This window comes from Micropterus salmoides, unplaced genomic scaffold (genome assembly GCF_014851395.1).
Source record: "Micropterus salmoides isolate LMB-PRFRI ecotype aquatic unplaced genomic scaffold, ASM1485139v1 Ms_hic_scaffold_3, whole genome shotgun sequence".
Classification (NCBI taxonomy): domain Eukaryota; kingdom Metazoa; phylum Chordata; class Actinopteri; order Centrarchiformes; family Centrarchidae; genus Micropterus; species Micropterus salmoides.
Window position 1 is genome coordinate 24,680,312 of NW_024042261.1, and position 63,796 is coordinate 24,744,107.

Here is a 63,796-nt window from a genome sequence, read left to right on the forward strand (position 1 = left end):
CCTATAATGAAATGATACACATGCAACAAAGGGAACTGATCTTCAGCAGAGGGAGTCATGGTCATGCACCTGTGTTAGCAAATAGCTGCCCTGCTAAAGGGCCCTTGAAAAAGACCGTTCTGCTCCAGATTTGCCATACTGTAGGTGGAGGAGAGCTACAATGAAAGTTGCCTGATTATTAAAGTAATTTAATGTTATTCATACCTGAACTACTACTGAATCTCCTCATATTGTATCGGTGTCCTGGTCAAGCTCAAGTGTTTTTGGCCACACATAGCAACACATGGATACGTTTTTCAAGCTTTCTTTATTTCAGGAACAGGCTTGTTGCAATATCAAATGGAGCTGCAGCTATTTTTATTTATACTATTATCAGTTTTCAACCACGAATGCCACAAATTTTAATGGATCTAACTTATAAAATGTGCAAATTAGCTGTTTGGTTTTCTTGGTGGGGGGCAAACATTATAGTAGACTGAATATAGTGATGACTATGTGATAAATTGACCTTGTGCTCTCGGCTAGTGTGTGTTTTATAGACCAAACAATCAAGAAAATAATCTGCAGAAAATAATTGTCAGTTGCAGTACTAATGAGATACATTGAAGGTTTACTGATATATGTTTATGTTAAGCACAGTTTTAAGCACGTGGTATCGTCAGAGTAATTGATGCAACTGTTGTTTCCCGACACCTGTACATGGTCCTCATGGTGGTATTTAAGTAGTACCGAAAACTTGAAAGTAGATTTTTTATGATCAGCATGAAAGTTCAGTTTTAGATATCAAAAAAACTTTTTTTGTAAAATTGTTTATAATCTCTATTACTATGTAGTTCTTCAACAAATAATCAAGTAATTTTGGACATAAAAATAGAAACGGGTTCCCCCACCTCTTCTACATATTGCTCCTATACAATCAGACTAAATGACTTGGGCCCCCAGGCCTGTGCCTAGTAGACTTGTTAAGCAATCCCTCCATGAATACAGAACAAATATCTAAATCTGTAAACACTATAAAAACACCAAAATGAACTAAAACATGTATAGAGTGGGATATTAACCTAAATCAATCAAAGTAAAAGGCCCTCACACATATAGTGAGGTCTTAGGTGGATCTGCAACTCAGATCTTTTTTTTCTGAATGGTTCAGTGATCTAACGCAGCCGATACTGAGCCCACGTCTGATGGCATCACAGATATTAGTTATTTAAATCCATGGTCATAAATATGATACAAAAGAGCAGGATTCATCATTGTTTAGCACCAGCTTCATGGGGAGGGAGGGGCATCAATACTATTTAATCTTCCTAAAAGGTGTATTTTGCGAGTTCTCAATAAGTCATTTTATTTGAGTGCCATTAGGCGGTTGTGCTGTGTCTGTGTCTCGTATCGTACCTGAATTATCTGACCACTCAGTGGAGACAGTCATCAATGAAGCAGTGACTCATCCCCCCCCCCCCCTCCCTCTCTCTTGCCCCCTCCTAATCCAAAATATGACTTAAACCTCGCATGACGTCATCAAGCCTCTGTGATTCAATCAGGAAGCCCTCAAGGACAACCAATGTTAATTTCATATACACAGGCATGCTATCCCATGACCAGCAGCTATCAGCTCCCTCACTTCTCACTCTCACCTCTGTGATGAGTGTCTGTCACGTCAGCGGGAACACACAGCAATAAACACGTGCATTTCCTTTTTCTGCTACCTTATTCTTTTACTTAACTCCATTTCTGATTTTTTATTGATATTGAATGATTCATATTTAAATATTATACTTTTTTTACTGCACTTATATTTATTTGATGACTGTACACAGTAGTTAGATTTTAGAAAAGCTAAGAAAATATGAATAGTTAAGATAAAACTGCCCAACTGTATATAAAGTAGTTAAAATGAGCTCTGCTTAAACCAGATACACCATTAAAATGGTGCTTACATGTTCGTGCATCAGCCAATGTCTCCTTGTTATGAGTTAGTAAAAGTAATCTAATTATAACCAATGTATTATTGAAACACTGACAGGGACCATTTTGCTGCATAATGAGTATTTTTGACGAGTACAATTTGATGGTAATACTTATGTGCTTTTATGTGAGTAAGGCTTTGAATGCAGTCTAATGGAGTATTTTTTTTACATCATGGTATTGCTACTTTTACTTAAGTAAAGGATCTAACTAACTAGTCATTACCACATTTTGCTTGTTAGTGTCTTAATTGTTTTAATGGAAAATTTGGCTTCACTGTGTAACATTAAAAACAACTAAAGAGAATTAATGAAGACAGCATCTATACAAAAAAACACAACTTTTAAAATACTTAAATGTAGTTACAAATAAAGACAGAAAAGAGCAAAAACCATAGAATAGCAGTGTGTAGGATTTATTTATTATTTATTTAACAAATGTATTCAATATTTTTTATTGTATTTGCCACATTTTTAATGACTCTTCTCTGTAAAACTGATCTGAAGGTAAAAGCTCAAAGTGTTATGGGTGCAAAGGGTTTGAAGGATCACTTACAGTTTGATCTTTATATTTAATGTACATGTCTCACTTGGTTGCATCTGGGGCTTTTCTATAAATTTACTCACTGTATTTACTATTTACTATTCTTAGTTTCAAGTTTCCATATCTTATCATGACCATGAAACACTTTCCATCAGATTATTAATATACAGCCTACCGTTTCCAACATTTCCTTACCAAACCAAATTTAACTTTGAAGATAACATGTAAAGTTTAGCTTAGAGCTCATTAATATTTTTATAACTATATTGCTGTCCATAAAATCTATAAACTGTTATGACCAAACACACCGAAAATGTCGTTTTCACTGCCAACATTAATTGCTGAAACAGTTATCAACTGATTGTATTTCCTGAATGTGCTCATTGTTGTAGGACTGATTTTTAGAGTATTATCACCTAACTCTTGCTTCCCCTACAGCTCTACGGAGCCTTTCAGCTCATTGTTTTGGATTTCCAGCACGTATCAGTGCCTTTTTCGCAACATGCAGCTGGTCACAGCTGTTTGTTATATTAACTTTTTTGGGGGGTGACAACCTGTCAGTGTGCTATGTTTACAGTATGTTTCTGCTGCCACCAAGTGGACCATAGAAATCAGTTTCGGTTTTACATGGACCAGATCAGTCTGCTGTGTGGGAATCTCTGCATGACTTTGTTAAAAAATATAGTCTTTATTTTCTGTATAATTAAGGAGGCCACAACTTCCAGAAATGTAATGCAAAACAATGTTTATTGGGGATCCAGTTATTGTTTGAGATAACAGTCAATCATGAGTGTATTCTGTTATGAGAAATTATAATGGTTAATGGTTTAGTGACAATATATAAGGTTTAAAAGTGAATTGGCTATAAGAATGTCTTTTGAACAACTCACATTGGATTCATGCTCTCTAATTTGTAGCAGTGAACAGGGACACGCTGTCTCAATGTTATCTACCCTTACGGTTTGTCTTTCCTGACAGTCTGCTTCTCCCTGATTTCAGTGGAAAAACATTCCTGCCTCTTGTGTGTCTCTGTGTGTGTGTGTGTGTCTGTGTCTGTGTCTGTGTCTGTGTGTGTCAGTTGTAATGGTACAAGACATCTGCCCGGCAAAACGCCGCTGGCCAACAGGAAGCACATTCCGCTCCTTCCTGTTTGTGGTGCTCTCTCACTTCCTGGTAAGTGTCTGATAACTTTCAAAACCCCTTAATCACCCTTTGCACAAGAATCCTGCCAGCAGACTAAAATAATTGAGCAGTGACCTCATGATCATGTATTTTTAGTATGTGTCATAATGGGCATTTCAGAGGAGATGATTCACGCGACAACATTCATTTTGATGGTAGAATTATCAGCTCAGTTATTATTACTGTACCAGTCATATCTAACATCTGTTAACACAAAAGATGACATATATTTAAAAAATTGGGTGCATGAGGCAGGCGGTGAGATGGGGTATTTACACAGCCAACAGAAGAGTCAATAAAACCGCCTCTCGTTCCCGTCTGTTGACTTATTACAAAAACACTGTGACAGAATGGCTGTGCTTGGTTTCTACTGATCATTTGACTCTTTTTAAATTCTTCTTTAAAAACATTTTTTGATCTTGTCTTTATTTTCAGTGGCTGCTGTGCATCTTATTTGCAATGTCAGTCAGCTGGTCTGAAATCCTCTGACCTTTCCTGTAGCGCTGGATCTCTACATGTAGTGGAACAGAATTTGGGTCCTAGGTTTAGCATCCTATTAACTTTGGTGATCCCCTGACTATTCGCCTTGCACCATCATCAAAGTTTGTCAAACACTTTGGTTTATGATCAAATACCAGCAAAAGCATTCCCATATACATTCCCCTGTTAACATTGTCATTGTGAGCACGTCATTTAGCTTAAGGGATTGCTGTGCTGGCTCTCTCACAGAGCGGTTAGTCTGAAATCACATTTACTGTGCAGTGCCTAACATTTACTTTCTGCCAGTGTTCAAACTCCAAATTCAATTCAATTCAATTCAATTTTATTTTATATAGTGCCAAATCACAACAGTTATCTCACAGCGCTTTTCATAAAAGAACAGGTCTAGACCGTACTCTATGATGCTATTTACAGAAGCCCAACAGTTCCCACCAAGAGCAAGCACTAGGCGACAGAAGCAAGGAAAAATTTCCTTTTAAGAGGCAGAATCCTTGAGCAGAACCATGGCTCAAGGTGGACGGCCATCTGTCTCGACCGGTTGGGAGTGAAGGAGAAAGAGAGAGAGAGAGAGAGAGAGAGAGAGAGAGAGGGCAGGAGAGGAACAGAGGGAAAGAGAGAAAGGGATAGAAGGAGAGAGAGGGGAGTGAGGCAGCCTACGCAATATACACACAGAGGTACAGACAGTAAAGGTGATGTTGCTATAGACTAAATGAAAAATGGTACAGATATTTATAGTAGTGTTAATGATAATAATCGTAATGTTAATGATATAATAACAACAGGACTAGTAACAATAATTGTTGTAGCAGAGGGTGTCGAGCAGGAACACGGGGACAGCAGGTGACTCGCAACCACAGATCCAGACTCCACAGCTCCAGAGCCAGAAACACCTGCAGGAAGTGATAGGAGGAGAGAGGAGAGGGACGAGAAAGCACAAGACTACCGGAAAGGGGAGAAGTTGTGTTAGTAACATGCAATAATGGGATGAGGTTGCACACAGAGGGAGAGAAAGTAGAGGAGAGAGGAGCTCAGTGCATCATGAGAAACTATAAGCTTTATCAAAAAGTCTTAAGCCTACTCTTAAATGTGGAGATGGTGTCTGCCTCCTGAACCCAAACTGGAACCTGGTTCCACAGGAGAGGAGCTTGATAGCTGAACGCTCTGGCTCCTAGTCTACTTTTGGAGACTCTAGGAACCACAAGTAACCCTGCATTCTGGGAGCGCAGTGCTCTGGTGAGGTAGTAAGGTACTATGAGCTCTTTAAGATAAGATGGTGCCTGACCATTAAGAGCTTTGTAGGTAAGAAGAATGATTTTAAATTCTATTCTGGATTTTACTGGAAACCAATGCAGAGAAGCTAAGACAGGAGAAATGTGATCTCTTTTCTTGGTTCCTGTCAGAACACGTGCTGCAACATTCTGTATCAGCTGAAGAGTCTTAATGGACTTTTTCGAGCAGCCTGATAATAAGGAATTGCAGTAATCCAGCCTAGAAGTAACAAATACATGGACTAGTTTTTCTGCATCATTTTTAGACAGGATATTCCTGATTTTCGCAATATTACGTAGGTGAAAAAACCAGCTTAGAGCGGTTCCTTTAATGCCAATGAAATGTTCCAGTCTCTGCAATAGGATCTGATGGTCAATGGTATCAAATGCAGCACTAAGATCTAGTAAAACCAGTACAGAGACAAGTCCTTTGTCTGATGCAATAAGGAAGTCATTAGTAATTTTCACCAGTGCTGTCTCTGTGCTATGATGAACTCTAAATCCTGACTGTAGTGTGAAATTTATGCACTATATAGTCAAAAATATTCATAATGGAACGAAAACTGCTAACAGTCCTGCAATGCAATGATTTGACTGATACGAAAATTAGGCGATACTACACTTGTCAGAGACAATGAAAGAAAATCATGATTCAAGTCTCAGAAACTTAAATTTACTTAAGTATTGTATTATCTTCATTATGTAGAGGCATCGTCACTATAACCACAATGGAACAAACCCCATCTACATCAATGCATACAACACAATCACTGATGAATACATTTCTCAGAGTATGACCATATAGTGATATTTACTGTTAAGTGCTCACTGGAGGTGTTGTCGAGGCAGCCAGACAGGCAGACACACATGAGGAATGGCTGAGTCACAGTCAGTCACCAGGTTTGTTTGAGTTGCCACCGGTGGGGAATGTTGGAGGAGCTCCAGCGATTGTGAAGACCAGGCGCTGTGTGGCAGCCTCACTTCCCCAGCTCAAGTGGCCAGGGAGATAAAGAGGCTGGCAGGGGAGCATGCCAGCTGGACCCCATTGAGCAGCGGCCTGGGCCCCAAACATGAACAAATACTCAGGCTTTGATACATTTAATATTATTTTTGATCAGGGTGAATGTAATGTGAACAGCATATTCAGCTGGTGTGCTTTTGCATTAAGCTGCAGATTGTTATCAATTATTGTCATTTTAGGCAACTTAGAGCAATCAAAGCATTGTTTTTTTTCTTCCATGTCAAGTAATATGTATGTCATTCACATTATGACCTACAAGCCTGTGATGTCAGTGAATGCCACTGTATATGTCCAGCATGAAGAGACATGGGAGCTGTGTATGTGATCAAGATGTTGCCACGGCATCGTAAGGAAAAAGGGACACATATGCACAACTGAAGTCTAGACAGGAAGACATATGAGGAGGTGGGAGGAAAGGGAAGTTCTCATTAGAAGGAGATTAAAGTTATCTTCATTTATCTATAAGTCTTTAGACTCCTTCGTGGCCCACTCCCTTTCCCACAGGAGTAAACACAGGAAGATGTTGCTAATTAGTGTCTGTGATGCTGGGGACCTACTGACATCAGCACTGATGCGCCATCTATACTGAGGATTGTGACCAATCAGAAGTGGCAGTGCTGATGTTTTTGCTGACTGGTTTTGGTACAAACATTCATGTTTCATGTCTTCCCTTAACTTAGCGCCATGATTGGGTCAAAATGTGTTTATTTGGTTTATGTGTTTCGTGCCAATTAGCAAATGTTAGCATGCTAACACACTAAAGATTATAAACATGGTGATTATGTTAATATTACATCATGAGCAGGTGGATGCAGAAGTCAGGTGGATGGATGGCAAGTCTGGAGAGTTCCTATAATGCATGTGATAATGTGGCTGAAAGGGAGACAGAGAGACTGAATGGGCACCGAATGAAAACAGTCAGTTTTTAAATTTTAATTATTTTACCAGTGGTGAGTCAGGCTCATTAAAACCCACTTCATGTTTTGAATGAGCAGGCAACAGCTTCAGATCACTTTTTGTCTCGCTGCTCAAACATGATTTGAATCACAGGTTGTACAGAAACTGGTCAGCCAGTGCCTGCCGTCAAAGCAGTTTCCATTTCAGTGCAACAATCCTTTAATTAGACAAAAATAGGAAGTAGTCATGCGGTATTTGGGAAGTGGTTTCCCGTTGGAACAGGCAGCAGGCACAGGCCCAATCCTGACTTCTGCCCACTCTCAAAATGGATCATATTATTATTATCAGCATCTTTATGTGGGTAAACACATGGTAGCACTGCAGCGAGCAGAAACCCTCTCAGAAATGTTTTGGTGACCTTAAATGACTATGTTGCTTTTAAAGATGTGTGCTTATGGTGACTGTGAGGGAGGTTGGCTGATGGAGTTTGTAGATTGGAAGCTGCGCTGGCAGAGGGGGTGGTTGTCTGCTATAGAGCTATTTAATCAGGAGGAAGATCACATACTTGTGAACGTTTATCTTCCTGTGGCCATTAGCTAAGTCTGTAGGACAGAGCAAACTTTAGGTGCTTCTCACAAGGATAAGGGGATATTGCTGAACACCAATGGTGGAAAGTAACTAAGTATATTTAAGTGCTGTACAAAAACAATTAACAAATTAAACAATTTTATGATACTTAACCTTTTTTCAGTCTTATGCTACTGTATATTTCTACTTTTCTACATTTGTGTGACCACTAAACATACTACTGATTAACATATGATACATTGCTTCAGCCCAACAGTATATTAGATAGATAAATTTAGCTTCACTTTCACCAGCTACAACAATAAAAAATGTATTTTATTATACAATATATACAATTATATAATCTGATAGGGAACACGACTACTTTTATTTGTGATACTTAAAGTACATTTTCTGATGATACTTTTACCTCTCTTTAGAAATTGACTTTTACTTATGGCTTTTTACTAATTAATTTGGTGTTTTTATAGTGTGGTAGTGCTACTTTTACTTTATTAAAGGATCTGAATACTTTTTCCACCACTGCTGATCACCTTCCTTCTCAACTTCTGCCTCTCATTTTCTCTCCCCTTTTCCATCTGCTTCCACTCCTTTTCCATCTCTTCAGATCACCTGTTCCCCTGTCTGGTTTAAATACAACTCAGCCCACTCACCCTAAACAGCTTAAAACACTTAAACTGAGTCATTTCACCTTCTTGTTTTCTGTCTTCATTAAAGCAGCATTTCCACAGTGGACTCAGAGGCTGAAGTAATTGCTTATAATTTCATTTAGACACGCACTCACGTCCAACCCAGCGCCTCTCTCCTCCAGACGCCAATCTCAATCTCTGCCTTACTTGTTTCCTCCCTTCCTCTCCTCCTCTCTTTCTTTTATTCCTTCCCCCAAGAGACATGATTTACTTGTGTCAGGGACAAGGACATCTGCCTATTAGCAAGTGCTACTGACGTAGGCATCGCCATCCCCTCCTCCTTATTATCCCCCTTCCTCAACCGCCTTCTTGTCCCGCTCCTCCTCCTCTTGCCTTACTCAAATTGGGGTCACCAACCTTCATCGTGCTGGCTGGTGAATCATCAGAGAGACTCACACCGCACAAGGAGGAGGGATGCTGCCAGCCCAGGATACTTCCGTCCTCCTTCCCAAATTACCAGGGTAACCCGACATTGTCTGCTCTCTACTGTCACATCACTCTGTCTCACAAAGAGAGGAATAAAGAAATAGAGGGAGAGGTGGAATGTGAATGAGCGACGTAGTGGTTAAGGGGAGCAGGGACTTCCAAAAGATACAATCTAATGCCTACATAGTAATATCAAATCGGCATCAAACAGTCATTGTGGTGTTATAGTATAGTCACTCAATTAGTTCACTGCATGAACAGGGAGGACAGGAAGCAGACAAGAAATAGCTTATACCCCATTATTATTATATTTTATTTTTTTACTATACAGTATGTTGTCATGTTCATACCACCATGGTTCTTAAAGTGAGGTCCACGACCAAAGATCAACAGTTTAAAGTATTGCATCACATTCCAACATAACAGATTTCTTCACATACCTAAAGCGGCAGACCACTATTCCGAAAACATATCGGACAATTCTGCACCTCACAATTTATATCCAATGCCAACTCTCAGTACCATCGCAGCAGTTGGCTGAGGATAAGGTGTGGAGGTCAGGGCGGTGGATCGGCATGTACCATGTCTGACATCCATGCAGGGGTTTGCCTCCCATCGCAGACCTGCAATTAACAGTAATTTAATTGCCTAACCCCAACTATACCTTTGCAATTGTGTATCTGCCACAACCACAAACTTTTCCTAACCTTAACCATACCATAGTTTCAGAAAATGAGAATTTTTAGTGTTGTCCTTTTTTTTACCTGGGGATTAATAGGAATGTCCCAATTTGGCATTCTTGTCTGGCAATACAGTTGCTAGTGGTATCCAGTCATACATATGGGTTTGGTACTATTTTACATGATAAATCCAACTCTGATTTCTGCCCCCTCACAATGGAGGTGAATTTTCTGTTAGTGGTGCTCACAATTTCGGGCAAAAAACTTGACTACATGTAATGGCTATTTTTTTTAAATGTACTTTTTTTGTATCTACACATGTAAGTAAGTAAGTAAACTTTATTTGTACATTGCTTTTACAGACAGGGTCTTAAAGTGCTTTGTAACTACATTAAAATTTACAGAACAACAGCACAAATAGATAATGGCAACCAGTATGGTTAAGGTATGGTAAATGTCCTTGCATACCCTGAGGTGCTTTTCTGGTTAATTAGTGGGTAGAGCTTTGCTGGTCACCAGACTCCATGTTACATGTGCATAATTTGTCCTCTCCTATTAGGTGCAACAAAGCTAACTGAAAGTCTTATTATTGTCTTTACACTTGTTAAAGCACTTTGTAACTTGTTTTTGAAAAGTGCTCTATAAATAAAGATTACTATTATTATTGTTGTTGTTGTTGTTGTTGTTATTATCAAATGTGTTTTTTGAAATTTTGATTTAACTGTTATTTCACATTCTAATAGTTAGACACTACACATTTGTCATCTTTACATATAATGACAACAAAGTCTTACACAGGGCCTCAAAAACAAAATAGAAATGTTATGTTTATGTTCCTCATTTTAACTAAACTTACTGAGACCCAGGCTCTTGTTTTTGGCCCCACCAATGCTCAGTGTTTATAACTGGGCAGAATGTAGAGAACAGCAGGATTGTATATGTATATGCTATGTGTGTGTGTGTTCACAGAGGCAAAAGGTCAGCTTTGGATTGGTCCAAAAGCACGTCCATTTGGCCGCAGCATGTTTGCTGATGCTATCTGTGAGTAGGAATCTGAGTAAACAGTGAGACTGGATAACAAGGAGATCTTCCTTCTTCTCATTCTTCCACTAACATCTTCATTCTTCTTTCTGTTCTCCACCACAAACTCCTGATGCCCCCAAAACCCAAATCCTCACAGAGAACAAATACCAAACTCTCATTATCAATCCACCTATCACCTGCTCCCCCCACTAAATCTTTACATAAAATCTCTTTCAACCCATAGACCCCTCTTTATCTCTTTCTCTCTCTCTCTCCCTCCTTTCTCTGTGCCAGAAAATGTAAGACTTGAGTGCCCTTTTCCTGTTGTAAAACTGCCAGATCTCCGTCCTTAAGCTCGATCCTGTTCTCCTTGCCGAAGATATCAACGGACACAGCTGTCCGGACTGGATAGACAGCCACATCCTGCCAAAGATAGTAACAGAGAGGTGAATCACTTGATTACTTTATTCAAGCCAGAGATGTTCATTCATTTTAGTACGAACAGCCATAGAGCAGTGCATCAACAGGACATATCAATTTACTGGATACACAGGAGTTCATGCAGTTGCTTTTTATATGTTTGAAATAATTGTGTTCAAACATTCAGAGAATATGTGTGTGACCCTGAGACCTGTGTCAGGGTCTAAGGAGAGTCTAGGCTGCATGGCGTGACACTGCAGGCCACACCTGGACACATCTGGACTGGGGAAGGCAGCCCTGCTCTGACCCCAGCACATCTGGAGAGGACACACTCAGAGACAGCGAGGAGATGCATAAATAACACTCACACATACGTACAGTATGTTCTTCATGGGAAATACATAAACACAGACAGGCATGCACTTCCACACCAAAGAACAAACACCTCATGCATGTATCATGTGTGTGTGTGTGTATTTAAATATGCAGGAAGATCATACACATACAGTTAGACCAGATGCAGCTGGTCAGTCCTACCATCTCATGAGTTGTGAGCCTTCATTTTTATTTTATGTATGAAAGGAGCGTTTTATCACACTGCCTCAGAGACATATGAGCAGGTGCTGCAGCTGTTTGAGGGCATTTTAACCTCCCAGAAGAGCCCACTAACAGTATCGGACGAGACATCCCAAACTGACGTTCTGAGCCTCCCTCAGGGTCGACCCATATACAAAATCATCTGTGTTGTGGAATGTTTTAAATTAATTACTGGTCATCTACAGTCATAGCAATTCAGAATGGTGTCTAATAGGAAGACTGACTGTTCACATAAGAGTATGTAGCCATCAATCATGAACAGTCATCTTTTTTAAATGAGTGTTTAAAAGAGGTACCTTTTGTATTGGTTTGCATATGAGACCATACAGATTAAATACGTAGTGCCCATGTCAGTAATGGGGTTCCGTTGGGTAAGAATTGATCTCAAGTGATGTTTAAATTTAAATAGATGTTTAAACAGAGGTGACCAGGCAATTTAATTACTGTAAACAAATACATTTTTAAAGTTTATTCTTGGCCTTGGAAGTAGTAGTTTAACAAGTGATGGTCCACTTACTAGCTTTTCATAGTGTCACAGAGTCTTCATTCATATAGAATTTGCTCAGTGGCAGTTTTTCATTTCCAGCCATTTACCCTGGATTTTGTCAGCTGAAATGAACTGTCGCTAACAGAATTTATTAGCTCTCGCTAGCTAGCGTGAGCTAATAATAGCACTAAAACTCTGCTAGTTGGCTGCTGGAGGTGCTGGAGTGTTAACTTCCTTAAACCCAGTAAAGACCAGGATAGAGCCACTAATGTTGTCATAAACTATTTGATAACATCTTGTTCCAGCTCCTCCAGTGTATGTGTTGACTATGTGTCATAAACAGGAATGTAATGTGTTAGCTATTATGCTGTAGGTAGTAAGCTAGTTAGCCTGGCATTTTAAAGTTTTCAGCTTATGTCAGGGAAGAACATTGTTTAAAGGTACACTATATAGGTATTAAAATTAAAAAAAATCCATGGTAACCGTGGGTTTAAAGCCTTTTTAGTGAACACAGGTGAACTGGGGGTTTGGTGGTCCTCCCCCTGAAAAATCTAAGTTTCAGAGACTTTGTTGCATTCTAGTAAAGCAGTTACAAGATTGATGTTGAACATTAATTCCGTAGTTGATTTTACATAAGACATGATCAATATGTGGTTTGAATGAAAATTCAGAATCAAGCCATACACCGAGGTATTTAAACTTTTCAACTTTATGCAGAGGAGCACAGTCAGAATAAGTTATTATACAAGAACCAGGTTTGGATTTGAGTTTCTTTCTGGTACCAAAAATCATAAGATAGGACTTTGTTATGTTGAGCAATAGTTTATTATGCAAAAGCATATCTTGTAAGATTTTGAAATCATACTGAAGACAAGCTTGATTTGTGGAAGATCAGGTTTAGATGTATATATGACAGTGTCATCAGCATAAAGTTGAGCACAACAGTTAATTGATGGTAAATTATTAACATAGATAGAAAAAAGAAGTGGTCCCAAAGTTTATCCCTGGGGCACACCTCTTTGTTGAGTCAATAAATTAGATTTATTCTCATGTAGGATGACACATTGTTTTCTATTGTGAAGATATGAATTAAACCACAGGATTCTGCATTTACAGAAAGGCCAATAGCATGGATCTCAAAGTAAATAGGGATCAACAAAGTCAAAAGCTTTTGTCAAGTCAATAAATATTGGACCATCATCATTCATCCATCCACTTACCTCATCTTGAGATCACTCTATCCCCATTAGACCATAAATTATTCGGACGGATTCAGATCATTTTCAAAGTATTCATCAACTACCAACTAACCAATCTGCAGACTTTGCATAAAAAAACAAAAACTTCTCCATGCCTGAGATCCTGCTTTTTCACAATCCTAAAGCCGTCAACTTTAACTGACTGCATCTCCTCCATGTTTCATTTCTCCTCTACATTCCAGAACAATTCAACTCCGCCTCACAACAATCAGTCAATCATAGTGTTACCAAGCTCCAGTTAGGTTCCCCGACAACCAGCCTTCACAGATTACTGCTCCAACTACACCTCTGAGAGCGGCATGTTGAGAAATCAAAAGCTTTATAGGCCTAATCACAGTTGTTAAGCTATGATTGGACCATTGCTGTTCAGGGACAGGGTTTAGCAAATGTCAAATGTGTTAGGAGTGTGGTTTGTGTTCATGTTTTCCTGTTTGTCTGGTTTTGGTTCTGTGTTTCTCTGTGTAGCCTTGTTTATTATTTTATTTATTCACGTTCTAGTTTACTTAGTTCCTTTTTTAAGGGTTTGGTTTTAGATTCTGTGTTTCTATAGCTCTCTTTGATCTTGTCATGTTTAGGGTTTTGTAGCTAAGTTTTCTTAGTATCTGTCTTTTCTCGTATTCTAGTTTTGTCCTGCATTTTAATTTGTGTCTTAATGTCTACTCCTGGTCTGTGTACTTCCGTATTATTTTGCCTGCTGTCTCTCTTGCCTGCCTGTGTCTCATTAGTCCTGATCCCCCTCACCTGTGTTGCTCCTGCCCCGCTTGTTAGGCCCGGTGTATATATGCCTGCTTGTGTCTTCAGTCTTGGTCATGTCCTTGTTGTCAATGTTGAGTGTTCTGCCTAGAGCGCTGTATTTCCCTGGATCTTTGGATTACCTTGTGTATGTTGGATTTACCTCAGTTTGGACTTTACCTTGTGCTTCCACGTAAGCTTGTTAGTTCTTAGTCCCCACTTTAGTTATCTTCGCTCTTTATTAGTGTGAGAGCTGTAGCTCTAATAAAATCATGGGAATTCTGAGGGACGGGGTGATATAGAGCAGCCTAAGTCAAAATTCCCATGATGCATGGCGGAGAAGAAAGTTTTGTTAAAGTCTCCTATTTGTTTGAAATCCAAATGTTACTTTATTATGTTTTTGTTAAACATGTCTGCTTAGAAAATAGTGGGTTTTGTTTTAATGTAATGTAATTGTCAACTTTGTAGTGGTTTACTATTGAAACCAGGAGAGAAGTGCCTGTTTCATTTGATAAGAACAGCTGCATTGATAGGTGCTAATTCAATAGCATAGTGACAGAGAAGAGAAGAGACAGTCCTCAGAGTACTACTTCCTGTGCCTGACATTGATTTGATTCATGATATTAACATATTAACACATGATATTGTACATGTTTGTTGTTTGAGCTTGATTCTAACAAAATGTGGTGACCTTACTGACTTTCAGAGGTTACTTTCAAAATGTTAGTCTTTCTAAATGCAATCATTGTTTACATGATATTAAGTCTTTCACAGCATAACTCTTTGGCTGTTTATTTATTTTATTCTTCAACAGCGGAGTAGACATCACAGAAAATATATTTATAAGCAAAACATGCCTTCTATTGGTGCTTAGGAGGGATTTCTTTGTCAGAATAAGACACATGATTGACAAAGAAACTTGAAAGTTTTCCCTTCACAGTGTATCTGAGTAGTCCGGTGGTTGAGGTCTTGTTCTTGCTCCGGATCCAGTGATTGATGGATCAAACCCCACTCACAGCATGTTAACGAAAAGGGGCAAAACTTAACACATATGTTTGCTGAACAAGTGTACATCACATCGAGTCTCTTAGGTGATGGAGCCGCACATTGCACCAACAGCGGTAGCAATCGCAAAAAATAGCTGGCAGCTCTCACACCCATTTTCTTAAGGAAATGCCCATTCTAGTTTCAGTTTGGTTTCTTGAGTTAATAAATCTTTTTGAACTGCATCCTCACCTTTTGGTCTGCATTTAGGTACACACCTCAGTCTTCACTCAGCCCCCCATGACAAAATGATGATTTGGTAAATCACACAGCTGAACACATCCTCATCCTTTATCTCTGTCATTAACATTAAACATTCTCACTGGTTTACTTGAACCATAACCTCTTCCTTTAATTCTCTCATTTCTCCATCAGCCAGACGGGTGTGCCATCATTTACTACATAGCTTTATATTTATATTTTAGGGATGATTGTTTCATACATTCCTTTTGTCAGTCTTGTGGTCTTGGTGCTCCATAGCCACTAGCTGACTCTGAAACCAGTTCCAACTCCTACTCAAACCACATCCCAGACTGGGTCTCTCTCTCGTGCTCTCTTTAAAATTTTCACACATTCCCTCATCTCTGAGATTCCCTCTCTGCACATTCCTCTCACCCTCTTTGATTTTACTTCAACCTCTGCTTTCTTCCAGTTCTACAGTCTGTGTTTTACTTCAGCTGCAGCTCATCCACTATCTTTACTCAAGCCCTCTGACATCTGCAAAAATCTCTCCCACTCATCCATATCCTACTATAAACTGTTTGCATGCAGTGCAATTGGCTGTCATGGCGACGGACCGGGCTGAGGGGTGAGCTGCAGGTGTTCCTGTTTGGGTTTGACGCTCAGTGTTTCTTATTTTTAGACTTATGGAGAACTTTCTTGCTTGTGGGATGAGTGGGCCACTCGCTTGTTTGTTTATTTATTTAAAGTGGCCAATCACCCGGGCAGGTTTGTGTCAACATGGAGGGCCAGCTTCCTGTTATTACAGGCCACACACACACACATATGCATATACAAACCTGTAATATATGTAATTGTGTGCAAGCACGGAGACAGACACATGTGCTGTATGTGCACTGCATCTGCTTTTCTAGACAAAATACATGAAAGCATACGCTTGCAGAAATGTGGACAAAGTGGTGAACAGACTACAAGATACATCTGCAAACATTCTCTTATGTGTGCTTGTCTGTTAAATTCAACCTTTTTAATAGATTCTCTTGTCAGCAGTCTCACCGCAACTTAACTGACTTAAAAAGTCATAGAAGCTGCTGAACAGAAAGGCTGATCAGTTAATCAAACTTTATTTGTATAGCACATTTTGTACAGGTCAGCACTTCAGAACAATTCAGAGTGCTTTACAGATGACTGATGAGCTCATAATTAAACAATACAAATGTTCATACTAAAAGAATTGGAGACTAAATAGACCTTTTTGAACATGTTCAGGGCAGTTACGTAAATCTTCTCACCATACATTTGATAACAGTGGATCATCTTCATCTCTGGACAAACAACTACCACTGTCTTTATTCAGCATTGACAATTATAGAGATATACAACATCTTATTTTCCCTCATTTAAATGTTTAGTTTCCGAATACATGATACATTATCCGCTTTCTCCAGAAGGGCCGTCTGTGTTAAAGTGTACATGACCCACAAAAGGGAATGTGTGCCAATGTAACCCGAAGTCTGGCATCTGTGTTTGTTGGCACCAGGTTATTAAAATATATGTTGACTATATGAATAGTGTAATAACTGGTATAGGAGCTACTCCAAGTACTCACCTGTACCAGACAGAGTTTAAAACAGATGTCATTTTTTATAGTAGCACCATTTCAACACTTTGAGTTTATAGAGGAGGATTAGTGATGTCTCATATTTTAAGTTTTAATTTAATGTGTTGTTGTGTTTTAATTCAGACTTTTGATGTTATTTTTATTTTAGTTTTTACACTTTCATGAAATATTGAATGGCTCACTGTTCACTAAAAATCGTTTTTCTAAATTTAAAAAAGCATTTCAACTGAATATCAAAGGATAAGGTTTGCTTGGTTTGTGACATGTTGAGAGTCAAGCTTTTCCTTCATTGATAGCTTCCCATAGCCTCAACCATAAACCACTTTGATGTTATCAGAAATATTGTGCACATGTGCAGCCCTTTTCTGGAATATATATGAGTTAATATAGGCATTTTATTCTATTAAGATCAATATTTTAATGTTTTCCTCTGAGGTAGCTGTATAACTTCTGACAAATGATTGTCATTGTGCTCATTTTCTAGATGGACGTACTTAAAATGTTATTTGGGTTACTTTGCGTTATTTGGTACATGACGTACAACATTGTGTTTTGACAGCTGGAAATACTATGACTGTTAGTAAATGATACACTACAAACCAGTGCAGCTGATACATGTGGTTGAGGCTGCACAGGAGCATGCACAAGAATACAGCTCTGAAATTACAAATGTTACACCCTAATTAAATGTGTGCCTTAATCACAGTGCTCAGGAACTGTAAACATTCACAGCTGCACAACAGTTCAACATGAAAAGGACTTGGTTTATGTTTAGTGTATAACATATTGATAACTGTTGTTGTGATTTGGCGCTATATAAATAAAATTGAATTGAATTGAATTGAATATTGTATGTTTCATGTTTCAGGAGTTCACATAGAGGTTTTTCTTAAATTAAAATTTAATTAAAAAGGATTTTAATACGGGGACAGGGAGAGGAGAGAGGACATAGCCAATTTTGGATTGAACCCACAAGGTTGCCTTTTAACAGTCTGCACCAATAAAGACAGGTAGTTTTTTTTTGTGTGTGTGTGTGTGTGTGTGTGTGTGTGTGTGTGTGTGTGTGTGTGTGTGTACCATATCCCTCTGAGCCCTGAATTACTGAATGAATTTGTGCAGCAGCCGTAGTAGTTCCTGAAGTATGTAGGTGGTTGTTTGAATGAAAGGCGAGTTTATCCCTGTTTAAATGTCCTTGAGTGAGATAATGAATGCAAACCAGCTTACAAGATGCTATCTCTCTCACTCTCTCTCCCCCTCACACGAACACACACACACACACACACGCATACAGGATCCATCTCTGCCTCTTCAATGACCTTGTATTCAGCATCTGCAAACACGATACGACAGAAATGTGCTGTGGAGGAGGAGTGTGACCATGAACCTTTCTTAGCATCTTTTTATTAGCGTTTATGCACAATTACCTTGTTGTTGTGATGTATCAGTGCATATCTGTATATTATTATTCCTGTTTCTTTCCATAATCTTACAATTTTGGGTCTCTCCAACACAGCTGCTTTAACAGTTTATTTATTTATATTTTCAGATCGTCATCATGGATTAAGGATGGAGAGTAAAGCATTAAACTCTCTAATTTACACCATGTTTTGTAACATAATGAGCAAACAAATCAAAACAAAGCTGCTTTGAGTACTGATAGTTTTATCATAAATCGTTAAGTCAGTGAAAAGAAAAAAAACTTTTTATACAAGCTGAAAGTTTGATAAAACAAAAGGAATAAGACAGATTTGTCAAGCTACTTAGTCCCGTGAAGTGTAGGGGTAAGCTCTCAAGTGTTTTTTTTTTAAATCCTTACAATTTATTTGTAAAGATCATCTCAGTTATATGTTATTCTGTATGTGTGGGAACTCCTTTAGCAATTAACAATTGAAAGTAAAAACAGTCTAATATTATTTTAAAAAATAAATAAAATTTGGAGCAGGGAGGGATGTATGCTGCTGGTAGAAGAGGTACTTCTTCGTTTTATGAAGATGCATGAAGTGATTGCAAGCCAAAGCAATGCTACCATGTTCTCAAAACTACCCTATTCTGAATGATACATATTTCTTCAGACAACATACTGTTCATCATGACCACTGATATATTGTACTGGCACTCCAGAAGGTGCATGCTCCCCTCTGTCTCTGGACTACAGCCATCTAAGACCCCAACAGCCTACTCTTAGCCAACGTGATAGACATCTGGATCTTTCTACAGAGCATTTTTAAGTCAAAAGTAACTTTTAGTCTCAGTTTTTGAGTACTTACGTCCAAAATGTCACTTCTAGAAGTTTGAAAAGCATGTTGACTTTTCTAGTTAAATGGTAGGTGAGAGGGGTGTGTTTGAGTGACTAAGTGGGATGCAGAGGCAGCATGAGCTAATGGCATGAGAAACACATAATCACACACACACGCATTTATTCCCCATGTCTCTCTCTCCAGAATCATTGACCTTAGGATAAAGGAATGAAATCTTATCGTTGCATAAACGCATGCTGGAATTTCTTACCGGTGAATGAAAAACGTCAGACACTGTTTGTGTGACTGTGTGTAATCTGTAAGAGTGTGTGTGGGGGGGGGATTTATGCATGGGCATTTCAGTGGAGTGGACTCCTGCATGTGAACTTCTAATGAAATCTAGTCTTTGTCTCAGTCTCCTTTCTCTGCTCTCCTCGTTCTGACTTCCATTTGTCCTTCCCAGCACGCAACACTCACAAATCATCTGTCTTCATTTTCCCTCTTTTTTTTTTTGCGGTGTCATTCCCCTCTAAGGCCCACTCAATGTCCTAAAACAGCTAAGAGTGTCTAAGTGTTTACTGGAAGCATCTAACCGGCAATCTAAACACTTTTCTCATCATGTTGTTGTGTCTCTAACTTAAGCACTCAATGCTTGCAGGATCAGCTTCAGCAGATATACAGTATCTGTTTATATTTATTATCAGACTGCATTTATCTGATTACCACAAACTACTCATCAACTTGTGTCTGTTTGGTGTTCAGTCATTACAAAACTTTTTGTGTTGTCGAGCCTTGTTATACAGATGATATTTGTATTTATTTTAATGTGTTTAATCAGGATAGGCTCTTGACTTATAAATCTTTCTTTCAACACAATCCTGGCAAAATTGGCAGCATAATCTTTACCTCAACTTAGTGGACAGTATAATGGCAGTTCATCACATGTATTAGGAAGGTACAGAAAAAGCCAAAGGCCAGTGGTGTAGTGATAGAAGAATAAACTTAAACACCTCATATAAAATGTACTGTATGAATAAATGCATGTATGCATGCAACTGCAATGAAACTATGAAATGTCCAGTAAGGAAGAACCAATAAATAGTATACCAGTCGAATTCTGGTTATGTACAATATACATGTTAATTATCTTGTGGCAACAAGTTATTATTGTGTGCACACAAGATAATAACTTGTTCCCACAAGATAATAAGTTGTTACCACAAAACAAATGCACATGGCTTTATGGGCTCTGTAGAAAACTAATTCATGAAAAAAAATATTCTCCGACATGACGACCCACAACTTAAATAAAAAAATAAATAAAGATGTGTTTTTTGTTTGTGGGTTTGTTTTGTTTTTTTGTTGTTTTTTCTTGTTGTCAATTCTACAGGTTGGACCTCTGCTTAACATTACATCCCATATCATCAGTATATAAGGAGACATCCAAGTTGGTTTTCCAACCTTCAGTAGAAGTTACCTGCTGCCCTTCAGTCTTGTACAGTTTAAAACAAAATTGACAATTGCCTGGGCCAAATAATAATCCATCAGTGTAAGTATGTAAATAATTTTTTTTAGATTCGAGCATTTGAGTGAGACCACAGAAAGAACCAGAATTGAAGATGGAAACCAATGGCCTACACTACAGCGAACAGATCTAACCACATAAATTATAAGTGTTTATAGTGTTTATAGTTACGAACAGCCACACTAGAAGGAGTGAACAGCCGGTCGTCATAGAGAGGGAGAGGCATGATATCATTTATGGTGATAATGGCCCACATTTTTAGACAGTCTCCCCTGAGAGGTATTCATAGTGCAGCACAAGGTTGTTCACAAGAAAAGTGACAAAAGAGCGAGAGAGAGAAAGAGAAAAGAGAAAATCCTGGTTACTCTCTCACTTTTGCACAGCTGGCCAATCACAACAAGTGTTTCAGAAAGTTATAGAAACGGTTGGACTTCTTAAAGAATGTTTTGCCTTTGTTCAATATGTTGTTCAATATGTCATTCCTGCTGGGCACCTTTGTTCATTATTATAACATATATGATGTCTGTACTCCATCCCATGCATGGATCTTGATTCAATACATCTGAAACGGAAAAATCGATACTTGATGTGACAGAAGACTGTCTCATTGGGTCATTGTTGTGAGCTCTTTGAAGCTCAGGTGGCGAAGTTCAGTGTATATAAAAATGTACAACTGTAAGTAAATGATGAAAAAATCCAAAAAGAGTAGTATTTACTGCAAACAAATTCGAGTTAATCCAAACTTTATATAAACAGTATGAGTGACAGACAATCTTGCATCTTTTTCTCTGCGTTGTCTACAAAGTTTCATAGTTGCACATCAAAGGCATCTAAAAAAAGAAAGAAAGAAAAACAATGTATCTTCATTACATACACACAATGAAGGTAAATGTAAGGTCATCACAGAAATGACTCTCCAGCGCTTCATGTTTGTCATTCAGGCTGTTTCCTGGTGAGGCATCGATCACGTTAAGTGTTTGAACATCAATCATTGCTTATTTTTGGTAAGCTTTTCTCTCATGACTCACTCTGCTCCGTGACGTGCTCTTCTCAGGAAAATTTGATTTTGGAAAAAGACTGCAGACGACCAAGTCATTAAGCTCCATTGTTTCCATAAGTTCTACAACACTTCACATTGTGTTTATCAGCGTCTTCACTGGTTTTCTTTTTTTACAACAGTGACGGCACTCATTGCTATTATTTTCAAACTCATCTGCAACACAGCAAAACCTTTACATGCTCACAACACTCAGTGGTATAGTAAACAAACAGATTCATTAATTCTAACTGTTTCCATGGTTGAAAGTAAAGACATTTTCCCTTTCACACCGGTTTACATCAAGTGATTTAGTTTCCAGCTGCAGTGAATGTGTTGAACTGTTCTGATAAAAATGGCCTCATTCATTTAAATTGAAGCAAACATGTGATCATTTTGGGCTGTGCACTGACCTAATAACTTGAAGACGCAAAATATTTCAGATTGTGCTGCCCCAACTCATTCATGAGAATAGCAGCTGCACCACGTCTCTCCGTTCACACTTTTCAAAACACTGGTTTCAAAAGTGACTATGGAGGTTTGTATGGTACACATGGTAGTTTGTGAATATTAAAAATTGTCAGGATTGAAACCCATGGTCATGCCAACATGAATTCAAGCTGACCACAGCTGCTGTTCTCTGTGAAGGACAAACTTTCTGTTTAAACCTGTGGGGCGTAAGTATTTGACTGAAAAACATATATAAAGTTAATTTGGCAAAAGTGCACTAGCTTTTATATTCAGTTGTGTCTCTCTCCTCTGGGAAATATCTGTCTCTTTAGCAGCTAAATATTCCACTTTTATCATTAGCTAGTTGCTAACATTGTGTGCCTGCCGTTTGTTGATGGGCAGGTAGTGCACAAGCGTTGTGCGCAGGTCAGTAGGTATGCAGGTAGGCAGGCCAGCTCATTACAGTCCTGCGACAGCCACAGATACCAGATTTCTTTTCATTTTTCTGTCACAGCATTTGATTTATTGATTGCTGTTAAGATATAAAGTGAATTTCAACAAATACAACAAATAAATTGCCAACCACAGCTTTGAGTACCAATGCTGATACAACCCAATCTTTTTTGTATCTTCACACAGAGAAATAGGGGTATCATTTCTGTTCCCTAAAGGTACATTTGTCAAAAAAGTACCGTGTAAGGTACGGAAATTATCCTTAAGGTGTTAACCGTGGGTCTTTATTTGTCTCTATTTTTAAAGGTACAGAATCATTGCTGACAGCAAAGGGTACATTACTGTACCTTTAACAAGCTTAAGGTACAGGCAAATGATGCAGAAAATCAGTGATTCCACACCCCCTGTACGTAAAGGCTTGGCAATGGCTTAGTGGATAAGACAGATACTGTTGGTGTAAGAGACCCTGGTTCAATCCCCACTGTGACACATCCACCAATGTGTCCCTAAGCAAGACCCCTAATTGCTCCAGAGGTGTGTGACCTCTGACATATATAGCAATTGTAAGTTGCTTTGGATGAAAGTGTCAGCTAAATCAATAAAATGTAATGGTACATTTTTGTCACTAGGGGTGCAGAAATGTTCTTTTAGAGGTACAGACAAGATGGTACAAAAATGTACCAACTTCAAAGGTACAGTCCTCATAAGCTGCTAGGGTACAGCCGGAGCGACAAAGCACTTGTACCTTTTTAGGTCCATTCCTGTACTTCGATTTCTCTGTGTGTTGCTCTGTTAACAGTGTACATTTTTAACCAACTCCAGTCATTTCTGAGCCTGGCATTCCTTTTCTGTCCAGCAGTCCCCAGGGCAGTCATCACCTGCCCTCAACACCACCCGTCTCCCTGATCCCAGTTCTCTCATCACATTGTCAATGACCCAGTACACTTTACATTTACTCCACCAGTTCTGCCAGTGAGTGGCGCATTTGAGTCTACACCCTGTTAGATCAGAGTTGCTGCAACTGCAAAATTTTAAACTCAGAGTCCTGAGATCTTACTCTGATTAATAATATAATCATTCAGACTCACACGTTGTTTTCAACTACAGCTTTACAGAGACTTCTTTGATGAGGTTCAATAAATTGTGACATAAAAACATGTTTTTCTCATTTACATTTCAACAACAACTGCAGTTCAAACTTTGCAATAGATATTGCAGTGACAGATGACTTTAACACATACATATCCCTTTATGCATACATGATTGTAAACTTCACACAGTATTTCACTTTATTTCAACACTTATTTACCTTTGAGCAACAATCAACTGTCAGTTTCATGGAGTGTTGTGCACATATAATGTGGACTGTGCATTTGTTGAAGGGATAAAGAGCCTCATAAATTCCCATATTATCACCTTGGAATTATTTACTTCACACAGTTGAGTGGGCGTGTGTGTGTGTGTTTACAGCTGTTACTGCTCTTGCTATGAGGCCAAGTCACCTGTCTATCCTGATTTACTGCTTTCCCTCCCACCATCACTGAAAGACTGATGACCATGCTGATCGATGATTAATTATGTGCGACAATTTGCTGAAAGAGTCAAAAGAAGGAAAGAGGTAGTTGAACCGGGAAAAAGTCCAAACATCCTCCTTCTTCTCCACCTCTCCTGACGGGGCCTCACTCTCTGTGTCCATGGAGGGATGGAGCAGTATGGAGGTGGGAACACTGGGGTGCAGGACGGAAGGATGGCTTGTTAAGAGGGCGGTGAGGTATTACTTTAAAAGTTTTTCTCCACCCCCGTCGGAAGTCAGCGGGACAGGCGTCCGACGGCTTTTCCAGAGGATGGGAAACCTGGAGGCTGAAATTACTGCTCATTTGGAGAAGACACTTGGTGAAGCCAGACCTGTGGCTCAGCTATAATGTCTGAACCCTGACTGTCAATAGGCTTTTATCCATTTTTATAGAAGAAATCCTCACACATCTCATACTTAAAGGTCTCATACTTTAGTGAACTTTCCATGTTTGAGTCATTTTTTACCCCTTAAAGTATAGCTTTAAGGTTGGAAAACTCATCTTACAGGCTACCCCACTGTCTTAAAGTCACAAAATCACATACACAGCACATTTTTTATCAGCTTGTTCCAGGTATGTGATATGGGATAAGATATTTTGGATGTCTTCTGCATCATTTATGTGTTTCCCCTACATTTAACCTAACATATTTGACATCATTGGAAACTTGAGTTTAAAAAAGTTAAAGTTCTAAAGTTTGGCTGCTCATCTTTTGAGTTCATAATGACTGGCCCACTTGTGGGCCATTAAGCCATTCCTTAAAAAATGTGTATATTTTACATTTCCGCTGATTATTTCTTCTAGGCAGATTTTATTAAATTCAAGGCAGATGTTCAGCTCATACAATATGAAAACAACTTGAAGTGACTAAACTTGCTTGAGTTATGCAATCCATCAGAGTAAGCATTATATTGCTTGTATTGCTTTATGTTATCATGATATTGCAGTTGCAAACAGGGGTCATAATTACTGAAAAACACTCCCTGGCGGTGCGTTTAGGGGTTTGTGAAAAGAATCCACAACAACAAATTCTCATTATGTTTTAGCAGTGTCTATGTTTGCTTATTTGTCTTCTTGGTTTGATCTCCTGCACAAAATACTGAGCTGAAACTGAAAGGATGACAACTGACAAAAATGTAAGGGGGTACACATACTCAATGTATTTCCAAAAGCTATATGAAACAAATTATACCATTGTTGTGTCTGAGCATTATGAAGCTACAACCCCGTAAATGATTAGCACTGACCAAAGTTCAAAAATATGCCTTGCAATTCCTCAGTAATTAACACAATATATCTTGCTTTTTTTAAATAAACAAACAGTAACATAAAAATGACAGTTGCTTCCTAGGTGTTTCCACCTGCTTCTAGTTTTTATGCTAAGCTAAGCAAACTGTCTCCATGGCTCCAGCTCCACACTTCCTAAACAGACATGAGTGTGGTATTGATCTTCTCATTTAACTCTCTGCAAGAAAGGAAATAAGCAGATTCCCCATAATGTAGAGCTATTTCTGATAGTGAAGGTGATGGTGGGCTATGTTTGGAGTTCTGTGCTTTACTCGAGGTCTGATGGTGGAAGTTTGCTGACAAGAGGGTTTTAACACCAGCTGAGGGTCATGCCCAGTACTCACTACACCTCCCAGTCGAACATTCATTCATTGATGTGACTGTGAAATTCTTCAACAACCAAACGGTCAATGATTTAATAAAAGATTTTCCCAAAGAAAGTGTGTGTGTGTTGCAAGACCAGAGCGAGTGTGGGTATAGTTGGGACAATTACTCAGCCTCGGGATGAATGAGGTCTGTGGGTGAGTTTTTTGTGTGTTTGTACGAGAGTGGACGGGAAGAGCAAGTGGAGGGGACAGAGAGGAGGAGCACAGGGACGTGGGCAAGTGATTCTCCAGATGAGATCTAATATGTGAGACGATGCATCCTAAAGAGACGTTTTCTCATGGGCCCACCCCATGAATACAAATTCAACCCGCCACCCGCTCTGTGCTGGAAGGACGGATGGACCTTGCTTCCACCCGTAGTGGTGAAGTACAGCTTTTTCCTTTTTTTTTTACCTCAACATTTACTTCCATCCAATCACAAAACTCATCTGAGGTGATTTCATGGCAGCTGTTATGAGTCATCCATTCATACCTTTGACTTGTAACTGAATCTGCTTGCTTTTATTCTGTGTCATGGGGTCTCCTATTTATAATGATCGAGCGAGGAACTGCGAGCATGTTGGCCAAAACGTAAAATGGTGCCAACGGAAAGCAGCAGGTGAGTTTGCTAAAGGAGAAAATGTGGAAAATAATCAGTCTGCGTCTGTGAGCTGACCTCAGGGTTACCTGGAACAGGTTGCATGCATGTATGTTTGAGTACATCCTTGTCTCTGTGTGTGTGTGTGTGTGTGTGTGTGTGTGTGTGTGTGTGTGTGTGTGTGTTTGTGTGTTTGTTTGTGGGAGAGAGAAAGAGAGATAACAGCCTGTCAATGTACTGGGGCCAGTCTTAGTGACATCACTATTTGGGCGGATCTTAGTGGCCAGGAAAGTCAATTAGAGATAAACTGACTTTACCAGCTGGGCATTTAGTATAGCATAGGGGAAAAAAGCAAAAAAATAAGTGTGTGTGGGGGGAGGCGAGAAAGAGAGAGAGAGCGAGAGAGAGAGAGGAAAAGGGGAGGAGATACAAAAGGGAGGAACAGAGTGGAGAGGAAGGGAGAGAGACATAGTAAGGAGGTTTAGCAACAAGAAGGAGTTGTTGCCAGTGATACAGTACAGACAGACAGACACAACTCATTTTCCTCCTGCAGCTTCTATGCACAGCAGCGTTACCAGTGTGTTTTAAACAACCAGGGGTGGAAGTGCAGGCGACAGAAAAAGGGAGTTGCCTACTAGTAGAGGTCAGGCAGGCAGAGGGGAAGCCGGTGGATGTTTTTAAGAGTTTGCTTATCTGACACTGACAACAGGATGAGAAGCTGAGCGAGGGAGCAGAGAGAGGGGAGTAAAACATGGAGGGAGCAGCATTAACTACAGTCAATTTACACAGCAGACACAGGAGAGACAGGCACTGGTTACTTTGAGAGAGGTAAAAAAAAAAAAAAAGAGAGAGAGAAGACAAGAGAGAGAAAAAAGGCAAACAGTCCACTTTGTCCATTCTGTCCAAAGGAGCGGGAGCGAGAGCCGAGGGATCGTAACACTGGAGCTCAAGGATAAACCATGGACTCTGCATACATCCCACCACACCTGGACGTGAGTACTACATCCCATTCAAGCACAAACACATACACATCTGTCTGTCTGTCAAGCCACAGGCCACAGGAACTGTGCTGCTGAAACCATTAGTCACTCTGGGGAACAACACTCACACACACACACACACACACACTCACACTCATGCACATGCATACGCCGCTGGCACACTGTGTTGCTCAATCAAAATCTTGTCCAATGAGCTACTTGTCCGAGAATAATGTGCCCATTATGAGTTCAAAGAGCATAACGTAACTCACTACTGCTGCAACATACACAGTATGAATTGGCCCTCAGTGTAAACGCTCAGCAGCTTTAATGTGAAAAGCAGAGGTGTGTTTTTCTTCTGTATTTCACATTGGTTTAGCTGTCAGACACACGACGAGAGCAGTCTCTGAGCTTTCAGCAGTGAGATATGTCAGTATTTCCATTGATGCTTGTATGGTGTTGTGCCTCAGCAGGGCCTTCTGTTAATCACAATGTACTTGTGACACTGAGACCTCCGGGCATCTGGGGCTGAGACAAAAGAGGAGATAAACTGAGGAAAAGAAGGAGCACAAGGATGAAAGAGACAAGTACATGGCAACCTGTTGATGCTCTGCTCAAGTGCACACAAAAGAGACTAAAGCCAAAACACTGTGTGTGTGAGTGAGTGTGTAAATCTGCTTCCCACATATTAACAACCCAGCTCCTCCACAGTTATACGTCTTGGCGTGTATTTCTGTTTACATGTTGGTGCTCACTCTGCCGGGCAGTTAGCGTGTCTTTAAACCCTGTACTGTTCTTAGCATGGACACATGTGTGTGTAACAGAAACGGACGTTTGACGTCTGGGTCATTAGCCAGCTAATCGGTCCAGCTGGAATGAATTAGAGAGCTGTTCTAATAGAGTCCAATAAAACCACACAGCAGCCTACCTGGAATATTGTTCTAATGATTTCATCTGTTACGCCTCAGAGAGTAAAACCACGACTCCACTAGCAACTGTTTGGACATTTCTCACCCCCCCAAATTACATATTAACGCCACAGCTCAAAGTCGTGCATTAATGACTAGTTAAGCATGGGGAGTATTGTGCAGTTATAACCTCACAGTTAATTATACACACTATGGCGTGCAATGCACAGTTTATATGGCACAGTGTAAGGGCTGCTGTGGAAAAACAACGGCAGTGAATACAGATGTATCCTCAGAAGTGTTCTCAGGTATATATTTCTACACTGTACATCACATATGGGCTCATGAGGCCATCCGACATGACATATTTTTAAGTATTTGAGTAAGCTTAGAGCAAGGAAATCAACCCAGTGGCATGTGCACTGCACATATCATGTTCTGAAGGAATGAGACGGCAGCATAGAAAATGAGAGGTGGAAGGAGGGGGGAGATCAGCGAAAATGAGAGGAGGAATTTGGGAAAAGAAACACGGGAAGAACAACAGGAAGGGAAAGCTGAGGGACCAGGCGTAACATGAAGACAGCGGCGGTGGATAAATCAGACGGCTGCGGTGACACTCCGGCCCTCTGGCCCGGCAACAGTCCGCCACACTCTTCCGCAAAAACACCATTCATTTAGTGGCCGAGGAAAAAAAGAGCAACATTATTGAGAGAATAGGCAAGGGAGAGAGGGAGATAGGGAATGGGAAGGTGATGCAGAGAAGCACAAAAACAGATATGTATAACAAGAAAGAACAAGAGACTGAGGAGAATGTCAGGAAAATATGGAAGAGAGGGAAATTGATGGATGAATCAAGAGAGAATCAGAAAAGGGAAAAGCAGTTACATACTGTATGACAACGTAGAAGACAAAGCAAAAGGACAAAGTTCAAGGAATGCAAAGAGGAAGGAGGAAGGGGAAAGGGAGCAGGGTTTGAAATAAACAGATAAAAAGAGGGCCAGAGAGAGAAACATGACAAAAGCAGGAGTCCGAAACGGACGTCAGATGTCAGAGGTTTTTAATCAGTGAGTTCAGAAAGGCACAGGGCAGGCTGGCGTCGACACTCGTCTGCCTCACGCTGGGGTCACGCTACTGTTTGCTCGGGAGGTCAGGTCACATAATGACTGCATACATGCACACGGGGAAAGGATGCACAAACAGCACTGCTGAGCTCCAACCCTTCATCTGACCTTATCCCTGACCCATTCATCATACAGCTCTCCTTCTTTATTCCCCATGAACATTTGATTGGTTCACATTCATGCCAGAGAGAGAAAGAATAAAACAAGCACATTGGCAGGGACTGCCACACATAAAAGCAGGAACTGGCGGTGGGGGGGCAATCATAAAAATGTCAGTTTTTCCCGGCTAACTGGAATGAGTCGACATCAGGGTGGGTGGCACCGTGATGCACATGACACATAAAGATGCTAAATTAGGCCTGGATCCTCTTTGTCTGGTTTAAATTAGATAGAACCAGTCACAACACAGACATCCAAGGAGAACAGAGAGGCTGTATGTATGTCAAAGTGATGTAGGGCAAGCTGGTGTTGGCTCGAAACTTCTTTCTCATTTTTCTTCTGTTTTTTCTCTGCCTCGCCTGCTGTGACACACCCTTTTGTGTGACAACTGAACCTTTGACCCTCAGAGTCACCTGGATGGTACAGTGGAGAAGTGGTGTTGTCCTTAAACTGCTTTACAAGCCTCCACAGTATATGGGAGAGGCTGTACAGCAAAGTGTCTAATCTGTAATTGTCCTCTGCTGCGTTGCCTCAGGTGAAACAACCCTGGGTGGGGCTGCGAGAGTTTAATGGATAGCTAGCAACAATCCCACGCTTAGAGGTGCCTTTTTTTTCCCAGGCCTGCCCTTTGAACTGCCTACCACATGAACAACACACACATATACGCAACCACACATGCATAAAAATATACACACCTTCACACCTGTGACCTCCTTTTCACCTTTTTTCTGACAGAGTGGTAAGATTAGCAGTCATTACAGTGTCATTATGTGTTCGCTCAGCCATAAACACCTCTGCTATCTCGCTGTGCAGGGCTTAATTCTCTGTCCCTTAGAGAGATGAGATAAAGAGATAGAGAGGAGAGAGATATGTGAGCGCTCGGACAAGGAAAGAGATAACTACAAACTGTTCTTCTTTGAGCAAGTGATAGACAGCAATTCAGGTGCACTTTCTTTTGAAAAATAATTTATTCTTGCCCGGTCAAGCAGGGCGGCAATAGGTGCATAATTCACTTCCATTCTACTCTCTTATGTACCACTTTAGTTTATTTGCACTTCAGTTTATCTTGTCAGCTGCTCTGACCCTTTAACACCTCACCTCAACCTCTTCAGGTCAAGAGGGCTGGTATAACTCGCTGGTTTCTAATTATTGGCTCAGTTATTAACACCTGCACTACAGAGGTGCAGGGTGTTAGCCAGGTCGTAGAGGTAATTGCGTCTGTGGTCATGTTCCCGCACTGAGAATAGTCACGGCGCGACATACCCTAACCCATCTGTGGGGGTTTTGGTCAGAATTAAGGACTCATGCAGAGCCAGAACATGAAAATATTTTGAAGCATGAAGCAGGTGCTGGTGTGAATGTGGTTCATAGGGGAAATAAGCATTGTGACAGGGGATTCATAACACTACACTTGGGGGAAGCTCATTTGCATAGGTGCAAATATTTCTCTCTGGAAGAACACATAGAAGAGATTTTTAGGTCGACAGCAGAGGTTCAAGAGGACCCAACATACAAACCACAAAAGCTGCATATTTGAGCTATCTTTAATAAAAACACACTGATTAGTTGAGCAGCAGATGGATTGCCCGTAGCACAGCATTATCTTCTCCCTCTTTTATTAATTGAATGTTTCTCTGCTCAAAACACTGATAACCAGATTGTCAATCTCTGGTGTCTCCTTTGTTGCAATGTCATTTTTTTGAACACAGTAGAACAAAATGTAAACAAACCAAAATTCAAAATTCAGTTCAATTTAAAACTGATTTCACTATCAGTAATGTAAGCTAATTTGACACCTATAGGTAAACCTCCTCAATTTTAAGTAAATATGCCTGTAATTTAAGAATTCATTTATTTAGGCTTCTAATGAAAACATATCTGTCTTCTTCACTCACTTGTGTTAATATCCAATGTTTATTGCAGTGATTTGAAAAGGAAAAAAAAATCTTGTTATCTGTCATTGTGACAGACCTCTACAACTCCATTACATGTCACTGGAACCCACGGCCTTTGATTAATGCTAGATGTCTTTCATATACAGAACTATGATCTCTTCCACACACAAACACAGAGCATGGTTAAATTACAGATGGAGACTGACTAATTACTCTTGCTTAGGTGTCCTAGGAGATATATGGGCCTTGGGGGTAAGCGGCTCTCCATAAATTAACAGACACAAAACAAAGTGGCAATGTTTCTACAGCCAGGAGTAACAAGCAAACAACTTCATATGCATATGTGGACAGTAAATTTCCTGTACATATGCTGCACGAAGCCTGAGGACTAATGAGAAACTAGCGTGTCCAGTAGTGAGAAGACAAGATCAACAGGAGCATCTCACAGGAGCTATCTTTTATACAAATTTCATATTATGCACAAAAAATATAAAGTAAATTCAAATTCAAAGCCCCAACATTTAAAAATGACTGAACAATGCTGCACAATTTCCCTTTACAAGTTTGTCTCTTAATGTTTAGATTGCTTTTGTCCACGCTTTCTTCCATTTACCTCTTCCGCTCTTCTTTTCTCCACCACACCTGTCCTCCCATCATCTCACCTCACCTCCCTATATCCCTCCAGGTCCACCATGTTCCCTGCTAACCTCCTGCTCCTCATGGTCCTGCTGCTACCTCAAGCCTCGTCTGGTCACCAGGGTGAAGACACCAGTAAGATCGACCATGACAGGGTGTCTCCGATGCCTTCCTCCTTGTCTCTCCCACCGGCTGGTTCCCTCCTGAAGCCCAGTCTGGCTCAGACCATCCAAAGTCTCCTCCTGAGTCGACTGGGCCTGCAGTCACAGCCCAACCCACGGCCTGGAGTGCCGGTGCCCCGGTACCTCCTGGATCTTTACCGCTTTCACCAGCAGCAGTACCATCTAGTCGAGGACCCTTTATTTAGCTTCCCCAGCCATCACATCCAGCAGGCTAACACCGTACGCAGCTTTCACCACAATGGTAAGCTCACTGGCACATCATGATGCCATGCTGTCAACCTATTTTAATGGATCTAAAAATATTTTAATTGTAGTTTTTGAACTTTTGTTTCAAGCAGGTAGGATCTTTATACTTTATCAGGTCAGCCCCAGATGAAGTATAAATATCCTATTTATGACTTTAACAATAGAAACACTAAGAGCTCCATCTGTGCAATCTTAGATATGACAGGTGGTCTAAAGTCTTCTTTCAGAGAGGGCATGCTTAGATTTATCTCACAGTGAAGGGGATTTTGTCTTGGACTGCACTGCAGTTCAGATCATGGGTGGATTAACATGTTAGTGTGCCCCACGGCAAAAATTTGCTGTTGGGCCCCCACTGATCCCCCAACTTCCCTTGCCTTTGGCCTCTGTGCAGTTACCCAGTTGCCTCGAAGTTCCCATTAATTCCAGTGCAACCAGTTCTACAATACTTCTTATCTTTTCTTATTTTGTGGTAATTTGATGAACACCACTGTATTAGGAATATACATTGTGTGGAGACAACATGAACTAAAATGATTAAGCTCTTTAAACTAGATATGACACAGGATCCCTGAAGCAGATTTTGATTCACTGAATGCTTGCTGGTGTCTCTTAATCTAGTCAGGAGGGTCATGCCCTGGTGTTTCCGCAGAAGCACAGAGGGCATTTACAACAGCCTCCCTCTACATTCCCACAAAATCAGCATAATGATGCAGACGTTGATTATTATTAGCTGATTTTGTACTTCAGTGGTGAGGATTTCTTCAAACGAATTTGCAATTACAATCAAAATACCAAAACTAATTGACAGTAAACATGAAGCTTTTGGGGGCACTAGAGCCTGGGGCAGTTGCTCATTTTATATTCCAGCCAGGATTCTGATACAAAAAATACAACGTATAATTCACAAACATTGAAGAAGACCAAAGTACAAAAGCAGTACAGTACTTCATTCAACCATGCATGTCTATTCACATGAAATACATACACATCTTTTGTACAAATGAATGCCTGAAGTGGTTCAGTTTACTAAGGGAACTAAATATTTCCTAGCTAAGGGTAAAGGTTGGAACTTGCAGTGTCAACATGAGCTACCCCGTTAGCTTTCTTTGCTGGAAACTTGAGTTATCTGCTGATAGTAGTAGACAGTTTGGCATTTTTCCTGTTTTTGAGATAATTCCAGATATATCTGACTGATAGCCAGTGTCTGTTTGTGTATTACTGTGTAAATAACACCTAAATAAGTTAAACTACTCTAAACTCCCGTACACCCTTGCCTCTCTTCCTCTTTCTCTCAGAGCCCCTTGGAGACGGTCCCATAGCAGAGGATCGTAAGAGGGTGCACATCTCCTTCAATATTTCCTCCATCCCTCAGGATGAGAGGGTGCTCTCTGCTGAGCTTCGTCTCCTCCGCAGTGAAAGAGCCTCCCTGGGCCCAGGAGCCCACAGACTAAACCTATACCTCTCTGAGCACCATGAGGACCCTGAGCCCACTCTGCTGGAGACAAGGTTACTCACCACTGGCCTCCACAGTCATAAAGCAAGTGGTTTCTGGGAGGCTTTTAGCCTAAATACAGAGCTCCTCCATCAGGCCTTTGCTGGGACTGGCAGCCTTGGCTTCCTCCTGGAAGTCAGACCTGAGAACAGCACCACCTCACTCCCTGAACAGGAAGAGAAACACAAAGAAGAACACCTGAGGGTGCGCAGGTCCGTGGGTCAGGATGAGCACAGCTGGGCTCAGGAGAGACCCCTCTTGGTGACTTACAGTCATGACGGGCGTGGAGAGCCTTTAGTCAAACATGGCAGGAGGACCCCCGGTGGTGGCCAGAGGATGAGAGGGAGAAAAGGGACAATAGAGAGGGCCAGGAGCAGCAGCAAGGGCCGCAATAGAGACCAAGCCTGGGGGAGGGCCAAAAAAATGGGGTATACAGCGCCAGGCTGGGGGGGTGATAAAGGTGGGCTCAACTGGAGTGAAAGTGGAAGAGTGAAAAGAAATAATGGCCGTGCTGCGAAACTGAAACGCCTTTCCCGCAACAGATGTCGCCGTCATCCTCTATATGTAGATTTCAACGATGTGGGCTGGCACAAGTGGATCATTGCACCCAGCGGCTACGACGCCTTCTTCTGCCTGGGAGAGTGTCGCTTTCCTCTGGCCGACCACATGAACTCCTCTAGCCACGCCATGGTGCAAACTCTGGTAAACTCAGTGAATGGAGCAGTACCCCGAGCCTGTTGCGTCCCCACCTCCCTCAGCCCCATTGCCCTGCTCTACCTGGATCCTCAAGACAGAGTGGTGCTGAAGAATTACCAAGACATGGTGGTGGAGGGCTGCGGCTGCCGGTAGTGGGCCAGTGCACTCATGCAGAGAAAGCCAGACATGGATGAAGGAGCATCGAGGGAATAGGAGAAAGACAGAAGCATGAAATGGCAGATGGTGGGAAGAAGATACTGTAGAAGCTAGCTAACTGCAAACAGACATAAAGACTGATACAGACAAATGTAGCAGCATAAGAAGGATGAGCGGAGAGGGGGGAGATAAGGGAATGTATACAGCAGCTAAATCATCATTATCAGGAGCAGGAAAAAAGACATAGAGAAAGAAAAATAGTAAGAGAAACAGACACAGGCAGGATAAATGATTAAACAATAAGAAAGAGGAAGACATGCAAGCAGAAATGTGGTCAACACAAGAAAACTGCCAGGAATTACTTTTCACGTTTTCCCATTTAGCGATGACGCAACTGTGCACACTGAGGGGCCCTCACATGAGAAGCCAGTTCTTTAACATCAGAGCATGTCTATTCTGTATTCCAGTGTTTGCCACTCATCTCACTCTCATGCGATTGTCTGACAAGCAGTTGTGTTCAGCGCAGGCAGTCGTGGACATACATTTTAAGCTCTGGAGCAGAAATCTGTAGCTTCCTGACGGACTCACTGATGATCAGCAGCATTAGCAATACGACGATGGCATCTAAACGTTGTGTGACAGTGTTGTTTCTGCAATATTTGACCCAAGGAGTAGGGTGCATCCGTTTTTTATGAACGTTGATGTAATGACTGTCGCTTACAAGCACCCCTACATCACAAGCTATTTAAAACCACAACAATAATGCTGAGGAACTATTATGCTATTGTTTGAATGTACTACTATCACTATTATTTAAAAAAAGAGAGACTTTTTTTGTACATTTCTTTTGCAGACGTGAAGAAAATCCAAGTGATAGGGTTGTCTTGTGATTCTACGTAATTCCACTGAATGGCGATTCTAACTTAAAAGACACATTATGTATTTAAATAACAGCAATATGGTGTATTTAATCTTGAAAGTATTTAAGATACCTGCACTCAGCAGTGCATACAGCAGACTGAAAGCCTGCTGTCCACATGAAGTAAGTTATGGTAGCTTTACATCCATACAAATGTTCAATGTATTGAATTAACAGTATGTGTTACTTAAACTTCCCACCTTATCATTGCACACATTTTGGTGTACAACACATGATAGCAGACATAAGTGGTGTTGCCTTTAAAAGCTCAACTAACAAGTCAATTGAAAGCTCTATGTATTTTAGCTACTGAAGTGTGTAACAACAGGTTTCTTTGCTAGTTGTGTCTGCAGGTGTCAAGAAAAAAGGAAGACTGATAATAAAACTGGGACTTTAGTGCCTTTCAAACAGGGGCTTTAAAAGTGTTCTCTGCTGAGCTTAGTAATTGTTTTTCAGTGTTGCATTTTTCTCTCTAAATGGAAACATTTAAGCAACAGCTTGTAAAATGTTTGACAATATACCTCTAATAAACAAAGCAAACAGCACAACTGTCAAGTGACTTTTCTTTTGCAAATTTATTTTTCTTTTTATGGGTCCTACCTGCTTTAAAAAAAAGCCTTACATATATAATGAATTACAGTTCAGGGGGAAAAAGGAAGCCAGAAGTCTCACAGAAAGTGCAGATCTTAACAGAATTGTGTATATGATACGGCAGCTAAGGAAGGCCAAAGCAGCTGCGAGTTTGAGAATGAGGTTTAAATGCAAGGGGACATGTTCTTATCTCCACTGCACATCCTTACTGCCGAAATCAGTGAACTACACTACAACCCCGTGAACAGTACACACGCTTCTGATCACACATGGACGAGAAAGACAGAAAGTTTGCACACTTGGCCGCAGGTCATTTCTCAGTCCAGGTGGTCAAACCGACTCAACAGCTCCTTTGACCTCCACATTCCTGCGTGTTTGAGAGGAGGCCCTCACAGCTACCACCAGATGGACCAGCTCACCGCAGCTTGCAGGTGAGTGAAGCCCACAACCTGTAACACAACCACGCCAAATACGCACGTGTGAAGGTTGTGGGAGGTAGTGAGCACAAGAAGTGCTGCATGTAACCCTCAAAAGCAGCTACAGTAGCATAGATGCTATTGACAACATCAAAATGTACAACAATCAAAAATAGACGAATTGGTATCCCCTTCCTCTGTTTTTTATCTGAATCCCAAAAGGATTGGATGCTTCTTCCCAAATATTTATCACTCTCCTCCCAGGAGTTGCCACACATTAAGTTTTGATTTTAAATACAGAACTGCAGATAATGCATTATAAAATGCTGTTCCAATGTTCTTTCATAATCAATAGATGATGGTGGTAGATAGTAGTAGTAGTATATATATAGCTGGACTGTAAGCTGCCATTTTAGCATGAAAGATAACTGCCCAGAGCTGGAACTCTCTCCTTTCCTTGCATATTTCACCTCTCAACACCTGTCTGGTGTGCACTGGTAGGTATGTGGTTATGTGTGTGTGTGTGTGTGTGTGTGTGTGTGTGTGTGTGTGTGTGTGTGTGTGTGTGTGTGAGAGAGAGAGAGAGAGAGAGAGAAACAGAGAAACGGAGAAACAGAGAAAAACAAAGACAGAAAGTGTAAAAGAGGCAGATAAAGATGTTCACAGATGGTATGGGCCTCTGCTGCTCTTTAGAGTTCTTGTAGATAACACTTTGGGTTAGTGTCAGTACAAGTCATCTCATGGGCTGTAACACATCATGGTTCATTTAGTGGTTGAGTGATAACCTATGGCTTTTTCCCCATGACCCCCTACTCACTCTTTCACCTCCATTCCTTATTCTAGCTTCCCAGACTCATCTATCTCACTCATCCTTCTGCATCTCTGCAAATCATGGTTTCTTCAGCGTCTCTTTTATCTCGGCCTATTTGTCAATCACCTGCCCATCCTTACACAGTTTTGGCTTGAAAACCTCCTTCTTTTCCCAGGTGCTAGATTAGAAACAGGTGTTAAACGGCCCATTTGTCCCTCATGAGTGGAGTGCTTATAGATAAGCCTTGATACTATTGTGTGCTCCCGATTGGATTGTTAAATAAACTGCAGTTTGTTTCGACATGGGTATCATATTTGTTTAGCAAACATGGGGATTGTTCAAAGTATGTCTGATTTTCGGAGTGTTTCTTGGCTTGTTTTTGCAGTATTATTACTGAAAGGAATGCCTGCCAAAACTACAAAAACATAACTCAGGAGGCTGTATGAAACTATAATATCCCTCCAACGTCTTCAATCCCAGAATCCTGCTGCTCCAGCAGTTATTACTAATAATGCTGTGGAGCCATACTTAGTTCAAAACATCAAATATTTCAGGCTGAATTGTGGGAAATGTGCATAAAATAATGCTCAAGACATCTAAAATGTATTATGCAATAAAAACATGGAATATATTGTCATTCTCAATATTCAAAAAAGTACCGGAACAAGCTGGAAATTTTAAACATTTAAGCTGCTCTGAAAAGGGGAATTAAAATAAACAGAAACACAACATCACTGCTGAACAGATACATCTGTATTCTGGCATCTTTAAAACTGCAGTGATTGTCTCATACTTCAGTTTGTAATTTCCTTGTTGTGTTTGGGGATTAGTATATTGTGCAGCAGAGCAGAGAGACACTACAAGCTCATCACATCTTATCTGTGTTTGAGACACGTTTTCTCCCTCTTTCCTTCCTCTCACAGGTGCTCTGGTTATAAATTCTTAAAGCGGCTATATGTAGTTTGTCAATGAAATTACTTATTAATAAACAAAAATTTTAATTTCCTTATTATCAGTGGGCTCAAAACTCACTTAGAAATGAAGCACATGTCTGTTTTCTCTGTTGATTGCATCAGACACTATTCTGCTATAAATGTGAGGACACGGCAGCTAACGACATGCAGTCCACTAACACCATAAAACAACCAGCTCACAGCAAAACACAGACTCTATGTTAGGATACAAAACAACAATAAAGGTTTATGTGCTGAAGCCCATCAGACCAAACAGATTCAGATGATGAGTAAAAACACAGTGAACATTAGTGATGTGCGATACCACTTAATTCCTATCCGATCCAATACCAAGTAATACCCAGGCTGGTATTGCCGGTCCTGATACCAATACTTTTTACATATTTTATTTCTAGTTTAATGTGACCTCCCCCCTCCCGTTTCTGTATTTATGAGAGAAATAAGGAGTAGACTATAGCCTTACCAATTCAAAATAATAGCTGCATAATGACAAGACATCAAACTACTGTCATATTCTTTAATTATAATAAAAATATCCTGCTCAGAACTGCGGCTTCATAACATCATCAGATTATTTTTATTTAATCTCAGATGTTTAGCGAAGTCAGTATTCAATCGCGGGAAATGTAAAGGGCTGCAGCAGCTCACTTTAAAGAAGTGGAAGGAAAAGTAGTTCCTATCAACCTAGTAGCCTATAATTAGACCATCCTGGTGACAGTAAGATACTTATGATAAAACACACACTCACTCCAAATTACTGAGTTTAGATATCAATCCTTTTATATGAGTATCGATCCTACAGCAGGAAACGTTGGTATCAGAAATATCGATACTTTAGGATCGATCCTCACATTACTAGTGAACATGACAAAAGCTGGAAAAACACGGAGAGAGTCACGTTAGCTCGCTGGCTAACACCGAGCAGTTACTAACGTTATCCGGTGCAAAATTGTATCGAAGTGTTGTTTTGGGTTATGAGTTGTATTTTTCCCTGTGTGTTTCTGGTTTTGCCATTGTTTCATGTGTCTTTCTATTTGCCTCTGTTTCTCGTGTTCCTTGTCCTTACTTATTTATGTCTTGTCCATCCTTGAGCATTGTTGTATGCTTTACTTCCTGTTTTATTTTGTTATCATCAATGTCTGGTGTTCTCATCTAGCTTTGTTCTTGTTCTGTTAGTTTATTTTAGTCTTGTTCATTCAATATTCAGTTTATAACCTCTACTTTTGTACTCTTGCCTATGGATCTGTCTGCTTGTGTTTTTGGTTTATTCTGTATTCTGGTTGATTCCGTTTTGGTTTCATGGTCTGTCTGGTTTCTACACTTTCCTGTTTCACTCTGCCCTGTTTCATTGTCTGTCTGCCTGCCTAATTAGTTCCTCATGAGTCTCACCTGTGCACTCCCTCTCTGATCGTTTGCCTGTGCATTTAAACCCTCAGTTTTGTCTATGTGGTGTCCTTGTTGTTTGTTGAGTGTTTCTGCCTAAGCTCTTTTCCCTGGTTTCTTGGATTCCCTGTACCCTTAGGGTTTTGTTCATTTTGATTTACCTGTGTTTGGACTTTTGCCCTGTGCCTGAATGTAAGCCTGTTTTGTTTGTTTAAATAAATTAAATTTTGAACTGCATCCTCCTTGCAAGGTCTGTGTTTGGGTCCGCACCCAAGTTTTCCCATTTCTGCACTCAGCCATAACCATGACATTTCCACATTACTTCACCAACTAACACAACCCATATTACTATCCTGTGTACCACTGGTATTATGTCAAAGTGTTGATCTAGCCTGCAAGGATTGATGCAACTGTAAAAAGCAAATGTGGAGCGATTTGTTTACTAGCCTAAAGTGATGCAGGCAGGGCAGCCAGCTAACACTACATTAGCTCGGGCCTGCCGCTGTTTGCTTCGTAATGTTCAATTTAGATTTATTGTGGTTTTACCGATACTCAGGTACACAGCTTCTCCACCTCTCAGTTGCTGTAACTAACAAGACCCACATAATATAAAACACTGCAACAAAACGGCAACAACAACACAGAGGAAGAGCCATACAATATCACTACAGTAAAGTTACTGCAGTTTAACTGTTATAAAGTGTGACAACAATCTCATTATAATATTCAGTACAGCTCACTAACCGTTTCCTTATCATCCAATACATTTAGCTGTGCTGACATAGCTGAGCCACAGGTGAAAGATACAGATAGTAAACTAGTTACTGAAAATCAGCAGCCGAGCTAACGACGATGTAGCATGTTGGCTAAATGCAGTAAATGTACAATTATCATGTAACGAGCATGGTAACGAGCATTAGTTCAACCTCAAGCTGTTAAAAATGTTACGGTAACATTGCAGTGGGAGTTTACCTGTGCCTCCAGCATGTTATGTGAAGCTGTCTCCCTGTCTGTCTATAACACTCTGCCTATTTTCGGGAGTGTTGTGCCAAGATGCATTTCACTGCACTGAATGAAAGGTACAGAGCCAGTGTTGAGCTGCCTCTGAGCCGGGAACGTTGAAGTAACACAGCCTGAACATGTCTGTGTGAAAAGACACAGCCTGCACGCGGTGTTTCTGCGTTTATTGCAGGATTTCTGTATGAAAGCAGTTGTGTTTTGGATTATGTTCGCTCAAGAGTTCAAGCGAGCACACACCTGGTTGCAATCTTAAAACCGCACCGCTAGTGGCCGCTGAAAACTACATAATGCCCCTTTAAAGGTGAGGTTGTGGAGCACAAAGACAGGATATGACCAGGCTTATGTTGTCAAGTGCAGAGTCTGTTTGAGGCTGGGTAGCAGCAGCCTTGACCCAGTCAGCTCTGAAAAACACCTTCCTTAAGTCCATAAATCATGCAGATGGCAATGGAGGAGCTGTGGATGGCTACACCCAGTGACAGCGCCGTACGTACACATGGCCGCACTTCTGACCAGGTGTCTGGGTTTATCTGGGATGTATGCCAGATAAGCACTGGGAGAGCAGGAGGGAGTGCAAATGCCTCAAATTACAGAGCGTTCTTCACACGAGGAGTGGACGTGGTCTATCGGGGCTTTATAGATAATTACAACCAGAGTATACATTTCACAAAAATGGTGCAGCCAGAGCCGTAGCCACGAATTTAAAAATACTGAGGTCCAGACACATTTTTGACTCTCTACCAAAGGAAAGTTCCCCACCCTGAATTCTGTTTTCAAATTTAATTTTTTAATGATCTTTACTCAACATAGAAATGCAAGTCTGCTGGAAAATGATGCTGTAGTTTATGTTATGTTGATGATCATATGAATTACAGCCATCAGTTTAAATGATTTGTTGTTTCTGAGAAATTATGTTTTTTTCCATTAGTTTGCCATTGCAAATGGTGCTAAATACTAGCAATACCCATGAGCCTCGAATGATGCAAAATCAGGGCTGCAGCAAATTCAAAACACTTTGTCTCAATTGGGAACAAAATAAGTCGCTATAGTTGCTGAATTCATCCAAAACTGAAATAATGTATATACAGGTTGTAACATCAGTTTATCCAACAGCATCTTTATTTTTAGGCACACAACAGAATGTTTCAAATTACATAAACCTTTGAGTTTATTTTACAGGTCCAAATATTTTGTAATGTTGTTAAACTTATGCTGATGATTAAATCAAGAAATTTCATGCCGATCCAAGTCACAGTGGTGCTCCAATTGTCTATGGAGAAAATTAATGTATGGGAATTTCACCTCCAGAAATGGCAGAAGTAGCTTCTTCCACTTTGCAACTCAATTGTCTAAATTCTTTTGCAAGGATGATAATTGTGGGAAAAAAATCCAGGAACTTTGTTTAGATTTTATTTATTTATTGGCCTAAAATAGTCAAATTTGGCCTTAATAAATTGTTATTTGTGCATGATTGTGAGTCATATTCAGGTTGTTAAAAACAACTAAATCCCAGAGACAGCACTGAGGAGGATATGACTTCAGGTATCTGGTTCACTGCAGTGCAGTCTGAGTGTAGAGCTCATGAGAACTGGCCTGCCACTCTTCACGCCCACTTCCGACAGAGCTGAGGTGAGCCTCGTTTGTCCCCAGGGTCCCTTGCAGACTGACAGGCTGCTCCCTACCTGCCTGGTCCATGGAAACTACAATACTCCCACCTCCCTGTTAGACTGTTGGACTGCTGGGACAACTGTGCAGCCCACCCACTGCACAGCAACATTTAATGATACCTGTCTAAAGCAAGTTTTGATTTACTACCTGTGATAGCTTATTCATTTTTATATTTCATAATGATGATTGAATAAACTCTGACCATATGTGTATACTCAATATACAAGCATATTTAGATAGAATTGTTTAGAAATCTGGAAACCATGTTGGCTATTCTACAAATGTTATTTTTTGTTCCAAAACCTTTTCTATGTATTAAGAGAACATCAGTTCTATTTGTGAAAATGTGTGGGTTTGGCAAAGAGACACAGCTACAAACATTGTGTGCTGCAGGTTTATTTTAAACAGCGATGATAAATAAAAGCCAGGATGACAGTGATATACCAGCAGCAGAAGTACCAGGGCATCACTTATACTGCCGGGGTCACAGGCTCTTAATGGCTGCAAAAAAATCCCTTTTGGAAATCAGAAACAGTTTTCAATCACGCTAACCCCTTAAGTACACTAAATTGCAGTTTGATACATATAGTATGTCACACAATAAAATGTGTCCCAAATCACTGTAGCAGATGTGGATGTATCTACCAGTTGTGTGCTGCTGCGGCTGCTGCTGCTGCTGAGTTGGTGGTTTCAGTCTGGAACACATAAAACAGATAGCAAGGGTCTTAGGTTTCACATTTGAGCTTCAAAGACAGACTCATGCTGAAACTGAACGATCAAAACTGGACCTCTGGATTGCAGAGTGAGGCAGGTGCAGCACGTCGAAACACCGTCCAGCCAACCGGAAGCAGGCATGTCACGAGCCCAGACCCTGACCCCCGGAGTCGGGGAGGGCTGCTGTGTCTGTCTGTCTATCTGAGTGTGTGTCTATTTTTCTACAACTCTGTGTACATGTGTTTGATGTTGCAGCTGTCGTCCTAAATTCATCCTTGTCAGTTGCCTGAATATGTATGCGAGTACCAGATAAAATCTTAATCAAAAGTGATACCAGTTTGTCATTGAACCAAAACCAGTCTGTACACCACGCACACCCACTCTTTTTCTTCCTCAAACGTCCACCTCTTCATTTCATCTCATCTCTCTCCTCCTTCCTCCCATTCCCGTACTGCCCAATGATGAAAAATTATGTTTTTACAGGTGTCTCACAATGCAGATGCTGCCCCTGCTTGAGTGGAAATTGCATTCTTTCCTTCCCCCCTTTCTGCTATTCCTACCATCTCTCAGCGCCTCTGATTTGCTTTCAACACTCGAGGCATGTGTTCAGGGAAATATAGCACAGGTGTCAAGAAGAGGGAGGCGATGTTCTTAAGTTTAGTTTTAATCATACCTATGCTGAGGATGGAAGCAGAGATTTGGACTTATTATTTGGACATTTACCTATTTATTCTCTCCTGAATTATTCAACATTAAAGGTTATTTCTGTTTCATTAAAACTTGGGTTACCCGACAGGGTAAGAAACAGGTGATCAAACAGGTTGTAAAGCCAACAGTCTGGCAAAACGCAGAGAGCAGGTACAATTACGTCTAGTACAGTAGGTCAAATTCAGTGCTGGAAGTGGGCTACATTTTACTCTTTGGTGTAAAACAGTAGTCGACAGATATGGGTTTTTTAGTGGCCAATGCCGACGCCGATATTTAGAAAATGCTAGCCAGTCATGGTTTTAGGTTAGATTTGCTGTCATTAGTGTTAACATTTAGAAAAGATGATGGTGACTGAGGAAATTTTGGGCTCCAAATTAACTTTTCCACCACCTTCCTAAAACTCATAATCGGGAGAGTTAACATTGCTCTACAGCAGCCACACCTAAAAGGCTGCCTGCAGATGTGTCAGCAAACATTTATTGTTTATGCAGGTTAACGGCCGATGCTGATTTCAAAATGCCAGAAATCGGCCTATCGCTAGTGTTTCCAACAACTTTTTCTCGTGCACTACACTTCTCACAAGCTGTTCTTTTCAGCCCTCTCTATATCAAGTTCTCTGGGCTATTCATAATGGCCCTAAATAAACTGTATTACCCAGGGTGCATTACATTACGCTCACCACTTCCCGTTCTTAGCTGCCTGCTTTTCTGTGTTGGCAGCTAGTCTAAGAAACATTACACAAACCTTACAAAGCCTGTCTCCAAAAGGAGGTCAAAGCAGGAAATGTGTCTGTAAACTGCTATGAATGTTTACAACATTGTTAGCTTTCATTATTTCTTCCAAATAAGTTTGGCTAACCTGGAACCAGTTACACCAAATTTGCAACATGAGATCATTTCCTCTTACTCGCTTTGTGAAATTGGTTGTTGTGCATTTATTTCAAACCTGTCTGGTAGTGACTGTTCCAACAGACCTGCCGTATTCCTAGCTCTCAGCAATTAACCTGGTGAGTACAATGTTATTATTACCAACTGAAATGATAGCCAAAACTATGATAAAATTAGAAATAACGGTACATAGCGGGGCACCCCGGTGTGCACCATTCATCAAGACTGAGTCCTTACCACAGTGGCCCTTGCTGCATTTCCTTTCTCTCTCCCCTGCCTTTTCTGTCTCTCTCCACTATGATTGTCAAATAAAGCAGAAATGCCGAAACATAACCCTAAAAATAATTCAAATATTAAATTTTTCTGGCTCAATCAAACTAGTTCAGTGAGTCAGGAAAAACAGGCTTTCACTGAAACCATCACTCAATCTGTGTCCTCAGTGTCCTCCATCACTCACATTACAAGGCGTAGACCAGCGGGGTAACAAGCAGGCAAAAACACATCCATCACTGACGATTACCTGTTGATGAGCCAACAGACAAATAACAGATAGGATGGGAAAGAATGACTGAAACAGAAATTGTCACACAGCCTGTGAAGAAATGGAGAAAGAAATATAAGGAGGAATCAAGTGATGAAGGAAGAGAGGGATGGCAAGGGGAATAAGAGAAGCTGGTGGACAGCTGTTGGTCTGTTTACTTCGAGTATATCGCTCTTCTCCAGATGTTTTGCAGCACACAGAGGAAAAGGGAGAGAAAAAGAAGGGCAGGGGCGAAGGAGAGAGAGCAAAACAAGGATGTGAGTGATTGGAGGTTCGATGGCGGTTGCCAGGTTGGACTCATCATGGTGTATTTTATGACTTGTACATTCAAAGTGCTACGTGGTCAGCGCCCAGGAGTCATAGGTAGGAACACCCTGTCTTGTAATAACACAGGAAACAAACACCAGACTCAATGAGGAATCACATCCACTGATCCCAATAAATCACCTTGAGAAGTGAAAAAAGTAAAGTGAAACATCACAATGTGGATTTTAACCTGTAAGTAATTAATAACACATGTTCTCATGAAGAAATATTCAATACTTTATTTCTTCTAACACTTCCACGTGTACCTCTAATCTCTGGCTACATTTCCAGGTTTTGTGACCTGGGGGATTTTTCTGGCAGTGGCCTCTTTGTTTCTTGTCTAGCGTGGCAGGAGGAAAAGGCTTAAACCACAGGATTTGGGTTTGCTGTTAAATTCTGTGGAGTGAGATTAACTCCTGTACAAGAACATCCGCTGAATCTGAGGGAGCTGTCAGTGTATTTCAATGTAGCCGCTGTCTGACACAAAGTCTCCCTTCTATTGGGCAACAAGAGGGAGGGAGGCAGAAAAAGCAAGAGGGAAAATCAAGGAAGATAGTGACAAGGGGAGGAAATGAGCTAAAACTCAAAGTGGGGCCTAAAATTTATTAGTTTCACAAACATGAGAGGTCAGTGTAATCCCTCTTCATCCTGTATCAGGGCCATATAACACCAACGCAACACACTTTTGGCAGAGCTTAAATAACAGACAAAGTATGTGGACCAATAAGGTGTCAGAGTGTAAAAAAGGAAGGTCATTGAACTTGATGAATGATCGCCGTGGGTGATATTCTTAAAAAAAGAAAAGACAACCCCAACCCCCTCTTGCTACTTCACCGCCCTTTCTTCCTTTCTTATATGCAGCTTTGTGCTCAGTTATATTTCATTATCCTTTTTTCCCAGATCCAGACTCCTTCATAGCGATCGCACATGTGCCTGAGTCTCAAAACAGGGCTGATAACAGCCGCATGAATAACTAGGGCCCATCACCGAGCTGCAGCGGTACATGATGCTCCTGAGATGCATTAACACAGGCCGCAGCCTTTCCAACTTCCCTCCAAAAAAGTTAAAGGAGGAAAAGAGAAAAAAACTGAGACATGGAGAGGGGAAAGAAAGAGAGAGGAGGGGGAAGGCCTGGCATAAAGATTAGATTAGCACTTTAAAACATCTGTGAACTCGTCCGGCCCAAGCTACTGCTTCCCCACAGATTTGGGCCTGATCTCACATTTTCTTTCCTCCACCCCCCTCCCCTGTTCTTCACCTCTCTTTCCTCCGCCCTCATCCTTCTTTTTGTGGTTTGTCTGTTCTGTTTGGTCTGTCATTGGACTTTTAGTTTAAGGGTTGGTAAGGCTGGTGTTTTTTTATTAGCAAATACCGTCTGTTTGGCCTGATTTGCTTATGCCACTTTCCCCGTAAACTCCACTGTCATCTAAAAATGAAGTGATACAGAAGAGTAGCTCTCTCTCACCATACTGTGAAAGCGCCCTAACAACCTATGTTTATGTTTTTCTGACAAGAACCGCCTACTGAAAAATTACGAAAAAGTAAAAAAATGTTGTCTGTCATAAATTGCATGAAATGTTGAGACCAGGGTATGCTTGAAAGTAAGTTGAATCTGAAGTAAGTTCAGATGAGAACAATGGCGCACTCAAAGGCATTCATGGTGTTACACTTGTGTCTTCATGCAAAAGGTGATGGATGTTGCTGTGTATAGAGTGACACCTTAAGAGAGTTCAAAACTTACTTTCTCACCCCTTCACACCAGTGGACAATAGTTGTGTGAAGTGGGGTAAATATCACTTTTGGAAAGTTACATAAATTGCCTGACACAGCCCGGCCAATGTCCAACATCAGAAAGATGTGGGGGCAGGAGGATTCAGACACTATTTGACAATCCAACAAGCACTTTGGTTGAAGCAAACTAACTCCTTTATCGAACCAAAGACTTTCTCAGGTAGGGATGGACGTTTGGGTCAACAAAGCATGTGATTTCGACACAGGAAGCCCCTGTTTGCAGCTGTCAACACATTTCTTTTAACAATTATCTTGATCTTTCTGTAACCTCAATCAAGTAAGAAAATTGACCTTGAGTGGAAGTTGTTTGGTCAACTGGTGTTCCCAAGAATCTAAGGATCTCAAAATAACAATAACAAACATGATATGATAGATGCCCAGGACACATTAGTAAGTAGACCTTGACTTGAGATTCTTTCATCAGCTCAACCTTTTTCTAACAAGTAGTTTTAGTAGCCTATACCCTATTAAACCTAAATTGCAGATCCGGCCATGTGATACATTTTTTATGGTTATTTAACAGTTCTAGAAAGTACTGACAAACACTGTCACCCTGCCGATATAATGAGAAAACACCTTTTTTTGTGGTAGGTTGGAGGACTTTCATACTAAGCATGCTCGCGGATGTGGTTCATTTTTTACACTACTTTGCTATTTTGAAATGGGAGGAATAAACTACACTGTCTACTTTGATTGTAATGAAGAAATATGTTGGTTAGGAATGCCAAATGATATGGTATGTCCCTTAAGTGTGTTTTTAACAAATTGGACTATCTGAAACATGAGATAGAGCTTGATGATGAATTCTTAGTATGCACAGTATTTCAGCTCATATGTGCTTCATACGGAGTGCTGCAGCATTAACACTCCCACCTTCCCAGAGGGTTGTTTATTTAAGACTTGATAATGTGTGTTACATTAAACACCCTCTGCAAGTGAAGGTAAGGGACAACATACCTCCTAACTCTGTTCACATCACCATTATGCACCCATTTGGAAGAAAGCTTTGGCCTGCTTTGGAAGAAAAGGGTTTTCCTCCGTTACTTTCCCCTTTAGCTATGAGCTTGTTTCCAGCAGTACTGAGCTGTAACTCCAAAGGGAGGAAGGGTGGGAACAGTATGAAGACAAAGCGATGGAAAGCCTGATACCCTCTAATCTCTACTGGTGGTCGGTCTGAAAATGAAGAGATGAGCTGAGACTCTTGAGGGACCACAAGAATGCCAATGTAAACCCACAAATTTGAATACTGTATATTCTTAAATAAGCTGCATGATATCTCAAGAAAGCTTCACTAGCACACCTAAAAGCTTTCTTAATGTAAACAATTCCAGCATGCAACTTTAAAAAGCAGAAAAGGAATCCACCACTGAACTGCAGTTTTTTGCATCTTGACACCTTTTCATATGACAGCTTCATGGGATGCAACACAATGCAGGCACAAAAATCACTTATTTAGCTGATTCTTTTATCCAAAGCAGCTTACAGTTGCCATATACTGCATGTCAGAAGTCGCACGCCTCTAGAGAAACTCGGGGTTGAGTGTCTTGCTCAGGGACACATTGGTGGATACATCCAGGAGGAATGGAACCCACGTCTCCCACACCAAAGGGATATGTCTTATCCACTGCATCATCACCACCTTAACAATATGACTTATGAGTACAAAACACAAAGTACCAAGCAGCAATTGTTTCAGTTAATCAATAATATCAAAATATACATACAGAGTGCTTTCCAGCTTTAGATTTCTCCACTTATTGAAGCAGTGTATGTGGATTTGTAGTCAACAATGCATATACAATAGTTTTGAGGGTGTTATCTTTCTTTAGCCTTCCCAAAACCAAAAACACAAAAGCAGAAGTAAAATGAATTGATTTAACTGTGTGTTTGTCTGATCTGACATAAGCTGCGATCATTAGTATACTTTATATAACCTTACTAACTACCTTACAGTATTAGGACTACTTCCAACACCAAAGAGCACATCATTAAATACTACATTTGTTGATGGAGGTACAAGTTACGTTATATGTGCTGGTAGGGTTAACCTCCCTGTGTTGCAATGGCGAACAGAAAACACTCATAGATGTCGATTTGGGAGTCAATAAAAACACTCATATTCATCATTTTGGTGAATTTGACTGAAACTGACAAAACTATGGTTCAGCATGAAGCCCTCGTCGGAGCATACATGGCATAAGTAAGCTCTCTTTTAATGGAAACGTCATGAAATCAACATGAAACCTATTGCAGGCACCTGTACACATGTGAGAACATCCACAAGACAGGAAAAAGACAAAAGGAAAAATTGTGAAAAAGAACCAAATAAAATCAAACAAAAACGGGAGATAAAATAATTAATAATAAGTGTCATTATCTGTTCAACTCATTATTTAATTATACTTTTGTGAATTGATGATTTACTCTGCGCAGCAGCTGTTGCACAAATTATGGGACTGTGGCCATTTCAAACATTTTATCCTCTTTGATTGACATTTCAATAGCCCATAGTTGACTGAGTTTTATGAATGTTAATTCAAAGAACAGCATTTTGTTGTTGCACACTGGCCAATAATGTCTGATTTGCTGTGATTGCTGGTTTTCCTTATATTCTTTCTATTTTGACCATCGCTTTTTACTGTATATGTCTGTATAATGATTATACTCACACTTCCTCCTTATGTGGATACCATTGTCTGTGATTTAATAGAGTCAGCCCTCTGAACCATCGGTTCCTGACCTGTTTCCTTTAATAAATAATAAAATAATAAATTAATTCAAATGGATTGTGAGGGATGTTTATATAACACGTTGTTGGTCTTTCTGAGACCAAACCACAAGCAGGATGTTTCTCTCTCCCTCCTAATAAAATATAATACTATTTCATATTGAGTAAGAATTTTATAACGTCTTTCTCTCAATTCTATTGCCAGGCGTCTTCAAAACAAGTATAATATGGACACCTGCTATAGTGCTGTTATTACAACAGCCTTTGTTGATGTCCTGTAAGCGCCCAGATGGAAATGCTCCATGGCCTCTTGTTGGCTTCTCCTCTCTTCCTTCCTACTAGCTTTTTTTCAGAATCTGCATCCCCACATACTCACACACTCTCACACACACTGATCTTGACTCAGACCAAGTTTTGGGAATCTGCAGGACCATGTGGCGGCTTGTTTTTATTTAAAAAGGGTACATGGTTCCAGTAAACCACAGATCTCAGATGGACATCTGGTTGATGGTGAAATTTTCTGTAAAAGCTGGATTTTAAATTAAAGTAAAGTTTGTGTTTCAGTACAGCCAGAGAAAGGCAGACATTAAAAACAGAGAGGGGAAGTTTGCAGCAGGCCTTGAAGAATATTGTGTTTCAACAAAAACATTATTTTTAGAGGCCAGCCACAAATTATCTTTACCTGGCAGCAGATAATTTGCTAAGCCCCACCCCCTTTAGTTACATTTGCTATCCCTGTTAGGCTTTATGTATAGCATATGCATTTTACAATGATAACAATGGTTCCTTGATTTCAGACACAAAGTCTGCTTCTCATTTTTACTTGCCAAACACTGATTTTGCCTGCTGTTTGCAGATTGTATCAGCTATAAATAGCAAGCTAATTAAGCTAAGGCTATCTGAGCTGGTTGAGAAAAGTGTCTCCAGCTGATTTATTTTAAAATGAAAATCCTGTAAAAGGCAACTTAAGTATGCGCTTGATGGCTATACACATTATACTGTATATTGAAAAACGACTAAGGCTAAAACTGAGGCAAAGGAATCTTCACTAGTTGATAATCCATGTAGAAGATAGGCTACACAGAGGAAATAAAAAATACACATTGTTCTTGTAAATCAGTAAACGTTTTTTTATAATCCTTTAAGTAAGAAATGGTTACTCAAACCATCAGACCTGTTTTGCTAGCCACTTGTAGGCTACCTACCTACTTATTTTTAAACAGTTAACAGAGAAAAGGCTTAGATGCGTTTGCAACTCTTTCTAGGGTAATAGTGGTTGAGGTTGCTAGATTTTACACCCGGTGCAGTGTCATTTCTAGTTTCCGACGCAATTGTCATTTACATGTCCAGCACCAATGTTGTGTAAGTAGTACGTACTTGTGCCCCGTTCTTACATTGCTATTTTGAGGCAGCAGAAAGCAATTTCGCCAGTCGTCCTCACCCAAAAAACGACAAAATAGGTCAATAGACCAAATTTTGCTTTATGAGCAAACCTCTTGCAGCCGTCTGAAAAACACCATTTGTAGGATATAAATAACACTCATATTGGTTGTTTTGAAGACATCAACTATCGACCTATTCTGTCATTTCTATATGAGGATGTGCTGGATTTTGCCATTGAACAACAAAAACCTGGTGTAAAGGCAATAGTTCAGATAGTAAGATGTGCCTACATAGGTGTTCACAAAAGATGTATAATCTGCTTGTTACACACACAGGGACATTTAACAGTCAGTTATATCGGTGCATTTGCTCATATGCAGCCAAATGGAGTTGTTGATGGGACAGATGATTGGAAGACTCTGGAGGCAGAGGGTCCACCAGCCAAGAACCACATATCTATCCCCTAGTGAAAATGAGTGCTGCTCTGGCTCTTCGGTATAGATTGTTAAATAGGGCCTGATGGGTTTCATCGCTTGTTTTCACAACCAGAGTGTCACCTTTGGTGGGAAACAGACACACTATATTGCCTTTTTAGAGTTCTCTTTTCAGGGAGCCATTAATATGAGCAAAATTCCTGTGATATTAACACATTTACATTAGCAATGTTTACCAGCAGTGACCAAGCCTGGACCAACAGTCTAATGTCTAACATCTCATGGGCTTTTATTTTCACAATTGAGCAATTAACACTTTCTTCTATCCAGTGGCCTATCCCTGTTCTATCCAGTGTCTATCCCTCTGTCTCCTCATCCCTCTTCCAGTCTTGTTTTGGGCAAAGCAACAGCACAATAACATAAATCACAGTCTGTTTGTGGCCAGAATGAGAAAACCAAGCCTGAAGCTACAAGAGCATCTGTTCTTCCCTCTAAAGCACACAAACATACGCAGACATGCACAGCAACAAACACAAGTCTGAGAACAGCCTTGAGCTGTCAGCACAGAGGCCTGAATCCTGTGACATGTTATTTTTATATATATTGACAAGCAGGGAGGGATAGACCTGAGGCATCATGTGGACCAGATGGGAGAGGGAGGAAAGGATGCTGAAAGATGCTGAAAAGAGCAAACATGCCATGACGATGACATGAAGAGATATGTAGCTGTAGTAACGGTATTAAGTCCAATTAATTTCAGTAGAATCACAAGTTAAACCTTGGTGATAATTGCCCTACAAATTTGTGAAAGATGTCTTGACAGTCTGAGGGAAATGAAGGAAGCCATAGCTTATTGGCTGTGCTGCACCATCAACTTTTATTTTACCTCCTCTGTTTGAGAATAAATTGCTCCTCAAAAGAAGAATGGTTTGCAAACAGTTATGGGACAGGTGCTGAAGGTACCAATTTTTGAATAAACTGATGTGGACTTATTGTCCCGTTAGCAAATGAAACAAAAAGTGTCATAGTAATCTATGATTTCTGACTGGTTGTCAATTTCTAGACAGCGGGTCTTACGAGCCTGTCCTCCACAGAAAAACAACCATATAAGTTGTTTTAGCCACAAAAACTTGCGACTCATGTTCATGTTTATTGTGCGACCTCTAGTGGCTGTATAACCCAAACACATGGCAAAGATGTCATATGTTAAAAATAGCCAGACAGTTGTGTTGCGGTTAAGTATAGATAGATAGTAAAGATAGTAAGTTAACCGCTTTAGCATTAGCGGTTTAGCATATTTTACATTAGCATAAGTTACGTTAGCTTCATATCGTTAGCTATGTTACCATTAGCTACGTTGGCTTTGTAGCATTAACTAGCTAGCTAACTATATTAGCATTAAAGGCATTGGCAGCCCCCCCGTAGCCCCTTACCCTCACCTTCACAGTGGTGTGTGCCTAAGTCAGTGATTTTATGCAAGTCGACCGGTGAACTCAACAGCTGCAGTCTCTACGTGTTTATGTCATGTGACGTAGGTCACGAGATTTCCAAAGCGCAGGTCCGGTTAGGAAACAGAGTTTGAAATTGCCGTTTTGGGAGGCATGGACAAACTATTAATACTACAAATGGACTAACCTATTGTAGGATACACCCATATGAGTCGGATTTTGAGGGTGGTTATTATGACCTAAGTTGACGTTTAGGTTGGAGGACTTGTTGGATCTTAGCCTACATAATACGAGACTGTCAGAGGGTACACCAAGAAGCAGACTAGAGAGCATTGATGTATTATTGAGAGAGCAGGATGTGAGACCACCATTCAGTCTTGCGGCCAATTTGCAATATTGCAATGGAATAATTCCCTGCGGCCCAAAAAGTATATTCCCCATAACCCACCATTATAAAAGAGATACCTGTAAAATTGTTGAAATGATACCAGCAAATGCAAACAAGGTCAATTTTACACATTTTACACATGAAGGTAATATATTTGTAAAACTTTCCCAGAGTCTTAACAAACTATTTTTATTAGCGTGACATTGGACGACGCCATTACTTGAATTACTCTTTTAGCATTTCCTCTTCATTAAAACTCAAATGCCAGGGGGAGTAAAGGGGAAAACTGAAAAAATCTTGGTGAGCTATTGTGACTGAATGTTCCCAGGGTGCTAGCATGTTAGATGTTAGCTCAACAGCCACAGTAGTTCACCTATAGTCCAACAAAGGCTCAAAGACACATGGACAAATTTCACTGTGTGTTCTGGTGTGACTGTGCCTTCAAACCGAGTAAGCAGCCAAATCATTTGCACAAACATTTATCCCTCTGTTTCCTCTCTTTGACCTCTCAGCACATCATCTGCTTCAGACCACCAGAGACCTGAGCGTCTGAACTTATGCTTCCTGGCAGATTTTAATTCTCTGGTATCAATGTGTGAATCAAAAGTTTCTCCGTCAAGTCAGTTTTTTGAAAATGTAGATACTTTCCAGTACGAAATAAAATGGACAAATCCATGTTTACATATTTAGGTTGGGGAAAACATGCCATGACTTCCTGAGTGACAACCTGGGAGTTGTTTCTGTCAGAAGAATTAGAGAAATTCTAAGAAACCTCCAGCTGTGAAATAGAGTAATATGCTGAGTTTATTAGCATGCAGGGTTTTGCAGGTTGCCTAGTAAAGAGGGTGATATTGTCTGGGAATGGCTATAGCAACAACAATTTTTGTAACAGAATCCAGAAACCAGTAATATTAAATGGACAGTAACGGCTATGGCAGAGATCTATCCCTCTCTTTCCCTCTCTTTCCCTCTCTTTCCACGTTTCTTCGGTCTCTATAAGATGGGAATGTGACCAGTCGGGGGGGGAGGAGGAACCACTGCCACGACTGCCATTTCCTACATGGCGGTTCTCAGGGAAGCAGTAGGGCTGGGAACAGGAAGCTCCCCAAAACACATCACAGACAGACGGAAATGAATATTTAAAGAAATGAAGTGTGTGAGCTCCTCTGTGTGGGTGTGTGTGGGTGTGTGTGTGTGTGTGTGCGTGCGTGCGTGCGTGCGTGCGTGCGTGCGTTCATGCTTGCGTGCGTGCGTGTGTGTGTGTGTGTTTGGATGATGAGGCACCAAGGGTGTAAGGAGGATAAAGAGAGAGAGGACAGGAAGAGAATTACTTTTTGTTTTAAATGAGTTATACAGTGGAGAATAAAGTGACAGAGAGCCAAAACAAGTTATGGAAGAAGTTATAGTTAAGAGAAAAACATATGGAGGAATTAAAAGCAGGGAGGAATGGGAGTTTTGCACAGGTGGGATGGATGGCTGAGTGGATGATGGAAAATTTCTTTGTCCTTCGTTCTTCACCCCTTCGTCTAATGACATGGCAGTGGATTTGCGATGGTTGCCGTCTTCTGGTCAATCCCCGCTCACAGGTGATCAGTGCCAGATCAAATCCTGCCCTGATTTTATATCTCCACCCTGTGTTTTCATAAAGTTTAAAAAGGGAAAGGCTTTTTATTGGGAAACCAGTGACATGTGGTATTGACATACGGTAGCCATCACAGCTGGCTGAGGACCGGAGGAGGATAAAAGGCGCGTAAGATGATGCAAAAGATGAAGAAGGTGGAGATGAGAGGAGAGTCTTTTCTAGACTCCTCTAGAATTCACAATTTCCAGTAATAGTAAGCAGGGGAGGCACTAGTATTGGAAACAGGCGTAGCCTAATGTAATTACTTTACCAAAGCAGTATTAAGGCTACATGGTGGGCAAAGCAGCGGCCGAGCATTTTTCAGGAGGTGAGGAGAGCCAGCAGCGATTCAACTGATCAACAAGGTCAGCACTGCCCTGTGTATCACTTGATTAATCCCCTAATATGAGGCTTGAGCAGTCAGAAGTTAGATTTCTAATCTATCACAGTAGTTAATACCAAAAGTATTCTTTTTCTTACTATCTCCCCACTGCAGCTTAGTAAGGAAACACTGCCCATGGAAACACAAAGAGTGATTTTAATACTGAAAAGACTGTAACAGTTTGATTTGTCTAACTCAGACTGTTGAGACCTCATATTAGCTTCAGTTGAACATTAGAAGTAACTTTTTCACAGAGCGATGACTGTTGACTCGTACATGGACATGGCCGTTCATTCACAAATCACAAATTGTTGTTGAAACATCACACGTCAAAGTATAATAAAAAATCATTTTAAATGAAACAGGAGTATGGAGTATTGCTACATATGTTACACATGTCCCTTTTTATGATTGCTACAAAAAACACTTTGCCTGTCCTGCTACAACCCCGAGTCTAGTCTTTCATAAAGAAAGAATTTTCTCTCCATTTCTGAACACTTTTTATTTTAGTCTGGTAAATAACCACTGGGCACTCAAACAAACTAAGTGCTTGCAGCCAAAGCACCCCAGTGATTAATCAACCTTAACAGCCTCACCAAACGTGTAACATTTCTGTTGGTGCCAAATTAGGGAAATTGTCTCTAGTGTCCTTCCTACACAGACACACTGTCGTCAAAGACAACTTTCAAGATGAACTAAATTAAACAGAAGGACAAAGGTGATCCATTACATTCTTCTGGTATCTTTAATTAACGGTATTGAAAATGTTCTCCACTAGTATTTTCTTTTACATTTGTTAGCATCTGTGTATAATGTTCCTTAATACCACAAGTGTTATAGGGATTCTCAAGCAGAATCTGGAGGTCTGTGAAAGGAGAGAGGCCCGCACATCGAGGCAGAGGAATTGGGAAGGTGCACCTATACTGTACGTCTGCTCATTCATTACTGAGAAAATGTATGTATTAATTGTGTTTTTACCACTGAGGTTATAGTACCATACTGCATTTTGGGCTAATAAAACTTTCCCAAAACCCACTGAATTATTTAAATTGAGCCTAAAGTTTCTTTCTTGGCCTTTGAAATATTAGCCTGACAAAAGAAATCTTAACACAAGGTCCACCTAGCTACTTCCTGTGCTTTCAACCGCATGATCATGAGACCAAAGTATGCGACCACGTGATAATAGGTGGTTGTTTATGGAATTTTAAAATTGTCATAAATCTTTCATAAAGTCTGTTGTCTTTCGTAAAATGTGTTTTTTAGAAAGGTTTTTACTGAGAGTTAACTGAGAAGGTTAATACCACTGTCATGACTGTATAGTAAATATATCCAACGAAGGTTAAAATCAAGGGCAACTGGACTTGGTTGAAGATACTGGAAGACGTTTCGTCCCTCATCCAAAGGACTTCTTCAGTTCTGACTGACTGGCAGGGAAACTCAGCTATTTAACCTCAGTTGGGTCGTTGGCCCGGGTCATCGATACCGCTGGTTCGTTAGTGTTCCTTGTTGCTGTGACGACAGTTGTTACGGTCATTAGGACTACCAGAGGTCAAGACTGAACGACCATCGTTGGTATCTTCACCTGAGGCCAATAGGTTACGTTTGTTGAGTTTCCTGGGAAGTGATGAAAGGACAGCATTGTAAGTGGGGGATAAGTGGTGGCGTAGACCCCCTCCCCTGTTCAATGACGGCTTCTCAACCCTGGTGTAGATGGCTTCCTTGACACCTCTTTCAAACCATCCATCTTCTCTGTCTAAAATGTGCACCTGGTGGTCCTCAAACGAGTGTCCTCTGTCCTTCAGATGTAAGTAGACTGCAGAGTCTTGACCTGAGGAGTTGGTCCTTCTGTGTTGAGCCATGCGTTTGTGTAGTGGTTGTTTAGTCTCCCCAATATACAGGTCTGTGCATTCCTCACTGCATTGGACCGCATACACTAGATTGCTTTTCTTCTGTTTCGGTGTGCGGTCTTTGGGGTGTACCAGCATCTGTCTTAGTGTGTTCTTGGGTTTAAAAAACACAGGGATGTTGTGTTTGTTGAAAATCCTCCTGAGTTTCTCTGATACTCCAGACACATATGGAATCACAATGTTGTTGCGTTTGACCTTCTTTTCCTCCTCTCCTGTAGTTTTGTTCTTCTTGGATCTTGTGGCTGTTTTCACAAAGGTGCATTTAGGGTATCCACAGGCTGTAAGTGCGCCCTTCAGGTGGTTCTGTTCCTTCTCTCTGGCTTGGGCGCTTGTTGGTATGTTTTCCGCTCTGTGGTGCAGTGTTCTCATGACCCCTAGCTTGTGCTCCAGTGGGTGGTGTGAATCGAACAGTAGGTATTGGTCTGTGTGTGTGGGTTTTCTGTAAACACCAATCTGCAGGCTCCTGTCCTCTTCAATGTGTACAGCGCAGTCCAGGAAGGCCAAACTGTTGTTGTGAACATCTTCTCGTGTGAACTTGATGTTACTGTCCACAGAGTTGATGTGTTCTGTGAAGGCTTGCACTTCCTGGCTTTTAATTTTGACCCAGGTGTCGTCCACATACCTGTACCAGTGGCTCGGTGCTATTCCTCTGAAGGAGATGAGAGCTTTGTTCTCCACTTCTTCCATGTAGATGTTTGCCACAATCGGGGATACCGGTGAGCCCATGGCACAGCCATGCTTCTGTCTGTAGAATCCACCGTTGTACTGGAAGTAGGTGGTGTTTAGACAGAGGTCGAGTAATTTACAGATCTGGTCAGGGCTGAGGCTAGTTCTGTTGTCCAGGGTGTTGTCTTGTGTTAGCCGTTTCCTAATGGTTTCTACTGTACGGTGGGGATGCAGGTGAACAAAGAAGTCATGTCATAGGATACCATGGTTTCATCTGGATCCAGTCTTAGTCCTCGAACTTTGTTTACAAAGTTTTGGATGTGGTGAGGCGTGTTTCCCACCAAAGGAGCTAAGATGATAGAATTGTGTTTGGCAATGTTGTAGGTTAATGCTGCTGATAATCGGCCTGAGTGGGGCTCCTTCTTTGTGTATCTTGGGTAGTCCATAAATGCATGGAATGGCTTCTCCAGGACACAAACGGTAATATTGTTCACGGGTGATGGTGTTGTCCTTCTGTCCTTCAGTAAATATAAAGCTATAGCCAGCAGCTGTTTAGCTTAGCATAAAGACTGGAAACAGAATCCACCTACCCGCACCTTTGGACACTGTTTCTCCCTGTCTTCAGTCTTTATGCTAAGCTAAGCTAATCAGCTTTACATTTCAGGGACAAACATGGGAGTGGCGTCAGTCCTCACATCTAACTCTCAGCAAGAAAGCAAACATGAGTTTTTCCCAAAATGTCAAACCACCCCTTTAAAATCTGCTTCAGAGTGATGACAGTAATGTTTGTACAAATGAAAACCTATATATATAACACAGAAACCTTTCCTGAGATTTGACTAAGGAAATAACATTGAGGCACAGTCTCTCAAAGTTGTTTCTCCTTTATTTAATGGGAGTGAGCCCAGGCTGTTACAGAAGAAGTCATGGAAAAATAATCACAGCCTCACGGGCATTTTTTTTTTTTTTCAGGAGGCGATAGACTTTAAGCACCTAAGGATCCTGGGACCTCAGGACAGCCGGCTGTACTGTGGGTGTCCATAAGGTTTCATAATTAAAGTATATCCACTCAGAGAATGACTCACTCTCCAGTTACAGTGTGGACACCTCACATTAACTGTCTCTTTATTAACTTCAAATTACAAGAGGGGCCAGACATATTCATCACCTTTTTTCTGCTGTCAAGGCGCCACATGTGGCTAATGTCGCTGTTATCTGGGAATTTATGAATGAGACAAAAGTGGTTGATGATGAATAGGCTATTATCCATTTATAAAGATTTGGTTATTATCTTTGAGGTTGCTGCCTTTTGAAAATGGTCGGTAATTCAAATATGAACCACTTTTTCCATTGGAAAGGATGTCTGTATATTGAACAAGCGTGTCTGCACATATGAAAGAAGTCACTGACCCTTTAGTTTGTTTCCTGTAGAAGATCAATTGCTTTCCGAAGATCAGGCGCAGTCTCCTGTAGTCTCCATAAAGCTGAGGAAAGGGGAAAAACTGGCAGTCAAAGTAACAGCACAATCCTCCTAAAAGCCACATCTAAAGATTTATTGCCGCTCTGGGAAAAGAGAAAAAAGCCTCTGTGTGTCAGCTGAAGAGGGTGTGAGGCTGCCTTCACTGTTTACCTGTCCACCTGTCTTGTTGCAAAAACAGAGAAGAAGACCTACCTGCAAATTGAGTAAATCAGTTTTGTGGAAAACATTGCATGCAAGGGAATGATGAATTATCTTATTTAAATTATCGTGAGTAGCAGACAAAAGAAATCTTGTTAGGGGCTTTGGAGTCTGGTTTTGCCTTCAATCTCTGAGTTTAATCATATGTTTGGATCATTTCATGACTTCCTCCGCTCTCCCTTTGATCTCCTCTCCTCACTCGGCAGCATATTACAAACTTCAGTGTTAGTAGCTACTGTTGCTAATAAATACAGAGAGCCTTCAGCCTTTATCCAGACAAAGACTCTCAGGAGAACTGCACAAAAACAAATGGCTTGTTTCAATGATGACAACTCACATGATGAAAAACCACAGCTTATGTACTGTCCAATTCTCTGAGTGTGAATAAAACAGCTTAATAGGTGTATTGACGTTATACTTTACATACTTTAAAGACAGGCTGCAAATATATGTATTAGGAACTGCTCTGTGACAGCTTGTGAGTCCCGTCCTCTCCTCCTCGTGTTGGGAGGATGTTGAGAGGTTGAACAGAATCACATCCAATCTGTCCAAGGACGACCTGCTGGGAAGGTCCCCACTTAATTTGTCTTCCCGCTGCTCTGCGATTGGCCCTTTGCCATATTTTAAAGTGAATCCGAACAGTCAAAATGTCTCTCTTTCTCTTTCTCTCTCTCTCTCTCTCTCTCTCTCTCTCTCTCTCTCTCTCTCTCTTTCTCTCTCTCTCTCTCTCTCTCTGTGTCTCCCCTCCATCTCTTACTGTCGGTACATGGGGGAGAAGGCAAATGGTAGAAAGGACAAAGCTGATTGCCTTGAAATTTGGCAATGAGGGTATTGACAATGACAGAGTCACCAGTCATTTACATCAAAGCAAAAAGAAACTGGGAAAACATTACTTTTAGCTCAGCAAGGGGAGGTCTTCTTTGTCTGGTGCAGTTAAAATGTATATTCTCCAATAAGAAATATTTGTTTTATGCTCCTTATGCAGTAACCTTTATTGAGTAACATAAAACCCATCTGTCCAGTCTGTTTAGTCAGTAGTTTGATAAAACAACTCAATTTCAGCTTACTAGCTTTTATTGAAGCTTTCAACCATATCACATGGTCTTCATCAGCAGGTAGAGATTGCTCAGTTGACATGGAGATGGGTCATGTGAAAATGACTAGTGGCTGAAAAGGGTGATATGCACTATAGACATGCTAAAAATGTTATGGATGAAATGTATACAGCTACTGAGCTCGCAGCAAGCTAGAAGAAAAAGAAAAACTCAGGAAAAATCCAGTAAGTGGACCTTGATTCTATATTATTTTGGTAAAGTACTATTTCCAAGATGATGAATGAACTTCGCTTAGTTTTATCAGTGTTTCACCTCTAAAATTAGATATCGCCACAACATTGACAAACAAATAAAAAATACCAGTACATAAACATGGTTCACTAAGTTTGGTAGTCAAGAGTTGCCTTTGAGACCTTGAAACATGAATAATCCCCATTTATCTCGCTCTGTGCGCTGTAGCAAAACACTTGACACTGAGTTGTCCACAGAGGTAGGCGATGAGTCATCACCCCCCCCCCCCCCCCCCAAGCAATTAGTTAGTAAGCACATCAGGCACTCGGGGAACAGACACAGTCAAGCACATAATCATAAAGTGAAGGATCATGACACCACTAAGTGTGATTTTATAAGTCCTCCATCACTAAGAGTAAGTAATTTGAGAAGAACAAATAAAGACAGACTGCAACAGCCAGCGGTTAAATCGGAGGTCTTTGCTGCCACCTGCTGTTGATATTTTTCAGCACATTCAGATTATAAAATGAAATTCATTAAATGATGGCATGTTTTATAGCAAAGTACTCTAACTGATTGGTGTTTAAAATGGTTTTATAAGCAGCATGCTCAGATACATGTGTTTCTCAAAGGTAGTGGTAAAAACTAAGATATGAGTAGATGTTCCTTTATTTATTATTTATTACTTTATTTTTTACTTTATTGATATTATTAACTAAGTACATTTACTCAAGTAGTGTACTTAAAATTAGCTCCACCTCAAAACTGTAAAATAGTATGTACACATGGATGCTAATAATATACTGTAATAGTATAACACTCACAGGAGCCATTTTATTTTGCATTATGAGTACTTTTTATACTTATGTACTTTTTCTTGTAATGGAGCATTATTATACTGCAGTAGTGCTCCTTTTACTTTGGTGTTTACATAGTGAGGATGGTAAGGAGTAAAATAAATATTAGAGTACAACGCACTTTTATACAAAGGTAGACACCATTAGTAAAAAAGATGTACACACTGTAGGCTATGTCAAATAGTAAGCTGTCCCACACTGTGCATGAGATATACTTTCACACTAGAAAATATTTTTATACTAATATAGATACTATGTTTTATTTTAGATTTTAATTACTGTTCTCATGTCAGTCTAAAAGTTTTCTTTTCTTCACACAAATAATTAGTAAAAGTGATCACAGCACAGTGCCCCTGTAGATTTATATTCAAATACCATATTTTCTATATTAGTATTATTATTATTAATAATGCAGTTATATTGTAAACAACATTTTAATGTGGAAGCTGGTTGAGAGTTAGCTACTACTTTACATACTGTTTACACAGGTTTTGTATGTAAAATCTTACTAGTTACTACAGCTATCAAATAAAAGTGGTGAAAATACAATATTTGCCTCTAAAATGTAGTAGAGTGAGTGGAAATAGCATAAAATGGAAATACTCAAGCATAAGTAGGTTACCTCAAAAATGTAAGTAAGTGCAGTACTTGTTATTATCAGTTACATGTAATCACTGCCTATTATACATTTAAAGACATTGCTTAAAGTGTTCAAATGTAACTAACATCAGTTACAATTTTGGAGCCTTAATCTTTGATTGACAGGGAGGTTGGTATATCATCACGTTCAGCTAATAATCCCTGCAGCCACTCACAGTGTACAAATCTGAAGGTTACAAATGGTACTTTTTGTGTAGCGATTTCCCCCTCGCAACATTCGTTCACACAGGTGTTTGGTATCTGGCTAAAGGAGCCAGGTGTCGGCAATCAACAAATTACTGCCTGACTCATATAAAAGAAGTGGTCTGTGGTTCAATGTGAAGCTGCTGTGTCAACTTGAAGCAAGTGCAGAATACTGGTGAGTGTTAAAGTTTGATGTGGTTGTGCCTCAATAGGCATGAGTTTGTAATTGAGCATTATAAGATGGTGTTGGCTCTCTTATTTAAACATGTTCTAAGAGGCTGCTCTCTGGAGTGTAGTGGTTACTGCAATTTGGACTAATTTTGCTGTTAT

The 63,796-nt window shown here is 40.4% G+C and overlaps 2 protein-coding genes across 2 annotated transcripts in view; both read left to right on the forward strand.

The window, feature by feature from the left end:
* Nucleotides 1-27,364: 27,364 nt before the first annotated feature.
* Nucleotides 27,365-36,586, forward strand: bmp16 (bone morphogenetic protein 16). The gene is made up of 3 exons (XM_038693731.1): nt 27,365-27,640; nt 32,397-32,770; nt 34,071-36,586. Exons 2-3 carry the CDS (start codon nt 32,404-32,406, stop codon nt 35,114-35,116), a joined length of 1,413 nt encoding a protein of 470 aa, XP_038549659.1. The 5' UTR covers nt 27,365-27,640; nt 32,397-32,403; the 3' UTR covers nt 35,117-36,586.
* Nucleotides 36,587-63,539: 26,953 nt separating this feature from the next.
* Nucleotides 63,540-63,796, forward strand: part of LOC119883589 (histone H2A-like) — a 750-nt gene continuing 493 nt past the window's right edge. The window contains exon 1 of the mRNA XM_038694317.1: nt 63,540-63,641. The gene's annotated coding sequence lies outside the window, so the exon portion shown is untranslated. The remainder of the gene's footprint in view (nt 63,642-63,796) is intronic.

Excerpts from the sequence above, each read along its gene's own strand:
- bmp16 (XM_038693731.1), top strand. The coding sequence starts at position 32,404 with ATGTTCCCTGCTAACCTCCTGCTCCTCATGGTCCTGCTGCTACCTCAA. Across the intron at positions 32,771-34,070 it reads ACGCAGCTTTCACCACAATG|AGCCCCTTGGAGACGGTCCC; the intron begins GTAAGCTCACTG and ends TCTTTCTCTCAG.